Raw genomic sequence first — 72,089 nt, 5'->3', positions numbered from 1 at the left:
GTAGGTGGTATAACTTTCAGTGACACAAACACGTGTAGATTCACTTACATGCCGTTCTAAACATTTGTTATGGGAGCGATGATGTCCCTTTGGTCTCTAGTCACTCAAAGTTAGGGAGGCTGGGGTTATCCATGTGTCTTAGGTGATATAACCATACTACTATCGATAGTCCTGAATTACAATCATTTTTAACGTCTAGCATTTGCAAGATTCTCTCGGCCATGGGTCACCGGCTTTGGGTTTTCAGCCTGCTAGATACTTCAAAAAAAGAATTCATGTATCATAATAAAGACTCATTGTGACCTCATCAGATATCATGATTTACCCGAGTACTCAGAGATGTTAAGAGAGAAGAATAAAATATATATTGACTCAAGAAAAGTTATTTATGCTTTATTGTTGACATGCGTATTTGTTATCTAAATTAATGTTGAGATACATATTGTTATTCATATTAATATTGAATTCCATGCTTGCTCTTTATTTATGTTATATCATGATATGATGAATTACTGAGTTGTGATATTATAACTGTGATGAATGTTTTAGCTTGTGCAGTATTTCAGTTATTAGTTTACACCTACCTGCTCGAAAGAGTGTGACCCCATTTTATGGGAATACAAGTGTTTAATGAATGACAATACGATGGCACGATGTGATGGTGAGGCTAGGGACCTATTTCTATCTTTTCGTCGATCCTAAGATTTTTGTATCTCAATTAGATTAAGATGTTTTGGTGACTTTGTGTATGGACATGGTTTGATAGTTTTAAATTCATTTAATCTTTGATGGAATGATATTATGTCTTCACTTTTATACTTATGGAGTCAGATTTCTGATGTTATTGTTGTTACTTCTGTAACCCAACCAAGGTTGTCTAATTTTGAAAACCAAAAATACTTCTGCTATGTATCGTATTTAAAAAAAAACTTGGTTGCAAAATTTTACTTCAAATTAGAAATTATGGGGCATTACAACTTTGGTATGAGAGCATTGATAGAAATGGTTCATGGCTCATCAGCATTGACCTTGCACTGTAATTAGCCTTAATTTTAAGTTTCTTACTTTTATCTTGTGTTGAAAAAAGAGTAGTATACACATCCATAACTTATAAAAAATTGCTTGTGAATAGATGTCGTGGGAACGTAGATGCAATGAAATGCTAGGGGCACTTTGAGAACCTAGTTTCATAACTCTTATATGAATCCTTCTATGATCGTATAGATGGCTTGGCAAGGACGTTGCAATAACATCATGGATACCCTTAACAACCTTGCAGGGGTTATGGGGCAACAAGCTAAGGCTATGCGTATGATAAGAGATAACCTCCAGTCGGTTTCCTATGACTAAGCAACACCGGTCATTAATGACAGTTTCATACAAGAGATTCATGGATATGAACCCTCCTTCTTTCACTAAGAAATCTTATCTTGGGGCAACAGAGAACTGGGTACAGGAAATCAAGTGAATTTGTCTTCTAAATGAGATAATATGGCTTTCTCAGTATCCTTGAAAAGTTGCAAGAAGATACATGGGTTTTGTCATAAACGGTTTTTGGATTTATATAAAATGACATAAAAAAAGAAGTCCCAAAATAGTGGTGTCGTTGTTAGTGCCCAAACTTTAAGTTATTCAAGTGCAAAAAATCGAAACTCGATAGTTGGTGATGTCATCTATTATGAATACATTACTGACATCATTAAAGTGTACAAATATGTGATTTGTTCTATTCAAGTGTGAATGATATGATATCTTCAGTCCTCGTGCAAATGGGATAAAGAAAGATTAATTTTGGTTTTACACTTGTCAACATGAACTTGCATTGCATGGAGGATGAACCCTATGTGTTTGCATATCAAGTAGAACAAGTCTTTTATGTGAAATATCCTACTTGTTGCAGATTGACAAGTTGTCATTAGAACAAAACCAGAAGATTTATTTGATATACACAACAAAGATAGGTAAATTGCATGATATAAATAATGATGAGTCAGAACCATATTGGGCTAGTGAACCACTTGCTATTGATATTGTCCAAAGTATAAATGATGATGCATATATAAATTGGGTCAGGACAAATATCCCTAAAACAAATATTAAAAACTCAATTAACACACCCATAGAAGAATGTTTACATGACAATAGTAGGTTTTCATTTATTTGGCGTACCATATTATTTATTTTTGTAATATATTATTGAACATATACTTGTTTTGAATGCTTATTTTGTTATAAGTATTGTTAATTTATTGTTAAATTTTTAACAGATGCAATGACAAAAGCATAAGGTTGACATTAATACATATGGCTAACTCATAGGATGAGAGGCACAGTACCTAAGTTGCTTAATAGGAACAATCACACTAAATCCTGACCACGCACCTTTACATTTTTTTTCTAGTATGCATTATCAGCTTCTTACAAGGAAGATGCTTTGACTTTAGTATTGGTATGTATATTCCTTATACATGTATATAGTGTAATTTTTTTGAATTTTAGCATTTATTCATTCAACTATAGGTAATATATATATATATTGTTATTACAAGAAAAGTTTGACATTCTTGGGATGAAGAAAGCATGGGTGTTGTTTAAGAAGATCTTTAAGCATTATAATACTCTCAATAAATATCTGACAGTACGTTCACCTTATATCCCTTTTCATCAGTGATTACAATTGATATATTATTTTGAACTATAAAACTTCAGGTCATGAGATGTCATCCTTTTCTTATTTTATGAACTATAAAACTATGTCTACATATTTGAAACAAAACTTTTTTTTAGCTGACGTTGTGAAACATGTTAATTTATGATTTTTTTTTAATATTTTAAGTTTTTTAGTTCACATGTGAATATTAGAGTTACAGAGGGTTGAATGAAGAAATATATATAGTTGTGTGCATATATGCTTTAAATATTATGTTTCTTGTAGGGATTCAAATGTAAATGTTTGAGTTATAGAGGTTCATATGTGAATGTTGAAGTTATGAAAGGTTAAAGGAAGAAATATATATAGTTGTTTATATATGTATGTTTTAATTCTTGTTTCTTGCAGAATTTTAAATGTGAATGTTAGAGTTATGAAGGTTCATATGTGAATGTTGGAGTTATTGAGGGTTAAAAGAAAAAATATATATAATTGTGTGTGTATGTATGCTTTAAATGTAATGTTTCTTTCAAGACTTCAAATGTGAATGTTGGAGTTATGGAGAGTTGAATGAAAAAATATATATAGTTGTGTGTGTATGTATGCTTTAAATATTATGTTTCTTGCATGGCTTCAAATGTGAATGTTGTAGTTATGGAGGTTCATTATTGAATAAATCAAATAAATGAGAAGTATGATTTAGAATAAATGAATGAGAAGTATGATTTAGAATGAATGAAATGAATAAATGTATGAACTACTTCAAGTTAATTGAATAAATGAATGCATGTATTTATATATTCATTTTTTAATAAATATATGTATAAGCATATTCATTTAGTATTGAATGAATGAATGATTATAAAAATTGACTCATATTGAATGCAAAAAATAAATGTATGTATGAGTAGGTTCATTTATGAATGAATGAGCAAGTTCATTTCTAATGAATGAAATAAATGAATGTATTAACTGATTCATTTTTAAATGAATGAATGCATGAAGGTTCATTTCAAATGAATGAAATAAATGAATGTATGAACTGATTCATTTTTAAATGAATGAAAGCAAAAAATAAATATATTTATGAGCAGGTTCATTTAAGAATGAATGAAATGAATCAACATCTTCATTTCAAATAAATGAAATGAATGAATGTATAAGTTGGTTCATTTTTAAATGAATGAATGTATGAACTGGTTCTATTTAGAATGAATATATATATATATATATATATATATATATATATATATATATATATATATGAGCAAGTTTATTTTTCCATGAATGAATGAAAAAGTTGTATGAGAAAACAATTAAATTAGTGAAAAAACTATTATTGGCGCTAAAATAGATAAAAAAAGTTATTTTTTCTAGTGCTTTTTTAGCACTATTAAAAACGCCTTCACTAGCACTATACATTAGCAACAGTAAAGGCTTTACCAACAACACTTTTTTTTGACAAAACTATTGGTGCTATGTTAGTGTTAGTGAAAGTCTTTACTAGAACTAGGAAGATTTTTACTGGCGCTAATTTAGTGCCAATAGAGGTTTGATTTCTTGTAGTGTACCCATATTCGGGAGTGTTGCACCACGTTATCCCCTACATAAGAACTCTATCTATTAGCTCTAAATACCATGGAAATGATGCAGTTAAGATCGATAATGGTGCAAGTTTGAAAAATCTCACACCGGTTATTCTATAATCTCTTCCTGAAACACTTTTTTTTTTTGAAAACTTTTTTACATGTTATATAAATTTACAAAGAAATTATTATCTGCGCAAATGTTTACTCAGGATAACCAGGTTTTTTGTGCAAGAGTTTAATGTGCTTGATCCCATATTGAAATCATGTGTAATCAACATTGTTTCTTGAGTCTGCATACCCACAAACAAAACAGCTTAGTAGAGAGGAAGCACAAACACATTGTCAAGGTGAGACTATCCATTATGGCTCATGCTCATATTCCTATTGAATATCGACCCTATGCAAGCATATCGAAGTAGACATTCACTTTGTTAGAGACAAAATTGTTGCACAATCTCTGAGTGTATCACCTTCCTAATTAGCAGTATTGGAAAGATGTGTGGACCAAAAGACTCCCCTCTATTAGAGGGATGTGTGAACTAGAAGACTCCAGTGGTGTATAGATCAGGCAGACCAGAAGACTCCAATCTAAAGAAAAGAAAGAAACTCTGGACCAGGAGGAGTCTATCAAGATCAAGACTACAAAGTCCCAAGATAAAAAAGAGACACAAGATCAATAATTCAACTCTGATTAGCAAGTTAATGAAGGACTCTGATTAGATATCTAGCATAGAGGAGTCCCTCTTAGGATAATTGTAATTAGCCTTTCTTAATTAGGAGTTATTAATTGATGTAAGACTCCTAATTGAACCCTTATACAAAAGATATAAATATACTAACAAGGCTCCACACCCATCATTGAGTGGAGTCAATACCGTGGATGTAGGTGATATCACCAAACCATGTAAATCGTATGTGCTTGTGTGTTTGTGCTTAACCTTGAATTATTTTTATGGTATCAGAGCTCCATGACCTAGAAGAGTGTAAAACCTATAATTTTTAAGGATTATTAGTAAATAAATAAATTGAACTTTATCATTGAGTTAGAAATGTATTTCTACTTTTTATTTGTCACATGCTCAATTACTCTTTTCTAATCAATAAGGGTAAAATACTCATTTCAAGAATTATTTCAGACAAAATATTGTTAAATATTTAAATTATCATAAAAACTAGTTATTTTAGTGAGTCACAAACTCATCTAGCTGTTTTCAAGGTGTTTTGAACTTAACTAGGTGTATTTTGGTGGTTTTCGAAAGAAATTCTAATGAAGGGTATTTTGGTTATAAAATATTTTATAAAAAATATTTTAATCAATAAATTAAAATTTTAGAAAGTACCAAAACTATGGACTATTGAGAATTAGTATAACTACTTTGGTGTTAATAAGATAAGAAAAATGGATTTTTTGAAAAGATTATGGGTTTTAGAATGGACCCGGTGTCCAAGTGGGTTCAAACCCAATGGGTCGACCCAATTTCATAATAAGGATTGATTTTCTTAAATTTAAATATTCATTAGAATATAGATATTTTAACCTATTAATTTTAAAAGAAAAAAATAATGATTAATTAAATCTTATTATGTTAGTTGTTTTCGTGGTGTGGTTTGGTGGGAACTGACCCACTTGGGTCAGGACGCAATCCAGACCCACTCTTGTTGGGCTCACAATGGAAAGAAGGGAATGAGTGGGGCCCACTAGGGCACCCGACCCCCCCCCCCCCTCTCTCTTCTTTCATTTCTCAAACACAAAAGTTGGCACTCCCTTTATCTCCTTTTCATTTTACCCTGATTCCCCTCTTCTTCTCGTAAATTCATGAACTCCCTCTCTCTTGTTCGTATTAGTTGGGGGCGGTCAGAATCGCATGAAACCTCTAGCTACCACCTCGGGTTTTTTTCTTCAGGGCCCCCTACGAGGCCATCCCCACCGGCAGATCACCTTACCCTCCTCCCTTTTAACTGAACAAGACCTAACATCATCGACGGGATTTTCAGTGAGCAAATCCACCACCCACTGCTATTGATGTCGCCTTTCCCAACCGTCGAAGATCACCTCCAGCCACTGTCGACAGGTGTTCTACCCAGGGTGGTCGAGGACCACCACTGACGTCTCCTTTTTCCTCTGACCAAGCCGTGGAGCGACAATGGTGTCTCCCCAAACGGTAAGAGAATCCTCAAGAATCCTTCTCTCTTCTGATTTCTCGCGTTCAGAAAGGGCAAACTGTTGTAGTCAATTCGTTTGCATGAATTATACGATGGAATTCTCGGTTTGCTCGATAAAATTGAGCGGGACTCTTGTTATCTCTTTCATGTTTAACAATTTGAATCTTTTTACGAAGTCACTTTTAGGTTGTGGAAACTGAAGCAATGGTGAACATCATGAGCCTTTATGGTGTTTTTTTGTGTATTGAAAAATGACAGTTTTGGTCTTTAATGTTGAATTATGCAATGCTTTCTTTCTTCATTTTTAATTTATGGGGTTATGATGGATGAATGGTTCCATTATTCTATAAATACACCTTGGAAAGTTGCAAAATGATTTTGGTTTTAATATAAGGGTGACACTAATGAGTCTTATTCATTATTACAAATATTGGGCTCCTTTACAAGAAGATGTCAAAGGTCCTTAAGTGCAAATGTTTTAGTCAAAGAGAGAGAAGTTTCTCATGGATCTAATGGTGTATCACAGCTAACTGTAACATCTCTAGTAAAGAACTCAACTAGCTCAACATCTTTCAAACAGAACCATAGGCATTGGCAACCTTTCTGGTAGATCATAACTTGCTCGGAAGGTTGTGATGGGTGACCAAGCTGAGAGTATAATTTCCTTTAACACTAACTATTGTGGTAGTGGCTTATTTGGTGTCTATGCTACAACTATGCTTTTGCATTTTTGGCCATACACTAAGAGTTTGATGCATCGTAGCTTGAGCAGTCTTTGTAGATTTTAAAACCCCTCTATATTTTGGGTTTTGAATCATTGTTCTTCACATTATTAAGGTAAGATGCCTTAACTAAACTTGTAGAGAGCATGTGTAGGCATTAATAGTGTAAGTAAATTATGCACACACACTGCACTTAGTTGTAAAAATCTAGAATTGTTATATATATATATATATATATATATATATATATATATATATATATATATATTAAAATGCCTATGTTGTGTTGCAACACTGCATATGCACACACACCACTTAGTTGTGGATATCTAGGATTGTTGTGATAGAAGTTTGAAGATCATGCTGAGCATGATTTGAATGTATGAGAATAGAAGTGCTTTTCTTGTTAAAGTTTAAGAGATCATACTCGTCGTGATTGTAGTTAGCAGAATATGGAGTGTGTGTTGCAGGTACATGGTTGAGCATGCATTATTAAAATGAATATTGCATTATTGAAATGAATGTTGCATGATTGATGAGATAATATAATTAAATTAAATTAAATGATATTTTTGTAAAACATGCCACATATATTATGAACGAATCATGCATGAAAGCATGTGCGATAGAATCATATTCATGATAGAATTATGCAAATATCATTATGCATGGACTGATATGTCCCGTCCTCTCACAGATGAACCATGATATGTGTGAATGTTATTAATATATATATATATATATATATATATATATATATATATATATATATGAGATACATTATGCATGAAATGCTTATTTTATATATCGATTCATGTGGTGAAACATGCATATATGACTTTTATCCTGCATGCAAATCTCGAACTACGTAGGAGTTATGTATATTGAGGTCTAGTTGTTTCGTATTATAGAATATGCATGTTCATGTACGCATGCATGAAATTCATGTTTTGTTTACACATGCTTCGAGGTTTAATACATAAACACATGTGATAAATTTTTAAGTTCAAAAGTGAATTATCGTTCTTGGAACATGGTTGACAATATTATGCATATGATGTGACATATGATATAATATATGATGTGATGCATATTGATTGATGCAGGAAGTGAGATATACGACAGATCTTGTTGCAATCAATTGAATATTCGAGTCTAGATAGTGGCTCACAACCTTGTGTTTGGTCGATTGAATTGATATGTGTCGGTGCTCCGAAGTGGTAACCTAAAATCTTGTGATTTGCCAATTGATTGTATAAATGTTTGTGCCCGTGTTGTTGGCTATCGACCCTAAAAGTGGTCAATTATATTGATACATGTATAACAACAGTATTCACTGGATAAGGTACCAGTTAAGGAATTGTTCCTTAGAGATTCTTTACGAGGATGTGCATGACTAGATCAGGTAATCCAGCTAGAGCGGTAAGTCTCTGTGAGAAAGTGCATTGTCCAAGAGCAGGTAGCCCACGAAGATAGTATATCCTTTTAAGAAAGTGCATTGTCCAAGACTAGGTAGGGTATCTGTCTAGGGTGGTAACTCCTTTTGAGGTTATATATTTTCCAGACCAAGTGATTCGACATGGACCTTGTGAATATTTATTTGATTAAATAAAATGTTATGATGAATTATAATGATCTTCTGAGTTAGTTGAGATAGCCAATTATGAATCTATGGATTTGGCTTTTTGGTTGTAGCATAATTATATACTGAACTCAGATGTGAAAATCAGACATTTATCGATTTTAGATCTTGATATGAGGTTATGATTGAGATAATTATGTTAGTGTATATGTGAATGCTACATTATGCCTATAAATTATTAGTTTTGACTTATTAGGTGAATGACATATCACGCCTATATAGTTTCATTGCAAATGATTGTATTATGAATGCCTGAGTGAATATATCACACCTATGTATCATGATTGATGTGTATCATGAATATCTAACATATTTACTTAGAAAGTATGTGTGTGTGTTTCATGCTAGAATGGTCAAATATGATTTGACCTATTGTTTATAAGAATTATGAATGCATATGAAAATGATGCAATGACCTGAATGTCTTAGATGTATATATATATATATATGACTTATATATTTTGAATGCATATGGATTATGCTGTATGATGTGAGTTAAGGTTGGATGAAATATTAAGTGATTGAATGCTTTTAAATGTTTTATATTCGAATGCTTGAATGAATGACTTATGGGACATTGTTCCCTTCTATCACTTGATAATTAATGAATAATACATTATGTCTTTACTTTTAAATGCTTGATATGTTTTCTTTAAGTTTAGGTTTGGGTTGCCCTACCTGACTTTAGCGAGTTTGACCCCATTTTATGGGGGGCAGGTAATGCAAGTAAAGTATGATGAATAGCTGAAGCGAAGGACTAGTTGAGTTGCTTCCTCGAGGGTCCACTCTTACCTTACGAACTTGATAGACAAGATCTTTTAGTTTTAAGTATTTTATCATTTAAGACTGAACCATTGTTATTATACTCTAATTTGAAATAGAATTAAAACTCATCATATTTCAGTCTTATATTATACATAGTTTGAAATGTGTATATCACATACATTTTGATTTAATTGTTATCTTTAGTGTGACCCCGCCTAAAATTGTAACCATTTTTTTAAATTGTTTTCACATTATAAGATCTTATTAAAAAAAATGGTTTTGAAATTTTAATGTTAAAGAAATAATTAAAGTTAAAATTTTAGGGGCATTACAGAGAGGGAGCCTCATCACCTTCAATGATTACTTCATCCTCAAGTGAGATCTCTTCTACCCTCTAAAAAATGTCATACCCATTCAACCTTAATATAGCAAATTTTGTTACAATTAAGCTCAACCACTCCAATTTTCTCACTACAAGAAAAACGTTAATTAGGGACGAAAATTTGTGACGGAAATAATCCATCACAAATTTGCGACAAAAATTTATGACAAAAATAATCCATCACAAATTTGCGACGGATTAGCGAGAGAAAACTAGTCATCCCTAAAATCAAAATTAGTTGCCGAATTAATGACGAAAAAATTATGTCTCAAAATTCATTGCTAATTAACGACAGATTAGCGATAGAACAATTCTGTCTCAAACTCCATCACTAATTGACGATGGACAAATTTTGTCTCAAACTCCATCACAACTTCACGACGGATAAGCGACAAAATTTTGCTGTCATAAATTAGCGATGGTTTTTTAGACAAAATTTATCTATCGCTAAGTTGTCACTACTTTTCGATGTAAAACGACCCATCTAGGGAGATAAATTCTCTCCCTGCTCTCTCTCTCTCCCCTCTTCCACCGATCCACCTCCCATTCTCCTCCCTTGCTCGATCCTGCTCTGTCGCCTCCCATCCTTCGAGCAAACGCCGACAACCAAAACTACTGACCACCCCTCTGAACACTAGCATTGTCTCCTTCTTCCCTGCTGCCATCGAGGACCATCGGCCACCCCCTTTTCGATCGCTGCCATCTTTCCTTGTTCCCTCAGCGACCCTGTCGGTGACCCACCCCCTGTTCCTCCCACTCTGGCAACTCGGTTGAAGTCCACCATCAACCACTCCAGTGAGCGCCTCCCCCCGTGTCCCTCTTTCCAATCTGTCGACAGGGGGCCCCGCCCCCCTACCGCTGGTCCTTTTCTGTAGGGGGATCCACCCCTGGCTTTGTGTTTGCTTGGTCGGCAGGGGGCTCCGCCCCCCTACCTTTGTTTTTGTTCGACCGACAGGGGGTTCAGCCCCCTGCCTTTGTTCTTTTTTGGCTGGCAGGGGGGCTCCACCTTCTGCCGCTGGTCCTTTCCGGTAGGGGGCTGCGCCCCCTACCCTTGTTTAAGCAACAACGACATGGGGGATCCGCCCCCCCTACCTTTGTGTTTGCTCGACCGACAGGGGGCTCCGCTCTTGTCTTTGTTTTCGTTCGGCCGACAGGGGATTCAACCCCTTGCCTTTGTTCTCTTTTGGCTGGCAAGAAGACTCTGCCCCGTGCCGATGTTGCTTCTCGATGGGGGGTTGAGCCCCCATCTTTGTTTTCATTCGGTCGGCAGAGGGCAGAGCTCCCTGTCCTTGGTTCTTTCAGTCGATAGGGGGCAGAGCCCCTCCGCCTCCTGTCCACTTTGTTTCTCCGGCTGGCAGGGGCTCTGCCTCCCTGTTGTTGTCTTTTCTCGTCGGGTAGGGAGGGCGAAGCCCCTACCTGAGTGGTTCTTCTGTCGATAGGGGGAGGGGGCTCTACCCCCTGTCGTGTTCCCCTTTCGTTAGGCAGGGCAGGGTGGAGCCCCTGCCTGTGTCTTTGTCTTTGTCAGACAACCTATTTTCTTCTGCTTCTCCTTGTGTCTTTGTCTTTGACCGGCAAGAGTAATGTGCATAGCAGAGCAAAATGAGTGATGCTTAATGCTAAGCATCGCATGCGGCTTAAAATGTCATGCAAAAAGAAACAAGAAAAATGTAAATGCAAAAGCATGCAAATAGGGTAAATACCCATGGTGAGTAAGTGATGCAAGCGCATCATATGTTATTTACTTTCTTGGATGCAACACTTTCCTGCTCACACACTCACTTAGTTGTGGATATCTCAGACTATTTTGTTGGATTTTGGAGATCATGCTAAGCATGATTTGAATGTATGCGAATAGAAGTGTTCTTATTTTTGTAGTTCAGAGACCAGGCTAGTCATGGTTGTAGTTAGCGAGATATTTGAGTGTATTTGTTGCAGGTATATGTTTGACATTATTGTGATATGAATGATTGAATATATTGCAATGTTTGACATGACTATTCATGCTTTTTATGAAGTCATTTTTTTTTTGGATTATGCATTCCATGTAAAATTGTATCATGAAAATATGCTTAAAATGAATGTATCATGTGATATATATATATATATATATATATATATATATATATATCAAATCATTACATCTAACATCAATGCATGATAAATTAGATATTTTCTTCATCATATCATTATTATGATTATCTTTTAACTGGTTAACATAATATCCGTAACATCATATGACAAAATGATTGCAAACCGTGAATGGATGTACCATAGGATAGTTGATAATGAGGTGTCGCTTGAATATATGGATGGTGTTGACAGTTTTATTGAATTTGCAATAGCAAGTGTCAGTACAGTGGATCCCACCAGTCAGATCAGGTGCCCTTGCACGATGTGTAAGAACAATCGATTTGTAGAACCTTATGGCGTTAGACATCACCTATACAGGAAGGGTTTTGCCAATGGTTATCAAAATTGGATGCTTCATGGTAAAAAAATTTGGAACAATTTTGACGCACGGGTGGATATGGTGCACGATAATCCATATGTGAATTTGATAATTGATGTTGCAAGACCAGAACTGGGTTCTGCTATGAGTCGTAGTGATATACCAACTGGGGTAGAGGAAGAAGCAGCAAACAATGCAACTAGTAGATTTTATGACTTACTTAAAGATGTTGATGAACCACTATGAAATGGTTGCGAGAGTCACATTATCTTGTCTGCAGTTCTTCAACTACTGAATTTGAAGTTAGAGTATAATTTGAGTCAATCATGTTTTAATCATCTATGCTCTATTGTGAAGAGTATGTTGCCCAAAAATGAGAAATTGCCATAAAATTTCTACCGTACGAAGATTATGATCAATGCTCTAGGTATGAGGTATCAAAAGATAGATGCTTGTCCAAATCACTGCATGTTGTATTTTAAAGATCAAGAAAATAGCAGATCATGTCCATCATGTGGGCATCCTTGGTTCAAGCCAAAGACAAGAGGCAATGCTAGAACGAGGTCAAAAGAAGTGTCATACAAGTCACTCTACTACTTCCCTCTCACCCCTAGATTGCAACGATTGTATATGTCTTCAAGGACAGCTAAACACATAAGATGACATGCAAATAAAGTTTGACATGATGAAGACAAGATCATGCATCCTGTTGATGCAAAAGCTTGGAAGCACTTTGATCGTACTCATCAGACCTTCGTAATGGAAGTAAAAAATGTTAGGCTCAGTTTATGTACAGATGAATTTAATCCATTTCGGGGTAGATCAACCCCATACTCGTGTTGGCCAGTATTTGTCACCCCATACAACCTTCCTCCAAGCTTGTGTATTAAGCGTCAAAATCTTTTCTTGTCTCTATTGATCATTGGTCTGATGTCTCCAGGCCAAAATCTTAATGTATATTTAAGACCATTGATTGATGAACTGAAAATACTGTGGGATGACAATGTTCTCACCTACGATGTCCACAAAAAACAAAACTTCAATATGAAGGTTGTTGTTCTATGGACAATTAATGACTTCCTTGCATATGATATGTTATCTGGTTGGAGCACACATGGGAGGTTGGCATGTCCGTACTGCATGAAGGATACAAAATTTTTTAGATTGACGCATGGAAGGAAGCCGTGTTGGTTTGATTGTCACCGTCGATTTTTACCTAGCGATCATCCGTTCTGATGACAAAGGAATGTGTTTCAAGCATGCATAACTAAAATAGAAGGTCCACCTATATGGTTGCTTGGCATAGAGATTTTAAGACGATTGTGATACTTTCCATATGGACTGACAGATGCCCGTAGTGTGATGCTCTTGGATTTGGGAAGGATCACAATTGGACAAAGAAATCTATATTTTGGGAACTACCATATTGGCTGACCTTATTGATACAACATAATTTGGATGTGATGCATGTGGAAAAAAATGTGTTTAATAATGTGTTCAATACAATAATGAATGTTAAAGGGAAAATGAAGGATAATTCGAAGGCCCGTATGGATTTAAAAGTAATATGTAAAAAACCAGAATTAGAACTCCAAGAGTATAATGGCAAAGTACTGAAACTAAAGGCAAGGTACGTGCTTGAACTAGATCAAGTAAAGCAGGTATGTCAGTGGTTGAGACAATTGAGATTTCCAGATGGATACGTCTCTAACATTGCTCGGGCTGTAAAGATAGATGATAGACAATTATATGGGTTGAAGAGCCATGATTGTCATGTCATCATGCAACGATTGATTCTCCTAGCATTTCATGATATGTCAGACAAACCTATATGAGGGGTATTATCCGAGTTGAGTCAATTTTTTAGAACATTGTGTGAATCGAAAATTGTAGTAACTAAGTTAAAGAATTTCGAGGATTTTGTCGTCACTACTATTTGTCAGCTAGAGAAAATATTTTCGTCGACATTTTTCGACGTTATGGAACATGTGATCATACACTTGCCATATGAACTTAGTGTTGGTAGTCCTGTGCAATATCGGTGGATATATCTATTTGAAAGGTATATTTTTATTTATATTTTTTCTCTAATGCTATTGAAAATTTATTGTATTACGAGATGTATATTATTGACAGATGCATATTTGACCTCAAAAAAAGGTTCAAAATAAAGCAAGAGTAGAAGGTTCAATTTGTGAGACGTACACTTTAGAAGAGATTTCAAATTTTCTATCTATGTACTTTGAGCCTCACATTCAAACACGTTACACTTGCTCACCTCGTAATGATGATGAAAAACAAGTTATTGTGGCTGACAAACTATAGATATTTAAATAACTTGGGAATGCCTTTGGCAGTTGCTGGTTAAGACTCGTGGAAGATCGAGAGCAAGATGCAATATAAATCTATATCTTTTTTAATTACTCAGAGATCAACCCCTACGTCGAGTAAGTATACATAATATGTTACACTAAGTTCTCTACGTATATGGTTCAGTAATATAATTATTTGTTAAGTGCAAACAATTTGATCTAGAGTTGCGAAGAGAACTTCTATATCTCACTGATTCAGAAGTACAAAAAGAACATGAAAATAAGTTTGGGGCATGGTTGAAAAAGTTGATAAGGACGATGATATGCATTCTTTCCTTATAAACAACAATATGTTACTTAATTGGTCGTGTTTACAGTTATTGTTTATGCTTGTACGTCCGCCATGATGATGTTAATGACCAAGAAATATGTGATTTACAAAATGGTCCGACCAAAGTTATGCAATATTACAACAGGTACATCGTAAATGGTTATTGATTCTATACAAAAGACTGGTGTAAACAAGTTAACGATGAATAGTGGTGTGTGTATCAAGGGTACCAGTTACGGTGAAAATGAACTTGACTACTACAGTGTTATTGAAGAAATAATGGAGTTAACTTACTTAGGCATAAATAACATGATAACTGTATTCAAGTGTCATTAGTTTGATCCCACAACAACATAAGTCGACAAAGCAACATGCATTGTGGAGGTGAATCATAAATCAAGGTTTAGAACATATAAACCATTCATATTAGCATCACAAGCTCAATAAGTTTACTATACTTTATATCCAAATACAAGGAAGTCAGATAGAAATGAATGGTGGGCGGTTTGCAAGGTGAAGTCTAAACTATACCCCGAGTATGATCAGTTACAAGAAGACAAGATTGTTGAAAATGGTGATTACTATCAATCAGATGATATGTATGACTTCTCTTATGGTCATGATGTCACACATAGTCTATATATCACATCTTCATTGTTTGATGACACACGTATGTAAGAATGTGATCCAAATGATATACCAAGTGGATGACCGCTTAATGAAGAAGAAGACGAAGAGGACAAAGAGGAGGGGGAGGAAGAAGAAAAATATGAAAGTCAAACAAGTGATGAGGAAGCATACTCGAGCTAGTAAAATACATCTTGTAATACATACCTCATCACTTTCTCATGTGCACCATCTACATGCACAATATATCTTGCATATCATGTTACATTTCATGCATACTTAGCATATACATGCACAATTCATGCATAGTTATAAAATTGATTCATGTAGGACCTTGAAATCTTTATATTTTATGCATATGTCATGTCCATGCTAAGATCAAGAGTTATGTAATTGATCCAAATAACATTTTTATTTGTTAGAATATGGTTCGTGGAGGTCACAGTGGTCGAGCACCCAGTGGTCGGGGACCAAGTGGAGGTCGTGTGACAGCATTAGTAGATGTCTTTGTGTTATATTTAAATATAGGCATTCATTATGTTTTTGCTTATATGTTGATATAAAAATTGTTACTTGTTAATCGTCTTTATAGGATCCCAGCCCAGTGATAGTCAGTCTCACCCTTCGTCTTCATGTAATGCTTCGATAGGTATATCATTTAAATAATTATATACTTGATTAGTTTAAATGTGCATTGTGTGAATTTCTAACTCATTGTTCTATAGATGATGTTTCGCCTGCACATGACCCATCTACACCAGCTACTCATACACATCACGAGACAACGCTAAATGTTGGGTCTTCTCAGTTTGACACACGATGACTCATTCAAATAGTGTATATCGATAGTCGATCGTAAGTATTTCATTGTCACTTGTCCAATACTTATCTTATAAATAGTGTATATCGATAGTCGATTATTAATGTGTACCAATTCATATGCAATGCGAGGTTCGAGTCACAAGAAGTTATTCAAAAAATTAGGAAGTCACTAGTTCAACATCTTTCAAGACTAGTCGCTCAATGAAAAGAGTACCCGAAGGAGGTGTTGGATAGATTATGGTCCTCATTTATGGTATACAATCATTTATCATAGCTAATGTATGTCATATTTAATCTTTTGTTATAGTCATGTGTACTAACTTTTTGAAATTATTTGTAGGCTTTGAATCGCTTCGCGACTGCGAAGGAGGAGCAGAACGCGAGGCTAGTGTGACAGAAGGTGACTGCCAGTCGATTTGCCGACATGCTTCACAATATGAAGACTGCAACAATAAAATCAGCTGGTGGGATAGATGACCCACTGCAGTGGAAGGGCAACAACCCTGCTACTATCAGGTCAGATTATTGAGATGCAATGTGCGATGAGTGGGCGAACCATGAATTTCGAAATCGCCCAACAAAAGCTGCACAAAACCGAGCGAAGATGCCCGATGCCCATCTATACACAGGTGGTTCTAGAACTTTTGGGAGCCACCAGAAGAAAATGGTAACTCATTAATATATATATATATATATATATATATATATATATATATATATATATATATATATATATATATATATATTATCAAATTTAAAAGTATTTCTGCATACTTTTTAATTATTTTTTTTTATCATTTAACCTTGTAGGAAGCCGAAAAAGGAGGCCATGTGACTTATAAGGATGTATTTGTTGAAATACATAAACATAAAAGCATGGGAGGGTTCGTATCAGAGAAGGCGAGAACGACAACGGTATGCATTTATTGTATTAATAAACATTGTAATATACAAGTTACTATGAATTACATTATCATAAACATTGTAATTCTTAATTATTAATTCATACTATAATCATTACTTTGTAGGAGTCATACGAGCAGCAGATGGTAGAGCGATATGACGATGACTCCACTCAGCATCCGCCTTTTGATCCTGCAGTATGAGTGACTACAACCAGTGAACCCAAAAAAGGTTGTGTGTTCGGGTTTGGGAGTAATATGAACACCACACTAGTCGTTGCCTCCTGCAGCCAGGGCTCTCAGAATTCTCTCGCCAGCATCAACTCCCAACGTCCGATTGACCCTACTATTTCTTGGGATGGTGTTTGTCAGCTTCTTCAGGACACAATGTGTGACTTTTTATATAAAGTCTTTCTCAACCTTGTCCATAATGAGTTGTGCAACTTTTTTCGGGATAGGATAACTTCGTCTGCCTTCAACGTGAGCTTCGATGCTCGTCAGGTATGTATAACGTTTATTTCAATACATATCTAAAGTTTCATGTCATTAGTTTTATGTCGTTAGATTTTAATACGTATATGCATGATTGAATACATATATGCATGGTTGAATCACTATAAAATTTTATTAATAGCATTAGAACACATGTATGCATGATTGAATCACTATAAAAAATTTTTGATAGCCTTAGAACACATATATGCATGATTGAATCACTATGAATTTTTTGTACAGCCTTAGAACACATATATAAATGATTGAATCAGTATGAAATTTTGTTGACAACCTTAGAACACATATATGCATGATTGAATCACTATGATTTTTTTTTATTGCCTTATAACACATATATGCATGATTGAATCACTATGAAAGTTTTTTTATAACCTTAAAACACATATAAGCATGATTTCATCACTATGAAATTTTTTTGACTACCTTAGAACACATATATGCATGATTGAATCACTACAAAAAAATGTTGACTGCATTAGAATATATATATGCATGATTGAATCACTATAAAAAAAATTGATAACCTTAGAACACATATATGCATGATTGAATCATTATAAAAAAAATTTAACAACCTTAGACCACATATATGTATGATTGAATCACTATAAATCTTATTTGACAACCTTAGAACACATATATGATTGAATCACTATAATTTTTTTGTACACTTTGAACAATATCAATAGCATATGATTCATTAGCTCAATATAGTTATGGTTCATCATCATACATGTCATGCAATTCATCTACTTGCTTATTGTGCATATCAAATAAATCATGTGGTTTTGTTCTAATGGCAACTTGTCAATCTAAAGCAGTAGGATCTTGTACATAAACTACTTGTTCTACTTGAGATGCAAACACAAGTTCATATTGACAAGTGTGAAACCAAATTCATCTTTTTATCTTATTTGCATGATTATTGAGGACATCATACCATTCACGCTTGAATAAAATAAATTACATTTCTTCATGATATTCAACTTTAATGATCTCAGTAATGTATCCATAATAAATAACATCACCAACAATCGGGTTTCTATCTCTTGCACTTAACTAGCCTCAAGTTTGAGCACTGACAATGACACCACTATTTTGGGACTTCTTTCTTTCTTCGTGTCATTTCGTATGAAACCAAAAAACCATTTATGACAAAATTTGTGTATCATAAGTTCAGTTGGTAGAACACTTGCATGTGGTCTCATAGGTTCATCATGAAAATGTCAGTTGACATAACTTTCTAGAAATCCATTGCACATTAAGTGATCAAACACGTCATGCACTCGCTGCCACAAGATGTCACATTTTTGACATAGGTACCTGAGATTTTCCTGGCATACTACATTATTGTTCTAGGCAACTTCTAAAAATTTCTTAACTCCTTTCAAATAACAATCAAGGTCTCCTTCTAAACTAAAAAAAATAAAAATCAACTAAATGTGTTTCTAAAGAAAACGATAACCTACTTCTAAACTAATGAATAGCATAAATCAAATAATAGAAACTGACGTGAATTAAATAAAGATACAACTAACTAAACAAATTAAAAGCTGAAATTAACCTACAACTTATGCATTAATATTAACTATACTAATTAAAGGCAATGCAATAATTGAAAGAAAACATAACTGGGCTAACAAAATTATTTTAATCTAATCTAAGCAATGAATTAAAAGCTACTATAACTAAATAAAATAATTGTCTAACTAATAAAAGATGACAAAAATCAAAGCTATGTTATGTGGCTGATTACAATAAAAAAATGCTAAACTATGTTTTACCAATTTTCCCTAATGTAATAAATAATCTAACCAACAAAAAAAAACTAATTTAATATTTAATGAAAGCTTAATGGCATGCATTGAACAGTAAATGACTATCTTAGAATTAAATTTAAACAAAGAAAATAAGATCTACTTGATGTTATCTAAAAAGATTCAGAAAAACTATAAAAGAAACTAAATCAGCTAATAGTAAAAAAAACTATTTAATTAATCTAGAAAATATTAAATATTAAAAACATGATATGGGCTAACTCTAACCTAAATCTAAACTGAACTGCATTAAAAATCACTAAAAATATCAGAAAATTCTATGCTAAATCTATCAATTTGAATAAAAATATTATTATTCTATGCACAAATCAAGAAAATTGGCTAAACTATTTTTTTTATATTTATATTTTCAGGTAATGAAAAATATGATGAATCTAAACCAGATATGATGAATATGCCATGAATAAACAAAAACTACATGCAATGATATGATGTATGCTATGCAAAAAACTAAAACTATAAAACTACGGTGAAACGGGGGAGAAGAAGCAAACCGTGTGATTTACCTCCGATGAAGGGGTTGAGAAGAAGAAGATGGCTTTTCCTTGAGTTGCACGTGACTCCGTCGACTAAGGAAAGAGGAACCTGCGATAGAAAAATGTTAGAAGTAAGATAAATCAAAGGAAGAAAGGAAGAGATCAGGGGAGAACCGGTTGGGAACGAAGAGGAGGAGGAAGAGAAGAGGGAGAAGAGGCCTGCATTTTCTCATAAGGGAAAACGTGGGCTGCAACTCTAAAGATATTATTTATACTAATTCTTAGGTTAAAATACAATTTTCTATGAAAGTTCAAAAAAAAAATTAGAAATTCCAAAACAGGTATTCCTCAAAAACGTATTTTCAAAAAAAAAAAATTAAGCTAAATCAAATTAATAAATACACTTCTAATCTAATCAGACTACGAATTAGAAAATTTCTAAACTAACTAAAACACAAAAAAATGCAAGGCAGGTTCTGAAATGTGTGATTTTCTCATATTTTTTATTTTAAAATGATTTCTCAAAAATAAAGATAAGACTGAGTTTATAATGCGATTTTTTAATAGATCATGCATAAAATAGTGTGAATAAAATACAAAAATATATGCATGATCACATATAATATATTGAATTAATTAGAAAACCCTGAATATATACATATATATATATATATATATATATATATAAAGTTAATTACAAACATATAGATTAAAAATGCAAAGCCCCTAAATTCTAACTCATATATATATATATATATATATATATATATATATATATATGAGATGCAAAACCCCTAAAATCTAGATCATACTTGAAAATAAAATTGGATTAAGCATACATTTATTAAATAAATATCTACATTAGCAATTAAAATACAAAACCCGTACTAAGTTCCGGTGACTTGAGTTCAAATAAATTCAGGTAGCCAGCTTGAGGAAAACATGGATCCTGGTTGAATCAATAATTAAGTTGGACCGTTTGGTTATTGGCTCTGATTTTCATTTGCGACAGCACTAAGTCTGGAATCAGATTCACATGTAGCACAAACTGAGCAGCTTGGCCAGGCTGTTCCCTTTGATCTGAATTTATGTGGCTCTAAACTAATGCCAAGTTCTAGAGTGTGCCATGTGCACGACCTTAATCTGCACCTGGAGAGAGACGTTCTTAAAAACTTTGAGTCCTAATGATATCTGATTTTATTTTATTTTCTTTTTGCCACCCTTAGTTGATAAGGAGGAGATATTTTCCAGATGAGCTCAGCCGTCCTGGTCTGTCACGCCCGTTCAGAAACCAGTCCACCGGTCTGGTGACAGCATAAGTGACAATGAGCCAATGTGCTCACGTGCAAGGTTCAGTTCCATGCCCATCTAATAGATATATTCTTGGATGCTATCATACAGATACAATTGTTTTTCAACTTAAAATTAGATTTTTTTTCGTGCTCAAGATTACATAACTAATGCTATTTGAAAATGACGAACATATGATTTATTTTACTTAATCATCTTAGACAGCATGAACACCAACTGGCTTGAGAAACCCGAGTCGTGATTTGCACCAGCATTCTTGTTTTGCAGTATTGGTTGCATTATTATTTCTATTCTTGTTTGATGCAGCTTGAGCTACGGGTTCAGTTCTGCTCTGCCTCCACTTCCGGTTCAATGGAATTTTACTCCACCAACATTGTATCCACAGCAGACAATCTCCCTACGGGAAAACTTCAGTATCCCAAGATTTTCAGTGCCTGCACTGCCGGATATCACCAATATAAAATCAAAACGTGCAGATATTAACGTGTGATAATTTGAGAAGCTCCATGGAAGCTCAACCATAAACAGGAGCACTAAAAATTCCATGGAAGCTGGTGACCAGTTCCAATCATGATCGCTTATGAAGGGATCTCATGAACTCCAGTTTATATGTATGTTTGCATGAAGGTCTACATTTAGGTGTTCAATATATCAATTGATTGAATCAGAAATTAAGTTCCCATTTGTCTTTACGTCCATTCTTTGAAAATTGTGGAAAAGAAACTTCAGTTATGTGGGACTGATTCTTTCTTCGATTTGCCTAATGACATGGTAAAATCCTCTTTCTTCAAGGTTTAGCACCTCCTTTCAACAGTATGTATGAGCAGATTATCAAAACCGAACATAACCATTATGAGTCTTTTCGATTCTTGAAACATTATTCAATATGGACCCTTCGAAAGCAAAAAACACAAGGCCAACTGCAAGAATCGGAGGGGCCATTTTCTCCACCTTTAGATGGCTTGGGCCTTTTTTCTCGGGGGGGTTTGATAAAGTGGAGAAACCACTGCTTTGGTTAGGATGAGCCATTATTTCGGTGTCTGCAGTGCAAAACTCCAAGAGAATCCCTATCACCGAGGATAGTTTTCTATTGGCTTCAGCCTTGCGGCAAGGGACACACACCTAGTGTATTGAACTCGCTTGAATGCCTTAAGCTGACCTACCTGGCCAGGCATGAATTGATCATGTTCAGACCAGTTTCAATTGGCTATGTTTGATTTACGTGATCCAATAAATGAGAGCATGACACTTTTCGAATTCGACAATGATTCTCATGAGAGAGAGAGAGAATAAAAATTGCTTATTTTGTTCAATTATCTTGATATTCTTCGAAATTAGTAGCATCCATTTCTTTCACTGTGAAACAGTGAAGAATTGAAACAAAAGATATGTATATGATCCAGTCTCAACGTCTCAACTGTGAAACATAGCAGACCAACCACACAATGGCCTGAATCTAAAAGAGAGGAATGGGGAAAAGGAAAAGGAAAACATTAAACAGCAGATACAAATTGGAGAATACATAATGCATTCACCAACCATAATTTTTCAGAAACTGACGAGTTCTCTTGCGCAGGCGAGTGAAGACCACAATCATGCATGCAATAACCCATGGAGGAAACATCCTACCCATGAAGTCTGAACTTTTGATCCATGCTGGTGTTTCCTTGAGGAACACTGACACCAGAAGAGTGAGAATGGTGACCCCGAAAAGGATTTTTGATATCGGCTTGATCAGCGAGTCCTGCAAGATGTTGATATTATAGTAAATAGATGTGGATGAGATCTGTCTCCCATTGCAAAATCACAGGTTAGATCAATCTCAAGACAACTGTAGCCAGATATTTGGTTTATGACGTCGGCTATCTTTTTAGTGTAGGTCTTTTACCTACTTTATCCAAGTTGTAATTCTATTTGGAAATTGGAACATATTCAACAAAATTTTCAGACCCGAGCGGTCAGCGTAGTTGGAATGGGCCTCGGCTGTCAGACAGACAGTCGGGGTTTGATTCCTGCGGGCATTATCTCCCTTGCGTAAACCGAAGCTGGTGCCTCCCTGGGGTCAAGGGGTGCGCCAGGGTTTACACTCTTTCTGGGGTGGTTCCCCCGTCCTTATGAAAAAACAAATATTTCAACAAAAATTTCAAGGTGCAAACAGTAAGACATGCTTTTTTATAAAGAATGAGGAACACTAAAAAATGAAAGCAAACAAACATGATCGAGCCAGTCTCAATACAGGAGCTAACACTCATGAATAGTTCAATCCTACAACCACACCACCGTCGATAGTTAAACAAAAAGGGGAAATTCCCAAAAACACACCTAACTGAGCAATAATCAAAAGTGCACCTAAGTTTTCGTTATCATTAAAGACACCTAAATTTTTTCATGGTTAATTAAAAAAAATCAGAGTTATGACCTATGTCACATGGGTGCGGCGCAATTTCAAAAATTTTGGACAGGGGACACGGCTATATATATATATATATATATATATATATATATATATATATATATATATATATAAATAATATGTGGATATTGTCCTCTAAAGTTTGGCACCAGCATGAGTGTTTTTACAAACTTTGCAAATTGTACTTTTGCCCTTGCAGAAAGGGGGGTCCAGGGGGGGCGTAGGGGGGCAGCGCCCCCCGGATTTTTTTTTCTGGGGCTTATGTTTGAGACTCATGCTATATATATATATATATATTAAAATATATAAAAAGATCATTTTTTTTTGTTTTTTGCCCTAAAAATGAACATTTTTGGACTCGGTCAATGTTGACCGAATCCAAAACAAGGATGGACTCGGCCTCGATTCATTGACCGAGTCTGGGCCGTGTCCTAAGCCGCACCCGTGTCGGGGCGTGTCGACTCGGGTGCGGCGCCTCCCTAGCCGAGTCCGTGTGACTTAGGTTATGACAAAGTTGCCATTAAATGTATGTTGTAATTGCCTGTGAAGGATCTAGAGACGCAACACTGTAGGGACTCAACCACGATATACCATGCACTCACACAACATACACACAGACAAATTTGCGTGGTTTGGCTATAACCAGCCTACGTCTCCGGTACAAAGGTTCCTCTCTCTCTCTCTCTACATTGCCTTGAGAGAGGGATTGATATTTATTCTCATAGGGGTCGTGGCACCTTGAGGAGACTCCCACCAACTCCAACTTTCTACATTGGTTGGGACTCCATTGTTTACAAGAGTTCAAGTTACAAAGGAAATCCTTGTTACACAAGACTTTCATAAAAGTGGGCTTTTTACAGTTGGATTTCTTGTGTCCTTCATGAAGGGCTCCTTTGATCTTCTCATTTGGGGACTCTTTATGATTCTTAGACTCTTTGGTAGACATGTTGGGCGTGGGTGTTAAGATATGTTAAGCTATATATATATAAACCAAAATACCCATCAGGGGTATTTGGTCTTTTCATTGAATAGGAGTCAACCCATTAGAAGCTAACATTTTATTTCTTTTTGTATTTTTGTTTTAGTGTATTTTTATTTATTTTTGACCTTTTGACTTTTGTCATAAAAGGGACAGCTCCATGCAGCTATTGGAGTTGCCGCCAACGGCTACATGGGGTTGCCCCCTTTGGCCTTCTCATTGTATTATAAATAGCTCTTTTGGCCTTGTATTCTAACAACTCATTTTTTTAGTGTTTCTATGCAATAACAAATTTGTTAGACCATGGTGTGGGTGGTTTGATGATTGGGGCTCTCACATATTTGACTATCACTAGACTTGATATCTCACATGTTGCCCATACAGCCAGTCAATTCCAATAATTCCCTACCACTGTTCACATGAGTGTCGTTATGTGTATCATTAGATATTTACAAATTCTGTTTCTAAAAAAATTGTTGTCTTCATCATCTCCACTCGAATTAATTGTGTATACTGGCTCTGACTGGTGAGGAAATCCTAATGATAGATGCTCAACTATAGGTTTTTGTGTCTTTGTATATGACTCGTTGGTGTCCTGGAAATGCAAGAAGCAACAAAAGGTGCCATTATTGTCAACCGACGCTAAGTACCGAGCCAGGGCCACCACAACATATGAAATTATGTGGTTGAGAAGATTATTGGAAGACATGGGGTGCATCTGCAATCGCCCTCAAGGTTATGTTGTGATAATAAAAGCGTAATCGATATAGCTGGCAATCACACGTTTCATAAACGCACCAAAAATATTGAGATGGATTCATAAAGAGTACCTGAAGAAGACCATCATCATGTCATATGTAGCATCAGAATTTCAGTTTGCCGACTTCTTTACAAAAGCTCTTTCCTTTCCCCGGTTTCACTATTTGCTTGACAAACTTTCAGTAATTACACTGTAAGTTTGAGGAGTGTTAAAGTATATATATATATATATATATTATGTAATAAGTAAAACCCATTAGGGTATTTAGTCATTTCACTTTATGTAATTAGTTGTGTTCATTAGGGACACTTTAGGGTTTTCTTCTTTTATATATTTTATTCCTTTTATCAAGGGCATTATAGACCTTATAATGCCCTTGAAATAGAGTTGTAGGGAGTGCTCCCAACAGCTATATTTCTAGCTGTTGGGAGGACTCCCAATGGCTCTTGATGTTCCTTTTGTGTATAAATAGGGGATGAATCCCCTCTTGTTTGTTATGCTTGTTCTCAAGCTCTCTCTCAATAAAGCCTATATATTTATTATATTTTCTCTCTTGCCCTTAAGTGGCATTGTGTATGTGATTATATCTTGACTCATAAGCGGTCAACATTTGTGTGTGTTGTACTTGCCCATAAGAGGCACTTGGTTGTGTTGTTCATATTTCATTACACTAGTCACCCACAAATTTTCTAGCTGATAATGCACTCCAGGTTCCCAGATCATTATGCTCCCAGCATTCATTCACAGCTAGTCATCACTAATGGCATTTGAAATGTCATCTGTTCAATAGAATCCTAGTGAAGCTGGCTGCCAAGGGGCAATTTTTGTTTGCTTGGCACTGTTTCTGCTTGGTCAGGATTCATATCTTTCTTTAAGATTATGAGTTTCAGTGATTATTTACCAGCTATTTAGGCCTTGCAACTTATGTTCGTTCACCAGATCAATGTATTCTTCATGATTCTTCTTCGATTAAATATTATTTTCTTTCAAAAGAAAAAACAGTAGAATCCTCCTCTTGCAGAAAACACTCCTACTGCAAGGAACCCCGGGTACTCTATGCATCTTCTGATATTCGAGCTCTACAAATTATTTTGTAATAATAAGAGAACGTGAAAAAACAACTATCACCAGATTCAAACCTGGAAAACATAAAAGCAGAAACAGAGAAGAAAGGGGGAATCGATAATATTGAACATTTGTCACCTCATATGCAAACTATTCAAGCTTTATGTTCAATTCTAAGATCTAACTTGGACTAAATATAGGATTATACTAACCGGAAATAAACTATGCACTGAAAAACTAAAATAGAATTACATATATAATATTATAATGACGATGACATGAACACCGATGGTAATGCTGTTGTGTTGCTTGCTTGGTTATTTCTATTAAACTCATGATCTAGTATTATTACATTCAATCTTTCCCTTGGATTTAACCTAGAAGTTTCTGCAATGGCCAACAGTGAAAGCTCACATAGACATTGGCATGAAATACAACATAAAGTTTGAGTTGGTGTGTTGCTCATTCAATTATTCTATTTCAACAAAAATTAAATAAATATGCATAATTCAAAACAAGTTAAGATTTCCACAGTGAACCAATAAAAATGAAACAAATATTGTTATAACACGAAGCAAATTAAGAATCCCATAGTAAACGCAGAACAATGGAGAAAGCGCATATATCTCTGAAAAACGGAAACATGTAACATAAAAATTAACAATTTGGCCAACCAAATTTCACCATAGAAATAAATTACATGATTCTAGCAAAGAGAAAAGAATACCAATAAGACAAGATCAACAAAAAAAGTTACTTCAAATCATTTAACTTATTCTCTGCACTAAAAAGTTAAAACTAAAATCTAGAAACAACAATAAAGGAAAATCAAATCAAATCAAACACCAAAATTCTCAACTAAAAGCTGAAGAATAATGGAAAAAACGGAACACCCACATAAGAAATCAATGAGAAGATTACCCGAGGCTCGCCGTCGACGCAGATCACGGCACCGGGCCTGTAAGCAAGGATCGATCGGCCGTTTTTAGCGTTGAAACGGATGGGAACGCCGCGGCCGGAGCTGGAATTGAAGGCGTAGATGGATTTGAAGCCGAACTTGTCGAGAATATCCTGGACTTCGAGCCTGTCCTGATCCCACCCGACAAGCTTGGACTTGAAGACGTCGATGGGGCCTTTGCCTCTGCGGAAGAGGTGGATTTCGATCTCTGGGGAGGTGGGTTTCTTCGGTTCGACGTCGACGCCGTCAGTGGTGGTCCTGGGGTTTGTGTCCCCTTCTTCTCCATGGCTCTCGCTCGGTTGGATTTCCTCTCCTATCTCCTTCAATTCCATACTCTCTCTCTCTCTCTCTCTCTCTCTCTCTCTCTCTCTCTCTCGGGGAAGATAAAATCTCCAGTTGAATTTTTCAAAGGTCGCGTTTGGATGCCTCTTCTATCTCCAATCCCACTGTGAGAAATACTGACGTTATTTTCAAAAAAAAATCTAAAAATACGATATTTTGATCACCATTTTTAAATGGCCAAAATATCGCGAGGTTTCCATGAAACATCACGGTTTTATTGCAATAGTTACTTTTTATAACGGCTATTTAGCATTAAAAAGTGTCTTTTTTATTTGCATATTTTTGTTTCTAATTTTTTTGTTATTTTTTCTGACATTTTGCTGATAAAAAAGTGAGAAAAATAAACATTTCAGTTTCTTACGATATTTTACCTGTATTTTCCCGTTTTAAACTTTTATCACTACGAAGTCCTCTCTCTCTCTCTCTCTCTCTCTCTCTCTCTCTCTCTCTCTCTCGGTGGGGTTTTGAAATCCCTAAGTTGGTGGATTTTTCAAAGTCCCGTTTCGGTGTAGGGTGTCGGATGGAATTGGGGAGTGAGTCTGGGAAGGAATATAAAGAATTGGGAATTCCTTCACGTTGGTTTGGATCGCCCCTTTGTACGTATGGGTGGAAATCGATGGAGTTTCAACCAGGCCCTAAACGGATTTACATTCCTCAGATCAGGATAGTATATATCAGAATCTAGGTTGAATACCCTGCTGGATTTTGAATACAAATTACCCGTCTATTGGTGCTTTTTGGTTCCTAACAACCCAACTACTTTACGGGTTTGCTTTTGGAACCACATTGTCCCAACTTTCCTCAATTTTCATTCATGTGCTTGTCATTCCAATTGTTCAGTTTTGTTGACAAAACTCCCCTCACGAGTCTGAAATCAGCAGAAAATTGCTCTTTTTTCAAGGACTAAGATGCAGTCCAATTTATACTCGTTCAAGGACTTTGGGTGCCTACCATGCCAATTGTGGTTCAGGGTTTTAATTGGCAGAGATTAGGGAGACTTGCACAGGCCGACTTGAGTAGTCTTTCTTCTTGGTTAAGAAACAAAAAAGCTAGTAGCTTTTAATCTGGAATATTGTTAACAGATAAGACCCATTTGACTATGGCCCAAGTTGCCTGGATTTGGCATGTAATTTGCACTATCTTGTTTCTGTAACCTGGTGTTACTAATCAAACCTTTTAACTACATCATTTTGCCTATCGAAAAGAAACTATATCACTTTGAACCTACTCTTTGCCAGTCTAGGTAGAATGTTGTAACTAACCTCACCTTGGAGGCAACTTGGCCAGAATGAATTCATGGTCTGTTTAGAAAACATTAGACAGTTTCACAGATAAGGGATACCATGGTGTGTATTCTGTAATGGCAAGACTAAAAATGAATAAGAATAGAAGTCCATGTCCGAGAAGTGTTCACATTCTTTTTTTTTCCTTTCATCTTTTTCACATTGAGAGTACAGATGATTCAGTATGTCCATTACCCTATAAACACTGTTTCTTGTATGGCTGCAACTACAGCAGGGTGCAGACTGAAAACTGATCTTTACATGGCTGTGGAGACGCTCTCCACCAGCTAATATCTCATATTGGATTTCTGTCATTGTTGCAACTTGCAAGTGAATAACATATACAGTCTCTAGGAGGTCCACACTCCACACCCTCATAGACGTATATGCAATAAGTTTACATGTTTTATCCACATGAAAAAGATTGCCCATAGTTCATACATTAACAAAATTACAAAGGATCACTTCAGTTTCTCATGAATCTTTGGCACTGTTAGGGTTTCTCTCCCACTGATTATTTATGAGATGAAGCTTTATTGTTGTTGATCAAGAAATGTTCAAGGATACTTCCTAAGCTTTTCCCTGAAAGAATCACTATACAAACCTGCCGGGGGGGGGGGGGGGGGTAAGAAAGACGATATACAGAAATGAGGAACCATGAGAAAGGCTTTACATATGATCAGGTGCTAGGAGATGCAAATTTTTTAGGATGGTGTACCATGCTCAATCAAGAGTGCTTAATGCTCCATTTACAACTTCGAAGAAGACATCCTCAAGAGATGAATCAGCCAACCCAAAAGCATGGACTTGGATATTCTCCTTTGCAGCTTGCATTGCTCGAAACACATCACAAATTTTTACTTCATGCTTTGGAAGTCTGAATTTCTGAGTTCCAGAAAGTCTATAAACATTTATTGAATTTGGAGAAAGTGCACTGACAACATCCTCAATATCATTCTCTTGCATTGGATCCGTCGACACAGTAAGCAGGAATGATCCTCCATACCTTGACCTGAGCTGCATTTTGGTAAAAATGGATGCATAATGAAAACATGAATATTTGCTACAAATTTCCTCAGACAACAAAAGTTATTGAATAATGATAAAGAAAACATCCAACATGACATCAATAATCTATAGACGAAATGAATTCTCAAATTTATTAGTAAAAATCAATTCTAATTAAGACTTTGAGTTTGAGACATCAAAATAGTTGCCATTAACATGAGTTTTCTGAGATGAATGAGGCATAGTAATGAGGGACAGTGCCTCACACCAAGCCATGTGCTGAGAACCACCCAGCTAGAGATAGATGATGTTGATTATAACAAAGTATTTGCATTCATAAAGCACAAAACTTACCTCCTTTGAGCTTCCAAGGCATTGCATATTGCCTTTAACAATTATACCCAGGCGATCACACAAATATTCAGCCTCTTCCATGGAATGAGCTGCATTGGTTCAAATAAAGAATTTAACCATGTTTAACAATTCAAAACTTTTTTCTTCTTTAATTAAGTTTTGATGAGTGACCAGAAAAATAGCTGGAAAGAAATACAATTATTTTAATGATTGTATTATGTTACAGGAAAAAAATGTGATTCAGATAACAAAAAATTAAAAACATACTTGTAAGGATGATCGCACGCCCACGTTTTGCTTGCTTAATGACATTCCATAGGTAATTTCGTGAATCTGGGTCCAGTCCAGTAGTTGGCTCATCCAAGTATACAACCTATCGAAAAGAATTTACAAAAAGGAAATTACTTTTACAGTTTGCCAAACTTGCAAAATATAAAAAAATCATACTTCAATTCATACTTGTGGATCTCCAATAAGAGAAATTGCAACACTTAGCCTTCGTTTCATACCACCACTGTATTTACCAGCAAGTTTGTCACCCACACCAAAAAGATTCACAGTTTTGAGGGACTGATCAACGACCTGTCATGTAAAAGAACATGGAAAAACGTAAATAAAAATTTCTTGACATTATGAAACTGGGACCTTTTGGAAATATATGGGAAGTGCATATGCATATATCACTATAAGTTAGTGCACATGTTTATGTTGGTTTAAATTGGTCGGCTAGGTTAGTGGTATATGCATGTGCTTTAAAACATGAATAATACCTCAAACAGACATATTAGATATAGAAAGATGGATGAAAGACGATAGAAATGTGACTAATACTTAAGAAAATGAATAAAAACTTCAGTAGGAAATACAAACATTATATTAAAAACCTCAAGGTTATTTTAAGAGAACTAAAGAGAATCATCTCAATCTTTTCATATTCTTCATTTTGAAAGTGAATCTCACCCTTTTTTATAGACCCTTTTTATAGAGAAGCAGGGATATCCACTGGTGGGATTTCCATGTTTATATTCTATCAAGTAAATTGTTGAATGACAAATTAGGAGCATTTAAATTAGCTTCTTGCATTCTTAAGTAATATTGTTTATAGAATATAGAATGAAAAGACATGAGTTTTCACATTAGCTCCATGCATTCCTAAAAAAATTTGTTTTATCGAATCACCACTTTATACGATTCAGCTTCTAATGTGAACAACTGTCTCAAAGTTTGTCTAGGTAATCTCTAGGCTCCTTCAAAAGCTCATGATTCTCAAGTAGTTGGTGGATTTAGATTCACATGCATAAAACTTGATCATAATTTTACTTAAAAATGCCTCAATTCTATTTTAGTAACTATAATATGTAATAAAAATAGCAAGAGCTAATCAAAATAAGATAACCATTCAATCTTACCTGTTGCAACTGGGTTCCTCTGAAGTTTTTCAGTCTGGCATAGAATAGAAGGTGCTCTCTCCCAGTTAATGTCTCCCAAATTAAGCTGCATGTAAACATCCAAATTAGGAAAGATGCACAAAGAAATGTAAATTTAAATACAATAGTTGTATTGCAATGGGACTTGACAGTCAAAGTAGCCATGCATTCTGAAATTGCCAATGATGGGGTGAGGACAAATAATTCATAGAAGTCACATTAGGGGAAAAAGATAACTACAAAAATCCAGTCTATAAATAGAAAGAAAACTTGTTCATTTCAGTGAAACAACATTTTCACCAAGGTAAAAAAAATTAAAAAGGTAAGCACAGAGATCAAGGCTATAAATACAAAAAAACTTTTTCATTTCAATAGAGCGACATTTTCACTAAAGACACAGAAATGCATAAACATGATACTCTAATTTGCATCCTTACTCATATTGAGGACAAATTCCCATTCGCATGTAAATTTTATCCATGTCAGTCTGAATATTCATGCCATCAATAAATGCAGTTCCAGATGTTGGGGCTAGATTTCCTGTCACCTAGAACATGAAAAAAGTCATGGTTCTATTTAGCATATTTTCAATTTTGAGCTTAGCAAACTAAATTCATGAATATAAAAACAGATTTATTATAAACACAAAGAGCAAACAAAAAAAATACTCATTGCAAGTTTGCAACAATAAATAGAAATAAATAGTGAAGCACAAATAGAGAAAAGCTCATAGATATTCTATGAAACATGTGCCAAATAAAATGAGTAGACATAATCGAAATCAGGCTGAGGTAGATATTTCATTGTAAATTACCTAAATTATCTAGAAAGATTACTTGAGACAATTCAAATTTTGTATGCTAATGTCGGTATCATCTTGAAGTAGCAATCAAAATGGCACTTGAAATCAATATATTTCATAATCCTAGTGACAATATAGAGCACAAAATATGCAACCTAATGGGTATGAGAATGATGAAGAAATTGAAAAGTGAACAAGATTTTAAATGAGGTTTGTAGTCAAATAATTTAATTGCTATAAAATCCAAAAATCTACATTACCTAATAAGATTATGCTTTATATATCTTGACATGGATGCATAAACTTAAGAGGACTATGTTATTTTGTTTGTTCAAGTACCTTAACATTTCTTGATGGACATGAACAACTTATAAAGACTTAGAAAACATAACATCTAATAAGTACCATAAATTTCTAAAAGTGCAGTTATTTCTTTCAAAATAAAGCTTTTAGTCCTTGGAAGATCTTGGCGTTACGACTCAAAACATACACCATTTTAGTATAAACAGGGGGTTTTCTTTTATCTAATTCCTAGAAACTTGTGCTGGTTATGTATTTTCTTAGGCATTTTAGACATTTTGTTTGTCAATACTTTTAATAGCATGAATATTTTCCTTAATGACAAAAAGTTGATATGCTGCATGCTTCTTCTAAAAACTCATAAATGGGATCTATGCAAGTCTTGACTCTTGATGAACCAACCATTTTCTGCAGATTTTTCTAGCCAGCATCATGCATCAAGTATCTTACTAAAAATTTACAAAGTAATAGCATGTTAATGGCTTTATCTTCATTTTAAAAACACTTTGATCGTTTCATTTGATTGATTTTTGGAAGCAAAGGCCATGTCTTTCAAGTTATAATTCTTGGCACTACGATTAAGAAAATTTGCCATTTTTTTGTAAAGAGTGTGTTTCTCTTATCTAGCTCCTAGAAACCTGTGTTAGTTATATATTCTCTGAGGCATTTTAATAACAAGAATATTTTTCATGATCACAATAAATTAAGATACTCGAATGGTTCTTCTAAAAGCTTCATAAATAGGATCAGATCAAGTCATAAGGAATTAACCATTGCAAGAACGCCTTGAGGAAACAGTTGCGAATTCTTCTAGCCTGTGTCATGCATTATCTCACTATATAATTTTAAAATCTAATAATAGCTTATGGATTTATCCTTAATTTAGAAAAATTATGATAGTCACACATCAATTCACCTTTCAAGGCAAGCTGCCAACATAAAACAATGTTATATGATCATGTATAATATTTGCAATTTAATAATCATTATTTATGCATGATCCATGATTAAAATTACTATAAAAACCCATTTTTATCGTTAGTTTTGAGAAACCGCATTGAATTGAATTTTATCAGAAAATCGTATTCTTCAAAGCTTTTCCTGCGTTTTTAGTGTTTTAGTGGTTTAGGAAGTTTCTTTTAGTTATACTTTGATTATATTAGGTTCTAAATAGCTAAGTTAGTAAATTTAGGAATAGGCATATTTAGGAAAATTATTTTTTCAAGCAAAGCCTCTTTTGAAAATTGCTAAACTTTTGGGACTTGTTTTGAAAATTTTATTTAACCTAATATTGTATTATAAATATCATAACTCAGCAAAGATGAGTGGTCTCTCTCTCACGTTGGAATTGACGCAGCCCACTTGGAAGCTCTCTCTCTCTCTTCCCCTCCTCTTCCTCTTCTTCTTCTTCTTCTTCTTTTCCTTCTCTCTTCTTTCTCGTCTTCTTCTTCTTCTTCGTCCTCTTTCAGCACAAGGGAGCAGCATGATGATCTGATACAGGAGAGACCCCTCTTTTCTCAACCACTCCAGCCGACCTTGGTAAGTCCTCCATCTTTTTCCTTCTTTTTCATCGTAGATTAGGATCATTCATTGCATGCATCGTAGTTTTGATTTTTACATCTCATAAAGCACATCATATTCTGCATATTAAGATTAGATTGGTTTGTATTTAGTGATTGAAAAATAAGAAAAACATAGATTTCGTTTTGATAGAATAGTCATGTAGTCGTTTCCTGTTTTGTTTTAGTTAATGGTAGCGTCTTTTGTTAATTTTATGCAGCCATGTTTTAGTGTTGTTTTATGTTTTTTTTTTTACAGTAAGTCTTTCTTTTGCAAACTGCATGTTAATGTTCTTACTTAGTGATTTTTTTAGCACCGTTTCTATACCTGCATACCACGTTTTTCTTAGTCTTTAGATTCATCGTCGTTTTTGTTAAATAAGTTCAACACTTCTTTTTTATTATTTAGGTCAACGTTTTTCCTTTTTGTTATAGTTTCTATTCTGTAACATGTTGCTTAGTTTAGTTATCATTGTGTTGTTTTATTTATTAAGTTAGCTACATTAGTTATTGTTTGCCATGATGTTAATTTCTGATGTTAAGCTATTTCATCAAGCAGAGCAGCGTGAATCTTAGAGCACGTTGATCTGTGAAATTTTTATAATTGGGTGAACCAGTTTACTGTGGACCGATTAGTGGGAGACTCAGGTTACGTGTGCTGGTTAGTGTGCACCGATCTTGTGTTTTGATCTGGGCTCTTAAGCAATCTGCTGAATTTGTATCTTCAAGCATGATGCAATTAATGATAATAAATTAAGTAGAGTTGGATTTCAGCAGATTGTGATTCTCTGAGTGTATTCAAATTTTTTTAGAGCCATGGGTCTTGTCATCATCGTTAATCACATCTACCAACATAATCAACGATGATGACGCTTCAGCTAGGCAGCACTTTGTGTTGGATTGAATAGAGTCTATCAATTATTACTGCAGAGAGTTGGGTTAACATCAATTAGTTTTAATTTCCTGTTTCGTAATTAGGTTGCTGCAAGGTTTTAGTGGTTAATGTGAGGTCAATTAATTAGTAGTTAGTATATTAGATCTATCTTCTTTAATAGTAATAGTTAGTTTAGATTTAATGTTTTACTTGTGACTTGAAGTTAAGTAGTTTATCACAATTAGGGTGCAGCTTCATACAGTTCCTTTGTTTTTAGTCACTACGTGATTAGTTTAGCATTAGCTCATTAGTGATAGTTAATTGCATTTCAGGTTTAATTAGTTAGACCATATTTACGTGTCTTCATATGTCCTTTAGTTAATTTGTCATTAGTTGATTATAAATTAGTTAAGTTGTTTTCCTATTTTGTCTTTTAGTGTTAGGTTAGATTAGTTTGTTTATGTTTAGTTTAGTTACATAATTCAAATCATGTATTTGCTGAATATTTTTAGTCATTAGCTATTAAATTCTTGTTAGTTTTTTTTCGTACTGCTTTGTTTTGTGTTTTTCTGTTTTGCAGGGAAGCGTTGGATGTGCAAAGAGATCAAATTTTTTTGTGCCCTCGAGTGAGCCCTCAGAGGACCCTGAATCAAACCATACCAAAGTGTTTAACCTGGAAGGGACAAAAAGAGACCACCAAAGCCTTAAGCACTGAAGACTCTTGTTTTTCTCTTTAGACTAGGCTTTTATTTTATTTTATTCAATTCATTGGGTTGTAATAAAACCATTTAATTATTTTGTTTAAGCCCTCTACGTAGGGTCGTACTCTCGTAGTTAATTATTTGATTAATTCTTTTTTTTTGGCAATAAAGAGTAGTTAGATTGTGTGTTTGAATACGAAGTATTTTCCGTTCCCTGAGATCGACCCGGACTCCACCACTTGTGCGAGCCGGTTTTTATTATTTGGTGTCTGGCTTTCACTGAATTTTTATTAAAAATATTGTTTTAAAAAGGGTTTTCATAAAACTCACACCAAATTTTGGCGTCGTTGCCGGGGAACGGCGAAATACTAGTATTCACTTTATTGTCTTTGTTTGTTCTCGTATTTTTAGGTTGCTAGTTGTTTTTCATATTTAGGTTAGAACCACGTGTTTGCACAACGTAGAGACCATCTTATTTTTCCTGCACAGCCCACCAATAGGATTCCCTTAGAGGTGACTGCACACGATTGGTACCGTGCTCATAGTTTGCTTTTTGCAAAATCCCTGCTGAGTGCAAGTGTGTGGTGTTTGTACATGTTTTTTTAGTTCTTCTTTTTACTCGCTTTGTGGTTTGCGTGGTTTGGCCGCTAAGTGCGTTAGTTAGGTAGAAAACCCAAAGTTAGGACGTGTGCTATACCGGTCTACTCCAAGGTATACGCAATGGCTGACGATCATCATTTGATCCGTCCTTTGAGGGAGTACTTCATGCCAAATACATATATTCCCACCTCCTGCATCACGAGACCTGATGTAGGAGCGAGCCATTTTGAGATTAAGGCCAGTGTGATTCAAATGTTACCTTCGTTTTATGGCCTTAGCAATGAGGACCCATATTGTCACCTCGATGAATTTCTCGAGATTTGCTCGACAGTGCGAATCAATAACTTTGGAGACGACGCTATGAGGTTGACCCTGTTTCCCTTCTCTTTGAAGGATAAAGCCAAGCATTGGTTGAAAGCATTAGATACAGTTAAAATTACCACGTGGGAACAGATGCAAAGAGAGTTTTTAAAAAAATATTTCCCAATTGGTAAGACGAACCAGTATCGAAAGGCCATTACCAACTTTTCGCAAATAGAGGGGGAAACGTTTCACGAGACTTGGGAGAGGATGAAGGATCTTCTTCTCAAGTGTCCCCACCACCAGGTGCCTCGTTGGCAACTGGTGCAATATTTCTATGATGGTCTTACTGAGAAGAACCGTCAAATGGTTGATTCATCGTGTGGGGGCACTTTTATGCTCAAGAGTGAGGTCGAGGCATGGTCTCTATTTGAGACCTTGAGTGAAAACGCGATGCATCATGCTTTGTCTTCACAGCTCGATAGGACTACATCTATGTCTAGTGGTCCTAGGAAAGTTAGAATTTTCGAAGTTGGGTCTGAGTTAGATTTGCGTACCAAGGTTGACCAGTTGAATAGGAAGTTAGATCAATTCCTAGCAAACTCTTCGAGAATTCCAGTAGGAAAAGTGTGCGAGCTTTGTGCTAGCCCTGCACACTGTGCTTTTGATTGTCCGACAGTGCCGCTATATCCTGAATTCGTTCAGGAGCAGGTGAATGCTGCCCAAGGTTTCGCTAGACCCATGCCTGATTCATTTACACCATCATATAACCCAGGTTGGCGAAACCATTCCATTTCTCCATCCCATCAGCCATCCCAGACACAGTATGGACACAGTAACCCTTCACAAGGTTACTCGCTTCCCATTTTCGCACAGGTTCATCCCCAGTCTAGTCTACCTCCTCCTCAAGAGCCCACTTCGAGTCCATTATTCCAGGAGAAGATGTTAGAGGCTTTTTCTGATATCAAGGTCACTCTTTGCTCCCATGCACAGTCAATAGCTAAGCTAGAGACCCAAATGGGACAGTTAGCTCTAACACTGAGTAGACAAAGCCAGGGGAGCCTATCTAGTCACTCTGTTGTCAACCCAAAGGAAAAGGATCCCATGTCATTTGACCTGCACCCCACAGATTCACATCCTGCGCAGGTCAAATCTGTTACATCCCTTAAGAATGGGAAGGCGTGTCACCCCATTCAGGAATCGATTCATGAACCCAATGTCATACTCACTGATGAGTCGATCTCCTCCATTAGGCCCCAGGAGAAGAGGCAAGGCCCACAGCTTCTACAGTCATCATATATTCATCGAGCCTCAGTCTCCCAGGCATTCAGATCGCCGATTGCTTTTAGCAAGCAAGAGGTGCAGATGCAAAAGATGCTTGACCTAGTCAAGCAGGATCAGGACCACCACTTGTTTGAGGTTGCATATATCGATAGTCGATTGGTCCTAGACTCACCTTTTGAGAGTAGTCTCCCAGAGGAGACTAACCTTTGTTCTTCCTGTAGCGAGAGTCATGATATTACTTTTAGGGGTCGAGTGGGCGGAAACACAGTGCGTAGTGTCACAGATGACACTCTTTTCTTCATTGAGCCCGATTGAGCGAGACTTCATGTCCATTGATCTCATGGACGATGAAGGTTTTTTTCCAGAGATCCGCCTGGCTGGGGACGTAAAACTTAGCGCTTTATGGGAGGCAACCCATATTTTTGATGTACCATTAGTAGCTTTAATATTTTTTGTTTTTAGGTAGTTTTTCTTCATGAGCGTCAAGCCTAGATCATGTATGCATTGCATTCTTTTGCATATCTCTATGAGTTGTAACTGTGAGACAGGTGAAACCTATGCAGAGCTATTCACATGTCGTATCAGGTAAGGTTTCACAGTGTGGATCAGGTGACTTCTACTCCTTTTGCTCTCATTTATTTTTGTTTTCATATGCATTCCCTTAGTTTCATGCAAGCATGGGGGAGTGCCACTGAGGACAGTGTCATTCAAGCATGGGGGAGGGTGTAGTTTGCACACCATTTTTTTTTTCATGTCTTTGTACTTGCATTTTTATGTCAACTCATAAAAATTAGGCTTTTAGGGAACGAGTTTGAACTTATATGACTGCTTTGCAACATCTAACATTTTTAGAGAATTTTTAAGCCCCACGAAAAACGTTTTTCTGACACAAATCTAGAAAATCATGGTTATTTATGAGAATTTCAAAGAAATGATTATGGATGCATGTTAGAGTTTATTTTGAATCACAAGTATGAATATGCACAGTTTTATTTTTGAAAAACTAAGCAAATGAACAATATTGCATTTAAGAGCTCAAAAGGTGAAACGAGCATACGTTTAGTTGTTTGATATCTTCGTACTCCCTAGTAGCTGGGCTTAGACACAAGTTGAAGTGTTTGAGTCCATGTTGAAAAGGATAACGAAGGAAGTCAATTCTTTGTCTACGTTGATATCTGTGGCCTATTTTGTTCGAGCAAGTAGAGCCTGAGGGGTGTTTACACCTGGTGCCCTAAAGCCATCTGGTTTGGGAGCCACCGGCCCGACAGCCCGTTACATGGACTTTATAGAGAGCCTAATAGATATTGACATTGCACATGACAGAGAAGTAGACTATACGTAAACTATAAAAAATTGAAAGTCTAGTGACTCGAGCAATTAAGTCTGAGGGATACTTTGTATCTGGTGCCCTAAGGTCGTCTGACTGGGAGTCACTGACCCAAAGCTCGTTACACGGGTCACGAAAACTGAAAATTTGATATAGTGCTCAATAAAAAAAATATATATGAAAAAAAAATGATGAAAATTAAGAAAAAGAAAAGAGCGTAAAAGAGAAAAGTTCATTGCTTAGAAGCAAATATTGAGAAAACCTGTGCAGAACACATATGAGTGAGGATAAGTAAATAATAACATGTATGTGTGTGAATTTCTGAGACTGAACCATAAATGATTATGCTATTTAGAAAAGTGAAAGAAAAGGTTTTATTCTGTGGTGGCAGGTAGAAGACTCTAATCATGTTTTGATAATGCAATGACATGAAATATTTGTGAAAACGAACTCCTTAACTGTCTAATGCTTTGTGCTTTAAAATTTTTATGCATACTTGATAAAGATGTTTGTGGGTAGCATCACTGCAAACCCTCACGAGACCTTACTTGTCCACTGGGGTAACCCAGGGGTTTAAAGGGCTTGTTGCATGTGCTAAATGCAACCGTGATTCCTACGAAAGTGAGTTAGGTTTTTGTTTTGATTAGTTTATCATTTTTGTTTTTGCTTCAGTTTGCTCGAGGACTAGCAAACGATAAGCATGGGGGTATTTGATCATGTATAATATTTGCAATTTAATAATCATTATTTATGCATGATCCATGATTAAAATTACTATAAAAACCCATTTTTATCGTTAGTTTTGAGAAACCGCATTGAATTGAATTTTATCAGAAAATCGTATTCTTCAAAGCTTTTCCTGCGTTTTTAGTGTTTTAGTGGTTTAGGAAGTTTCTTTTAGTTATACTTTGATTATATTAGGTTCTAAATAGCTAAGTTAGTAAATTTAGGAATAGGCATATTTAGGAAAATTATTTTTTCAAGCAAAGCCTCTTTTGAAAATTGCTAAACTTTTGGGACTTGTTTTGAAAATTTTATTTAACCTAATATTGTATTATAAATATCATAACTCAGCAAAGATGAGTGGTCTCTCTCTCACGTTGGAATTGACGCAGCCCACTTGGAAGCTCTCTCTCTCTCTTCCCCTCCTCTTCCTCTTCTTCTTCTTCTTCTTCTTTTCCTTCTCTCTTCTTTCTCGTCTTCTTCTTCTTCTTCGTCCTCTTTCAGCACAAGGGAGCAGCATGATGATCTGATACAGGAGAGACCCCTCTTTTCTCAACCACTCCAGCCGACCTTGGTAAGTCCTCCATCTTTTTCCTTCTTTTTCATCGTAGATTAGGATCATTCATTGCATGCATCGTAGTTTTGATTTTTACATCTCATAAAGCACATCATATTCTGCATATTAAGATTAGATTGGTTTGTATTTAGTGATTGAAAAATAAGAAAAACATAGATTTCGTTTTGATAGAATAGTCATGTAGTCGTTTCCTGTTTTGTTTTAGTTAATGGTAGCGTCTTTTGTTAATTTTATGCAGCCATGTTTTAGTGTTGTTTTATGTTTTTTTTTTTACAGTAAGTCTTTCTTTTGCAAACTGCATGTTAATGTTCTTACTTAGTGATTTTTTTAGCACCGTTTCTATACCTGCATACCACGTTTTTCTTAGTCTTTAGATTCATCGTCGTTTTTGTTAAATAAGTTCAACACTTCTTCTTTTTTATTATTTAGGTCAACGTTTTTCCTTTTTGTTATAGTTTCTATTCTGTAACATGTTGCTTAGTTTAGTTATCATTGTGTTGTTTTATTTATTAAGTTAGCTACATTAGTTATTGTTTGCCATGATGTTAATTTCTGATGTTAAGCTATTTCATCAAGCAGAGCAGCGTGAATCTTAGAGCACGTTGATCTGTGAAATTTTTATAATTGGGTGAACCAGTTTACTGTGGACCGATTAGTGGGAGACTCAGGTTACGTGTGCTGGTTAGTGTGCACCGATCTTGTGTTTTGATCTGGGCTCTTAAGCAATCTGCTGAATTTGTATCTTCAAGCATGATGCAATTAATGATAATAAATTAAGTAGAGTTGGATTTCAGCAAATTGTGATTCTCTGAGTGTATTCAAATTTTTTTAGAGCCATGGGTCTTGTCATCATCGTTAATCACATCTACCAACATAATCAACGATGATGACGCTTCAGCTAGGCAGCACTTTGTGTTGGATTGAATAGAGTCTATCAATTATTACTGCAGAGAGTTGGGTTAACATCAATTAGTTTTAATTTCCTGTTTCGTAATTAGGTTGCTGCAAGGTTTTAGTGGTTAATGTGAGGTCAATTAATTAGTAGTTAGTATATTAGATCTATCTTCTTTAATAGTAATAGTTAGTTTAGATTTAATGTTTTACTTGTGACTTGAAGTTAAGTAGTTTATCACAATTAGGGTGCAGCTTCATACAGTTCCTTTGTTTTTAGTCACTACGTGATTAGTTTAGCATTAGCTCATTAGTGATAGTTAATTGCATTTCAGGTTTAATTAGTTAGACCATATTTACGTGTCTTCATATGTCCTTTAGTTAATTTGTCATTAGTTGATTATAAATTAGTTAAGTTGTTTTCCTATTTTGTCTTTTAGTGTTAGGTTAGATTAGTTTGTTTATGTTTAGTTTAGTTACATAATTCAAATCATGTATTTGCTGAATATTTTTAGTCATTAGCTATTAAATTCTTGTTAGTTTTTTTTCGTACTGCTTTGTTTTGTGTTTTTCTGTTTTGCAGGGAAGCGTTGGATGTGCAAAGAGATCAAATTTTTTTGTGCCCTCGAGTGAGCCCTCAGAGGACCCTGAATCAAACCATACCAAAGTGTTTAACCTGGAAGGGACAAAAAGAGACCACCAAAGCCTTAAGCACTGAAGACTCTTGTTTTTCTCTTTAGACTAGGCTTTTATTTTATTTTATTCAATTCATTGGGTTGTAATAAAACCATTTAATTATTTTGTTTAAGCCCTCTACGTAGGGTCGTACTCTCGTAGTTAATTATTTGATTAATTCTTTTTTTTTGGCAATAAAGAGTAGTTAGATTGTGTGTTTGAATACGAAGTATTTTCCGTTCCCTGAGATCGACCCGGACTCCACCACTTGTGCGAGCCGGTTTTTATATTTTTGGTGTCTGGCTTTCACTGAATTTTTATTAAAAATATTGTTTTAAAAAGGGTTTTCATAAAACTCACACCATTATACTAAGCGATATTTCCTAAGTTTTAACTGTTAAAATGTATTGTATAACATTATATATATATATTGGGTTATGTAATTTGGGTATATGAACAGGGGTATTTTGGTCATTTTACACACATATAGGGACTGTCCACTAGGGACATTTTTGTTTTTTATTGTTTTATTTTTTTGTATATTTTATTTAATGTAAGGTCACTATGGTCATCATGATCATAGAGTCATTGGGCTAGCTCCCACAACAACAACTACGCCTTCATCCCAAAACAATTGGGGTCGGCGATATGAACCAAAAAAGAAAATCATTCTGGGTCTTCCACATGAATCCTTCTTCTCCAATCATTTCTATCCAATGCCATGTCCTCGGTGAGGTTCAAAGCATTCATATCCTTTCCTATCATCTCCATCCATGTCTTCCTAGGCCTACCCCAACCTCTTTTAGTTTTAACTAATATATTTTCCCATTTCTCCATCATTCTAACTGGAGCATCATTAGGCCTTCGCCGAATATGTCCAAACCACCATAAATGATTCTCTCTCATCTTATTTTCAATGGGCTAGCTCCCACCGGCTATAAATATAGCCGTTGGGAGCTCCGTAAGGCCATGGCTACTTGTATATATAGAGGGCTTTCACTCTCATTTAGTTCAATGCTTGTTCTAAGCATTTTGGAATAATATTTTTTTTTTTATATTTGTGTTGTTACTCTCTTTTGAGAGGTTGTGTTAGCCCTTAGTGGCTCTTTTGTACTTGGCCCATAAGTGACTTTTGTATTTGTGAATCTAAACATTTGTAGCCCCTTTGTGGCATTGTGTTTGTGCACTTGTTGTTTCATTACATGGTATCAGAACTATAAGCTCTTGAAGGCATGTGGATTAAAAAAGAGGAGGTGTTGAAAGCATATAATGTGTAAAAAAGCTTACGGTGGATCTACATCAACTTGGGACATCTCCTCATCTTCTTGTCTCAGTATCTCTCTTTTTTTATTTCCTTATTTCTCCTTTTTTATCCGCTATAGCTGATAAAGAAATTGTAATGATTATTCCTATCAAATTTGATATAAAAAACTACAATATATGGGTTGTGGCGGTGAAAAAAATCCTTATGGACAAAGATGTGGCAATTTGTTGATGGTTTCGCATTATAACCATAACCAATTCTCAAAAAAATGGTTGTTGGAGCTGATGGTGAATCTAAGGAGGAAAGCCTTAAGGGAGTTGAAATAGAAAAGGCTATGCTTGAATACAAAAAAAAACTATAAGGAGTGAGAAGTGAGTCATGGCAAGGTTATTTCCCTCTTTATGGGTAGTATGCATGATGAACCATAATCCAATATTCTTGAATTTGAAAGAGCCGATAAAGTTTGAGAATATGTTAGACAAACCTATGCCCAAAAATATGTTACTCACAAGTGGGATTTTAAAGACAAAATACATAGTTGCAAACAAGGTGATAAAATGGTGAGGGAATACTATAGTACCCTCAAAAGACTTTGGGATCAATTGACTAAACTTTAGCCTATATGGAAGACACCTAATAATGCTCAAGAATGAAAAAAATATAAGCATGAGGAACAATTGTTCTAATGTTTTAGAGGTCTTAGACCAGAATTTCGATAAGTTTAAGTTAATATCATTCATAGGAAAAAACCTCTTCTCTTGCATGAAGTTTTGGCTCAAGTGTGTATGAAGGAGACAAGGTTGAAATCTATGTCCGATTCTAAGGAGATCAAGGATAATGTTTTGACTGTTTTAAGACCGGATCTCAATACAAATGTTTACAAACCACCATATTTTTCAAAACCTTACTATGGAAAACCTAAATATGATGAAAGCAAGAAAATAAATATAATAATATATCATAATTGTGGAGAATCGGGATACATAAAGCCCTATTGTCCCAAGTTTGAGGGTAGAGAAGGCAAAAATGTGGCATCCGTGGGAACGTCTTATGAAGAAAGAAGTAGAACCAATGAAAATTCAAAATCCATTACAACCATGTTCTATCAAATCATGGAGGCCCTTCATCCACTAATCAAGAACTCCTCTTCCTCTCTTTAGGGAATCGCAGTCTCTAGATCTTCACCTTCAGGTAAGGTTTCTTGGTTTTTAGATTTCGGAGCCTCATTTTAAATGACCACATATTTCTTTGTTTTTTAAATGTTACACTAATTCAACTAAAAATAATGTTTTATCATTGATGGATCCTCTCTTAATATAAAAGACATTGAAATTTCAAAAGTACTTCAACATTTTCTATTTCAAAAGTTAGATTTGTCCCAAAATTAAAATTAAACCTTCTCCCTTGTCTTTGTTTATCAAATTATCGACCATGGGTATAGTGTCTGTTTCTCATCTAGGCAATATTGAGTGCATGATCTCCAGTCCGGGAAGCATATTGGGGAAGAACATCGAGAAGGAGACCTCTACTATATGGATCATCTTCTTTCGAAAGATAATTTTTGTTATAACGTTCAAAATATAGACATAGTTTTATGGAATCAAAGACTAGGACATCCTAGTTTATCAAAGTTATCTAATGTACAACATTTAAAAAAAAATTGTAATAAAAATTTTCATTGTGAGAATTTTGTTATTGGAAAAATGAAAGCTCTTTCCTTTCCCAAAAAGACCTTTTTTTCTTCTAAAGCATTTGAATTAGTGCACTCAGATATATGGGGACCTTTCTCTATCTTATCTAAAGGTGGTTACTCTTATTATGTGATATTTGTTGATGAACATACTAAATTTTCTTGGATATACTTTCTAAGGCACATGTATGAAGTTCTTGAAAATTTTATAAAATACCATAGCCTTGTCAAAAATCAAATTAAAACTAAAATTTCAATCTTTCACTCTGACTCTGACTCTGGGGGAGAGTTTATTTCAAATGATTTCAAAACTTATTTTGAAAACAATGGGATTTTACACCAAAGATAATGTGCTTATACACCTCAACAAAATGAATTAACTGAAAGAAAATATAGGCACATAATTGAGACCACTAGAACTCTTAATTTCAAAACATTTTTGGGATAAAGCTTGTTTGACTGTTGTATATCTTATTAACAAACTTACATCATCTAAACTTTAAAATATTTCTCCTTATGAAAAAACTCTTTAAAATCTCTTCTGATTATGATTAAGACATTTTGGATGTAAGTGTTTTGTTTTCACTAATAAAAATGATAAACTCTCTCCTAAAGCTATATTGTATGCATTCTTTGGATATGGGAAAACTTAAAAAGGATTCAGATATTTTGAATTAGAAAATGACAGACTTTATATCTTAAGGAATGTTTACTTTTTGGAAAATGAAAGTTTATTTCAAAATATGCCTAAGAAAAGCTCTGAGTATTCTTTCTTACTTGAGTTATTTCCTTGAAGTAATGATGTCTCTTTATTTGAGAATATTGGTAATGAAGAGCCTCAACTCAATCTTCAGGATGATGAGAATATTGAATAAGAAAGATCTAGTATAATTCAATATAGGAGGAGACATGAAAATGATAGACAACCAAGTGCTCTAGAAAGTTATTTTACCTTAGAAACCCAATAGCTAAAAGAAGTTAGAAGATTGTATCAGACCTCTAGACCCCTTGATAGATTTGTTTCATATGAATCATTTTCTCCATAATATAGAATTTGTCTTATTTTGAACCTACTACATATAAACAGACAAAGGAATATCCTGAATGGATAAAAGCAATGAATGAAGAATTATGAGCACTTGAAAAATCTATGACAAAATATTTTATTTGCCTAGGGACAAGAAAACCATAGGTTGCGAATTGGTTTATAAAGTTAAAACTAAGAGTGATGGGACCCTAGAAAGGTACAAGGCTAGGTTAGTGGTCAAGGGTTACGCACAAGAATACGTGATAGACTATAATAAAACATTTGCACCTGTAGCTAGGATGACTACAGTTAGAACCCTCATACTTGTTGTTGCTATTAAAGGTTAGGTTATCTACCAAATAGATATAAAAAAATATCTTTTTAAATAGGGATTTAAAAGAAGAAGTTTATATGGATACACCTCTTTGATATAAATATCCTCTTGGTAAGGTGCATTGATTAAGAAAGGCTTTTTATGGTTTCAAATAGACACCTAAAACCTAATATGATGACTTTAGCTCTGTTATGCTCAAACTTGGTTTTAAATGTTGCTATACCGATACTGCCATATTTACTAAGAAATCTAATGCAGGGATTATAACTCTTATTCTTTATGTTGATGACATGATCATCACATATGAAGACAAGCATGCAGTAAAGTATATTAAATGTATTCTTAAAAAATATTTTGAAATGACTGATCTTTGATTTCTTTGATTTCTTTTTAGGAATTGATGTTGCTTATTCTCATAGGGGATACTTACTTTCTCAAACCAAGTTTGCTAGTAATATCATTAACAAGTCAGAAATTATTGACGAAAAAAGTGTAGATGATCCTAAAGTTATTAATGCCAAAATAAAGATTGATGATGGGACACCTTTGAATGATCCTACTCTGTATCGCCAAATGTTTGGTGCCTTAACTTATTTAATTATTACTAGGTCTGATATTGTGTATGTGATTCATACTGCTAACCAATTCTAACGTTCTCCCACCACATTTCAGATGAGTATTGTAATGAAAATTGTTAGATATTTACAAACCTCTACCTCGAGAGGTCTTTTGTTATCCTCATCATCTTTTCTTGAGTTGATTGCTTATTCTGACTCAGATTGAGAAAAAGATCCAAATGATCGACACTCAAATGCTGACATTTATGTATTTTTAGGTGATTCTCTAGTGTCGTGGAAGTGCAAAAAATAATAGAAAGTATCATTATCATCCACTAAAGCTGAGTACCATGCAATGGCTACTACAACATCAAATATTGTTTGGTTTCAAACATTACTTGAAGATATGAGCATTCACCTATAAACAGCCTCCAAACTATGTTGAGTGCAATATGTATAGCTAGCAACCATATATTTCATGAGAGGACCAAGCATATAGAAATAGATTGTAACTATGTGTATGAAGAATTCCTGAAAAAGACCATCATTTTACCATATGTCACTTTTGAATATCAACTGCAAACTTCTTTACCAAGGCGCTTTCATCACGTCGATTTCATTTTCTTCTTGATAAACTTTCGATGATCACACAGTAAGTTTGAGGGAGTGTTAAAATGTATTGTATAAGATTATATATATATATATATTTTGGGTTATGTAATTTGAGTATATGACCAAGGGTATTTTGGTCATTTCACCCATGTAATAGAGACTGTCCACTAAGGACAGTTTAGTCTTTTTATGTTTTTATATTTTCTTTGGTGGACAATGATGAAGAAAGGTGTTTCTCTCAAGTACATTAGTATAATTAAAGATATGTATGAAGGAGTATTAACCAATGTCCGCACTTGTGGAGGGGTGACAACCAATTTTCCTATAACGGTTGGGTTACATCAAGGATCTGCTTTAAGCCCTTTCCTATTTGCTATAGTGATGGATGAGCTTACGAGATCAATTCAAGAAAATGTGTCGTGGTGTATGTTGTTTGCTGATGATATTGTTTTGATTGATGAGTCTAGAGTTGGGGTTAATGCTAAGTTAGAATTATGGAGACAGACATTGGAAGCAAGAGGTTTTAAGTTGAGTAAGAGTAAGACAGAATATATGAAATGTCGGTTTAGTAAGCAACGAAATAGTGATGGGAGTGTAGTGAAGCTTGGTGAGCAAGAAATACCGGTGGATGATTCTTTCAAATATTTGGGATCTATCATTCAATAGTATGGAGAAATTGATGGAGATGTAAATCATAGGATAAAGGTTGGGTGGATAAAATGGAAGAGTGCAACTGGAGTGTTGTGCGATCGTAGAATGCCATTGCGGTTGAAGGGAAAGTTTTATAGGACGACTATTAGGCCCGCTTTACTATATGGTACGGAATGTTGGGCTGCCAAGAGACATCATATTCAAAAAATGAGTGTAGCTGAGATGCGTATGCTGAGATGGATGTGTGGAAATACAATAAAAGATAAGATTTAGAACGAGGAGATACGTAAGAAGGTAGGCGTTGCACCCATTGAAAATAAGATGAGAGAGAATCGTTTACGGTGGTTTGGACATATTCGACGAAGGCCTAATGATGCTCCAGTTAGAAGGATGGAGAAATGGGAAAATATATTAGTTAAAAGAGGTCGGGGTAGGCCTAAGAAGACATGGATGGAGGTGATAGGAAAAGATATGAATGCTTTGAACCTCACCGAGGACATGGCATTGGATAGAAATGAATGGAGGAGAAGGATTCATGTGGAAGACCCAGAATGATTTTCTTTGTTGGTTCATATCGCCGACCCCAATTGTTTTGGGATGAAGGCGTAATTGTTGTTGTTGTTGTTGTTGTTATTTTTATTTTTTTATGTCTTTTTATTTAATATAAGGGCACTATGGTCATCATGACTATAGAGTCATTGGGCTAGCTCCCAATAGCTATAAATATAGTCGTTGGGAGTTCCCAACAACTCTTGGGAGCCTCCCAAGGCCATGGCTACTTGTATATATAGAGGGTTTTCACCCTCATTTGGTTCAATGCTTGTTCTAAGCATTTTGGAATAACAATTTTTTTTTTTATATTTGTGTTCTTGCTCTGTTTTGAGAGGTTATCCGTTAGGCCTTAGTGGCTCTTTTGTATTTGTCTCATAAGTAGCTTTTGTATTTGTGAATATGAACATTTGTAGCCCCTTTGTGGCATTGTGTTTGTGCACCTGTTGTTTTGTTATATTAACCCTTTTCAATACACATTCATTTTATATGATCTTAAAGAATTTTAGTCTATTTATAGCTCGCAACATACTCTTTGTATTCAGAGTAATTTATAATAGCATACTAGTAGATATATGATTTTTTTTTAACTCAAATAAACCGCACCCAGCACAAAGACCTGGTCGTGTTGGCGCAACCTGCGATACCTACGGTTGTTGTACCGACGATGTAAAACCCTGAGGCTAGGACCCCCACCGCCGGGGCCTATGCTGGGCACCAGCTTGCGCAGAGAGGAAAAACCCATGGGAATCAAACTTTGACCACCGGTCTAGTGGCCAAGGCCCCACCCCATTACGCCAACCCCTTTTGGAGCTAGTTGATAAATGATTTGTGCAAACAATGCTTTGTAGATTGCATCAATTAATGTTGAACAAAAGTGTAAACCTAATAATGTGAATAAAAAATCCATGTATAGATAAATAATGCTTTAACTTCTAATGTATAAATGCATCAAAAGTCAAATTTTAATAAGAGTGATGGGTGAAATAATAACTCATACATGACTCTATTCAATTTACTCTAGGATTTTTGTACTACATGTCTACTCTCATCGGCCCGGGTGTGGTGTCAAATAGGAAAGGGTTCCCTCACTTTGTTGGATGGGTGGGGGTAAAGAAGTTAGTCCAAGACCATAAAATTAGGTTAGCCACTTAGAACATAGGGTCTTTAACTGGTAAGTTGGTAGAGTTAGTAGATGTTATGTGTAGGAGAAAGATTGATATTTTATGTCTACAAGAGACCAAATGGGTAGGTGAGAAAGCAAAAGTGATAGAACCTTGGGGATATAAGATTTGGTATATAGGAATAAATAGGAATAGAAATGGAGTAGGGATTGTTATGAGTCGTGAGTTTATAGATAATGTAGTCGAGGTCCGTAGGAAGGGTGATAGGATTTTACTTATTAAATTAGTATTAGGTACGGATATTATTAATATTATTAGTGTTTATGCACCTCAAGTAGGTTTAGATAATTCTATTAAGCATCAATTTTGAGAAGATTTAGATGGAGTAGTACAAGGGATATCTTATGAAGAAAAGCTTTTCATCGGCGGTGACCTTAATGGACACGTAGGCATTAGTAGGGATGGATTTGAGAGTATCCATGGAGGCTATGGTATAGGAAAAAGAAACGAAAGTGGAGAGAAGATTTTAGATTTTGGTTTGTCCTATGATATGATCTTAGAAAATACTTGGTTTAGGAAGAGGGAGTCTCACCTAGTAACATTTAAAAGTGGGGTTAATACGAGTCAGATAGATTTTTTCCTACTTAGAAAGAGAGATAGGGGTTGTTGCATCGATTGTAAGGTTATATCGGGATAAAGTGTAGCTACACAACATAGAGTCTTAATTTTAGATCTTAGAATTAGACAATGCCGCAAAAGGGATAGACATAGGATAGATCCTAGAATTAAGTGGTGGGCACTGAAAGGAGCTAAACAAGGAATGTTTGTAGAGCAGGTAGTTAAGGAAGCTGATTGGTGTCTCGAGGAGGATTCAGAATCAATGTGGAATAAGATAGTGGGTGGCATGATAAAGGTGGCTAAGGAGGTATTGGGTGAGTCTAAAGGCGGTGCACCGCTAGGTAAGGATACATCATGGTGGAACGAGGATGTCAAATTAGCTATTAAGGTTAAAAGAGAGTGTTATAGAAATCTAAGTAAGAGTCGTGATAATGAGAATTTAGAGAAGTATATGATAGCAAAGAAGGAAGCTAAAAAAGTAGTTCGAAATGCGAGGGATAAGGTATATAAGGAGGTTTATGACAAGTTGGATACCAAAGAGGGCGAGAAAGATATTTCTAGGCTTGCAAAGATGAGAGATAGGAAATCGAGGGATTTGGGTATGGTTAGATGTATCAAAGATGAAACACAAAGGGTTTTAGTCAAAGATGAGGAGATTAAGGAGAGATGGAAAGATTATTTTGATAAGCTATTTAATGAAAGTCAAGCTCAGGATCTTGGAAACTTCTCCATTCCTTTTCATGAGATGAATCGTGACTTCATGTGCAAGATTCAAAAGAAAGAAATTGCAGAGGCTTTGAAGAAAATGAAATCAAGAAGGGCAGTTGGCCCAGATGGTATACCTATCGAGGCTTGAAAATGTTTGAGAGAGAAAGGTTTAGAATGGTTGACAAGTCTTTTTAACAAGATTTGGCGGACAAATAAGATGCCTAATGAGTGGAGGAAGAGTACTTTGGTGCCTCTATATAAGAATAAGGGTGATATACAAGATTGCACAAACTATCATGGTATAAAACTCATGAGTCATACTATGAAACTTTGGGAGAGGGTGATTGAGTCTAGTTTGAGGAAGGTTGTCATGATATCGGAGAATCAATTTGGTTTTATGCATGGAAGATCAACTATGAAAACTATACATCTTCTTAGACAACTTATTGAGAGATATAGAGAGAGGAACAAAGATTTGCATATGGTTTTTATTGATTTGGAGAAGGCATACGATAGAGTACCTAGGGACGTTCTCTGGTGGACAATGATGAAGAAAGGTGTTTCTCTCAAGTACATTAGTATAATTAAATATATGTATGAAGTAGTAACCAATGTCCACACTTGTGGAGGGGTGACAACCAATTTTCCTATAACGGTTGGGTTACATCAAGGATCTGCTTTAAGCCCTTTTCTATTTGCTATAGTGATGGATGAGCTTACGAGATCAATTTAAGAAAATATGCCGTGGTGTATGTTGTTTGCTGATGATATTGTTTTGATTGATGAGTCTAGAGCTAGGGTTAATGCTAAGTTAGAATTATGGAGACAAACATTGGAAGCAAGAGGTTTTAAGTTGAGTAAGAGTAAGACAAAATATATGAAATGTCGGTTTAGTAAGCAACGAAATAGTGATGGGAGTGTAGTGAAGCTCGGTGAGCAATAAATACCGGTGGATGATTGTTTCAAATATTTGGGATGTATCATTCAAAAGTATGGAGAAATTGATGGAGATGCAAATCATAGGATAAAGGTTGGGTGGATGAAATGAAAAAGTGCAACTGTAGTGTTGTGCGATCGTAGAATGCCATTGCGGTTGAAGGGAAAGTTTTATAGGATGACTATTAGGCCCACTTTACTATATGGTACGGAATGTTGGGCTGCCAAGAGACATCATATTAAAAAAATGAGTGTAGCTGAGATGCGTATGCTTAGATGGATGTGTGGAAATACAATAAAAGATAAGATTCAGAACGAGGAGATACGTAAGAAGGTAGGCGTTGCACCCATTGAAAATAAGATGAGAGAGAATCGTTTACGGTGGTTTGGACATATTCGGTGAAGACCTAATGATGCTCCAGTTAGAAGGATGGAGAAATGGGAAAATATATTAGTTAAAAGAGGTCGGGGTAGGCCTAGGAAGACATGGATGGAGATGATACGAAAGGATATGAATGCTTTGAACCTCACCGAAAACATGGCATTGGATAGAAATGATTGGAGGAGAAGGATTCATGTGGAAGACCCAGAATGATTTTCTTTTTTGGTTCATATCGCCGACCCCAATTGTTTTGGGATGAAGGTGTAGTTGTTGTATGTCTACTCTCATCAAGATATAGACTAATGACTCTTACTAAATTTTATTCACATGATATTTAGTAAACTATTGAAATCTTTTTTTTTATATCAATCAATAATTAAAGGACTTTTTAGAGGTAGATTCATTTCATCTGCTAGCCTTGTTTGAGGTTGACACTATAAAAAAAGTCCATCATCAACATGCATAATTCAGTGATTTTCCTCATTTCCATTCAACAAAAATTGTATGATAGAACTATCCACCCTAGTCATTATACAAAAGCAACAAGAACAATATACCTACCATATTAATTAAGGTAGTTTTCCCAGCACCATTAGGACCCAACAAACCAAAACATTCTCCCCTTGGCACAGCAAGAGATATATTTTGAACTGCATGCTTCTTAGGGTTTCCATCTCTCCCTTTGTAGACCTTCCTTAGGTTGTGGCAGACAATAGGAAAATTTCTGCTTGGTTCATTTACTAATTTCCAAACTACATCCCTCTGCACGCAGATAAAAGAAATAGGTAACAATTCAAGAAATAAAGTCATAGGTATTGTATATTCCAATCTAGGAGCATATAGAACTTTATAAAAAGGTTCACAAGTTGCAAATTAAACATATATATCATGTCATCACTATAAAAAGAATGCACCAAAATTTCTCATAGAGATCAATTCATTGAAGTTTAATGGTCATCACCTCTCCACAAATTCCAGGCTTCTCTAGGTCGACAAATACTCTTGATATATCTCGCATACTTGAAATTCTTAATGGATTCATAGATCTGTTTATCAAACTTCCTATTAAACCGAATAGTTTTTTTCTTCCTTTCCCAAAAAAGGTAATTTGATCCAAGTAATAAGAGAGGGGGAGCATGATCAACCATTCTGCAGCCATGATGATTAATACAATTTTCATTCCATTTTCTTTATCACTTAGATCTTTCCAGCTCATGCCAGAAGTTCCTCTATAATGCCCTTGTAGAGCATACACAAAAAGCTCGTAAAGCCCTCTATATAATGAAAATCCAGGTATAGTCTCCATTGCCATTACCCTCCATCCTGCAACAAAAGCAACATCGATCAAGCATATCAATTGTTATAATGACACGGGTTTATGTTGTGCATCTGATATTTTGTTAACCTACTTGGGAATGATGTGTTCTCCACATGCAGCTGGAATAGGAATGCACCCAGCAATCCTGACCCAAATACATACACATAACCTACAACTACAACCATAAATTTTTAATTAGCGACCAGTTAATCAATTATGACATTTAACACACAATAGACATGACATAACCACTTGTTGGATGAAAAAAAATCATTTAAATATAATAGATAACTCATAGGAATAACAAACCTGTAGCAGTTCTAACACTAGAAAATCTTGTTGCTACCAAGAAAGCAAACATGGTCTGTAAATTTAGATAAACAAAATAGAAAACAAACTGTATGCCAAAGTTGTTCAATTGGAAAATCTTCAACCCTGTAAGAAAAGAAAAATGTATGCAATTAGGCAACATATTTTCTTGTATCGTTATTTCATAACAACAACAAAAGCATTTATGTCTTACCTATAAGATATCCAAAAATAGCAAACCAGATCATATATAGAGATGATAAACCTAAAAAGTAGCAATATGAGATGAGCCAGTAAGGTCCGTCACTAAGACCATGCATTTTCATCATGATTCGTAGCTTATGTTGTTTCTCATAAATCAAGGATATCAAGATGACCTACACAAAAATGATGAAACAAGCATGTACATCGTGAGAAATATGACAGGGTAGTTTTAGTAAACCAATAAAACTATATTTTGAAAAAGCAAAAATGCATAGTAGATATGCTTATAATTACAACAATTTAAAAATTAACTGAGCAACTCAGGTTACTTGAGAAAGCTTGACATTAGGTTGAATCTAGAGTTGTGTAAGACTTTCAACTAACATTGTAGCAACTAGGTCACATAGGCGCCTAAGAAACAAAATTTCAAGCTCATGACTGAATTGGTTAACTAAGTTCTTTTGAGAAAATAATACTTGAAGCACTTTGGGTCCTAGTCAAGTCAGGTTTTAACTGAAGTTGTAAAATAATGCTATCTAAAGATTGAATTGTACATAAGAAAACAAAAACAAGTATTTGGATGCCAATTTGTAATAGTTTGTGTCCTTAACATTTCAATCATCAAAGATTCAAACTTACAGGGAACAATAATTGAATGACCCATGCAAAAAGAAGTGGGCCAAGAAGAGAAGAGATGTCCAATACAATTCGTGTTGCTGGCTTAGGCATTTCTTTTACAAAATCAATCTGCATAGAAGAACCACTACTTCCAAAAAGTTGGAGGAAGGCATCTGATATCTGCATATGAAGAAATAGTATTGAGGATAAAAAAATTGAATACTTATTTTACATAATAAAAAAATAAATAATTTTAACAGTAGATTGCAGTTGATCTAATCGAGATACGAAAATGCCACTAAAAAGGAAGATATAAGTTACTAACTTAAAACTCATTGAAGGCATTTTTTTGTCCCATGCTACACTAACAATTTATATATAAATTTTTTGAAGGGCATATAGGCTTAATTATACAAAAAATAAAACTTATATAGTTATACCTAAAATAGAAATTATAAACAAATCTTGACCATTAAACAAATAATGCATCCAATAATGTAGACGCCAAGCTTTCTAATAGGAAAAGATAGAAAATGAAAGTTTGACTCATCGATTACACAAGAAGTGAAAGACTGAAATATGAACAACCAAAATACTTGCATGGTAACAAATTTGATAATTTGTCAATCCATTTTTTACCTCACACCATATGAAATAACTTTTTATTATATCAGCTTTTTATCATTATTTGACACGATGAAACTGAATAGAGACAACATTACATATGTGAACAAAGAATAATGCAAAACAATATGTATCACCATGTTTTCCAATATGTCACACATACCATGTTTATTGATTTTGGGATCCGCAATAAATGCGGGATCTTGTTGCGGTAGGTGGAATCATACCAAACCGTCACATTGAAATTAGTCCCATTGGAATTTAATAAGTCATATGCTGCAAGAACCAAACATCAAGGAATGAACATGCAAAAGCAATTACAAGGCAGTAAAATGTATGCATTCAACTAAACTAAAAGTACCTTTCAAACTTACCAACTAAAATTCTAGGGAGTGGGTTGTTATTCTCATGAACTTGATATATTTCTTTGTTTATTACTGATGAATTATCACGCCATATGTACAATCCTGTGATGCATACCAGCTCTAGATCCACAAAAAAAGAAAGACAAACAACAGATTGAAGCTTCACAAGATGGAAAATAGTGAAGAATTCTCTTAAAAGTAAATGAAACAACATACCCTGTTGAAATGTAATAGACCTTATTGTGACAGTAACATTGAAACTGGAATTTGGTAAACAACGAGGAAGAACAACATATATGGGTGAGGTAGAAAACAGAGCAGGTTCCAGGAAATTAGTTTGTCCAGGTTTGGTGTCTGTTGCCTGAAATAATATTTACTCATGTAACAACAACATACAAATTATCCAGGTATAAAAGTTTTATAAACATAATGCTATAATATATGTAGGCAAATGGATCAAGATCAACACAATTTCTTGTAAAATTAAATGAGAACTAACATACTAGGTAAAATCGAGAGACTGGTCTGATAAGATCAAGCCATTTCCTTGGAAAATTATTTATGTTCATCTTTCTTTGAAATCCTGCATACAAAGCATAGAAATGGTTATCATGCTGATAAATGGAGAAAGTAAACTTTGTGCACCTATTTTGTTGATCAACAACTAGTCTTATTAGGGAACAACAATTATGAAGATCATGCGATTGACTTAATTCTTTGATATTTTCCTTCTTTCTTTCTCCTTTTATTTTCTTTTTCCATCTTCTTGACATACAAATACTGTGCTGCCTAAATGACATTATTTGGATGCACTCAATTCATCTAGACAAATGATAAAAGTTGATTACATTGTGCTCTAGGGTGCAACCTCCCAACTTATTGGATGTGTCCCAAAATTGGGTGCAGGGTAAATTTTGCCATGGTCAATTTATGTACAATTTACTAGAAAACAACATGGTTTTTATTTTTCTTTTTAAGAATTTGGATTTTTTTTTAAATCTAAATTATTAGCAATAATGAAAACACACTTAAGTTTTGAAAATTGTTAAAAATGCACCTATACTTTTTCATGGTTTTTTCTTAAGGAGAAGAAACCACCACTATACTTTGGACATCCCATTATGGGCCAAGAGGAGCCACGTTGGTCATGGCCCTATTTTGGTGACCACAGTGTAAGACTCCACAAGTACTCTCCCCTGCCTATCAGGAATAGTTTCCATCATATTCGACCTTGCGGCAAGGGACACACACTCTGGGTATGAAACTCATGATGTCCTTCAACTTGAATGCCTTAAGCCAACATACCTAGCCAAGTGTGCAGAGCCCTTGTGAGGCTAAACTTTTTCATGATTAATTAAAAAGAATTAGAGGTTTTTGTCATAGTTGATGTTAAATTTGTGCCACAATTAGCACTCTGCTCTTGAAATGGTGTTTTCAAAATAACCTACCAGAGGAAATTGGAGGGTAAAATAGTAATTTATCCCCAAAAGTCATCTTTGGTTTGTGATAACCCAAGTGAAAACAACGAAAACATAGGTTCCAATAATTGACCATAAGTTTAGGTGTCTTTGTAACAATTTCAAAAGCATAGGAGTCTTATGGATTATCGCTAATAGTTGTAGGTCCCATTTTGAAAATTTTGATTAAATTTTTTTCATGAATCTAACCTTGCAAATATGATGTACATAGTTTGTTTAGTGAAAACAAGGCTTTGATCATGTGATTGTATTGTTTTAGTAGGGTTTTCAAGGTCTTAAAATAATAACTCAACCAATGCAGCAAAATTTCATGACTAAGAAAAGTGTGTCTTCTCATCATAATCATACAACCTAAGATGCAATCTCTAACAAAGTAACCATGCTGAATGCATCTATGGGGTCAAATTAACTAGATAAAGCTTGCATCTGCGATTTCTAACTATACAGTATAGTACAGCAGACTGTAAAAACTATATACCACCCAAATGAATCCTAAATGCTACACATAACACTGGCAGGATAATCCAAATAAAACTACAACACGAGTGGGAACATGATTCCTGTTAGCAAAAAACTATTGTTCAATATCACATACTTGTAGATATAGATTTTTTCTGCCCTGTGAAGAGTATGATGACAGGACAAGACCTTCCCTTTAAGCATGGACCATCAGGAGGAGATCCAACTGCTGAGTGGGTATTTGATCCCAACACTTGATTCTGAATGCGAGGCAACTGCAAGAAAGCTGGCCATTCCTGTGGCCTTGGCACAGGGCAAGCAATTGCCTGCCTGGTAGTATTTGAATACTCCATTCCACACGCATGTCTGCAGGAACCGCTTCCATTTGTGGCAACACACTTGCATCCACATTTGTACTTGGGATCATTAAGTTGGGAGTTAACCACTAGCTGAATGCCAATAATCAGTAAGCATAGGAAGGCAGGGAACGTCACTATGCTGGCAATCTGCTTAACATTTCGTCTCTGCAAAACAAGTACATCAAGCAGACCAATTTTAACACATGTCATCATAGTTTAACAGACAATTCAGACACAGATGGATGCAAAAAATCAGTAAAGTTCATCAGTGAAACAGCCAAACTTAGGTAGGAAAGAAATGTAAGGAATGGCATGCTAATGTAGCTTACATGAAATGAATGAACATCCAAAATAGTATGCTTTGAGGAATATCAACATAAAGTTGAAGCCAGAAATCTTTTTGTGATGATGAAACGGGACAAAATTAAATCCAGCTTATATCATTCATGTGTCGTGCTTCCTTCAAAATAATCAACTGGTTTTTTATGTATAAAATTAGAGCTTTTCTACGCACATCAACACTGCAATAATGAGATCTCATTGACTACATATAGAAGAAAAACTAAACCAATTTGCTTGAGCTCAAAAAATACTTTTTGAGTAGAATCTCATGGTAGGGGTGATGACTAAAGAGATGGGTAATGAAGGTCTGAACCAAACTAAACCAGATTTCTACACATTGGTAGACCATGCAGCTTGGAGGAGCCCATTGATGAGTCATTGTGAGCTAAACCCATTTCTTTTCGGGAAAGGTCCACAGAAAAAATCAATTGAATAAATGAAAAATGAGTTCTTGACACACAATTGAGCATGAAAATCAAGTCCTAGAGTTTTTTTGCTGCCCTTATAAATTAGAAAGTGTCTTCATCCGAAATTCTCCTTCAGCTTTTGCATGATTGGTAACGTCTCATGAGATTCACACTCTCATGCAAACTAGTGAATGATTCTCATTGGTGCAGCTAAACCAAACATGAGAAAATGAAACATGAGAAACTGACTCATTTATGTGAGAATCAGAATAATCACACGGGACCTCTTTGGATTCTGATTCATATGACCCCAAATTAAATTTGATTTGTAAAAAAAAAAAATAACTTATTTATCTAATTATTTATAAAAACTGAAAACATAATTAGTTGAGTACATGAGAAGCTAATTATTACTATTTATCTAATTAGTTGCATTAATTTTATGAGATATAGGAAGATAATCAGTTGGGTGCATGAGACTCTTGATTTATTTAAGAATTAGGGTTTCTAGCATTTGAAAATAACCTACAAATGGGTTTGGGTTGGACTTGACCAACCTGCTGAACATTGGCCCATTGAGTTAATATGCTGGGTCATGGGCTGCTCTTCAAACCCGAGCCCATGACGAAGTAGGCCATCTCTGGGCTGGACAGCACTTAAAATTCGATGGGCCGAGCTCTAAACTGGCTTGGGGCCGGCCCGATGCCCACCCTTACTCCAAATGTGATGGCAACTGGTCTTTGTTTTGTTGCTTGGAGAAATGTTCTTAGAATCGATTTTCAAATGATTCAAGGAATCGGCCCATCCCGATTTTGAAACTAATCAAGCTGAATCAGCTACGTTTCTTATCGGCCAATGTGATAAAAATCGACCGACTCAGGCCAATTCGCAATGATATTAAAAAATATTGGCTCGGAAAAACCAGGTCGGGTCAGCTGACCTAGCCGCACCTGGATAGACCTACCATACTGTTGCTGGAGGGGTGCACACACCGCGGTTCGAAACGGGGATGCGAAGTTTGCTTGGCTACCCTTGAGGGTCATGGTGTGGTGTGACGAGGGCTTGGCTTGTGGGTTCGACTGTGATTATGATGGGCACCATTATTGTAGGTTTGGATCAGGCATCTAAGTGTTCAAGATCCAAACCCTTTATGGGAAACCTTTAATTGAGTTTACCGATTCAGTAAGGAGTTATGAAACCGCTATGTAACAAAATATCAAGAATCAAAATATTGTTGCACTATTTGAGATGCATATATGAACCCAATTAGGGTGGAGAGATGATGCAGATCAAGGAGCATTAAGCTGTGATCTACAATACCCTAAATCTAAAATTAAACAAACTTAAATAAAACTCAAAGCAACATAACATGAAAGTTAAAAAAAAAACAAAATGGAGTGATCGATCAATCAATCAACTTCTGAATCTCCCTTTTTAAAGCTCTTTTGATCATTATATTTAAAAAACAATTAAAGCCTCAATTATAAATATGGATTAGACTAGTATCCAAATGGCCTAAATAAAACTCTCAAAAAAATCTAAATAACTAAAAAGAACCCAATCTGATCTTATGAGTCAGATTTGGATCCCCAATCTGGGTTGCATCTAGCTCCTTCTCTGCATCAAGAGCTAATTAATCATATTTAGATATGTCATGGGGTCTTCCAACTCAAGTCTTAATGCCACGCTCAAGTTAGGATATGATAAAAACTAAGTGTCATTAGATTGGTATCGAATTCATCTCTTTCACATCATCCCTGCTTGTGGCTGTATCAAGTCTCTAGGGTTTTCTCCTGTTTTTCAAAAAGAAACGCACACTTCGTGTAGCAGCTTGACTCATTTGTACTCATTTATTTTGGTGTGGGAGAGTGTATGTCACAAGGATACGGGTACGACCTGGCACGTTCAAATTTTCTTTTAAGAAAAAGGACACAATGATTTGAATTTTTAATTGTTTAATCAATAAAATATATTTTTGAAATTTTAATACATAAAAAAATAAAATTTATTTAAAATATTAAAATAATGTATGTATGTGTCCATGTCCTTGTCATTGTGTCCTGTCAAAATAGCGTGTCCGTGTGACATGGGTGAGAGAGAGGTTTATTTGGTGGCCAGAACCTCAAAATGTAAGAGGATCTTGAGATTAAGTCACCTGATGCCCCCTCAAAATGTAAGAGGACAGTCCAAGAATATATTGTTTTCCTTATGTCTCAAGTAAACCCCATTTGAAACAAAGAGGTGCAAATGGATTGGATTTGGTCAGATATCCGATATTATTTTCAGATATGGATCAGAAATTTATATTATAAAAATTAACGCTGCCTGGCCCATCCCATGTCTACTGTTGACTGGTCTGGCCTCAACTCCACTCAGGACAGGCTGGGTCTATAGATGGAGGCCCTGCCCCGAACCAAACGGGTCAACCCACAAGAACCAATGCCTACCCATGATCTGAATTCATTTTCAGATTGCTGGGATTTATTTGGTCAGACTCTTTTATTCAGACTAGATACATGTCATTATTTTCTGTCGAATTTGTATTCAGGTCCATTAGGATGTTTTACATGTAAAACGCATGTTTTTCACCTATTTTTACAAGATCTGCAGTGCGATATAAAATTAGGATTCAGATTCAAACCTATTTCAAAGGATCCATTTCGGGTTCGGATCTGATCATACTGCCTAAATCTGTTTATGTAATAGACGTCCTTTAACAAGGAGTACACACGCCTGCACATTCCAAACTCTCTCATTCAACAAAAAATCTACAAATCATCACAAGAATCAGACACAACATAAACACATCCTCATACTTTCACCAATGATATGATAAAATTAAAGAATCGGGTCGAGTATCGAAGAGTACCCGGATACCTGACATGAGATGGGCCAGGTTTGGGCGGACTATGCAAAAACCCGATAAATCAGGAGCCTAATTAGGCTCAATTAACTGTTAAATGGGCCGGGCGTCGGGTACAACTGAAACATCATTTTAGAGCCCAATTACCTAACCTGGCCTATTTATTAATCAGTCTTAAAGGTCTCAACCAGACCTGACCAAGACCCAGCCCCGACAAGTCTCAGGATGTGCCTGAACCCAGAAAGGGGTGGTTTGTGCTTTCTGTTGGTCAAGATCTGGGTCGGGCCTGTTGACCACTATCAGGCCTCGAGCCTACCTGATGTCCACCCTACTTAAAAGATAAAAAAGCAAATTAGTCTCTGCCTTTCTTGCTGCCAAACACACATATTATATATATATATGTATATATATATATATATATATATATATATATATATATATATATATATATATATATATATATATATATATATATAGAGAGAGAGAGAGAGAGAGAGAGAGAGAGAGAGAGAGAGAGAGAGAGAGAGAGAGAGAGAGAGAGAGAGAGAGATGTGTGTGTCCTCTTAATCTGAGCATGGACTTGGTATGGTTCTACAAATGTGATTGTTATAGTCTATTTACTAGTGTAGAAAATCTATTACATGATGAATTTCATATGTTAAAATATGTTTTTGAAAAGATCTGAAAACCAGAGGTTCTATGCAATTTTGCATAAATAATGATAAACACGATCTAGAGAATAGGATTAAAAAAAAACTCATGCAGCTATGAATTTTTGAAGTGTTAATCTTCAGTCCATACTCAAATTAGGGAGGATAGACCAGTACTCATCTATATACATATGTGTGCGTGTTCCATTAACTTTGACCAAGATCAAGTCACAATGGGAAAAGCATGCTACTAGCTAGATGGTTTTCAATCTCTATACAAAAAGTTCGATAAAAAAAAACCAAGTGAAGTTGATCCAAACCTAGGGACGACAGATAGGTTATAACCTTCAAAGCTGAGAACTAAATTATTTTTGTAGTTTGTGACTTTCTGGTTAACTAGAGGGTTGTGCTTGCATTTCCCTGCCCATGGTGTTGTTCAAAGTCTACTTCACCTACCAACGGGGCTCCGCTTGGTTGGTAGGAGCTGTCAATGCACCTCACCTTGTGGTGGGATGTTGCCGGTTCAAAACCCTATGGTATGTTGAATAACTGGTGGGGGGTTGGGTCTGCTTAAACCCAGTTTGTCTATCTAAAAAAAATAAAAAAAAGTCTACTTTTCACCCTCTTTTTTTTTCTCTTTCTTTCCGCTAGACCAAGAGAAAACCCTTGGTCATTAATAGGGGTGGCAAAACCTGACACAACCCGCCAACCCACCTCTTAGGCGGGTTCGGGTTGGGCTTAAACTAACCCGTTTAATAAACGGGTTGACCTGCCTAACTTGTTTATTAAACGGGTCGGGTTCGTGTTAGGGGTATGCCAACCCGCCAACCCGGCTGACCCGTTTAATAAACAGGTTAGGCGGGCGGGTCAACCCGCCAACCTGTTTACCCGACCCAACCCGTTTATAAACGGGTTGGCGGGTCATGTCGGGTTACCCGTTTAATAAACGGGTCGGGTTCGTGTTTGCCACAGCCGACCTGTTTAATAAACAGTTCGGGTTGAGGTATGCTAACCCGCGTGCCAACCCGCCGGCTCGACCCACCAACCCGACCCGATTGCCACCCTTAATCATTAATCTTACATTAGTAGGGTTCCATTCGGTAAGCCCTTGAGATCGAAAGCAGATCAAGTGATCTGCCAACTCACTTTTAGAAGAGTGATTTCTAAGATCTAGTTCAACTCCATTAACTTATAGTTAAATTGACCGACTGACTGACAGATGAACCTCAGCAGTTTGACAAAATCAAAAGTGGCTTCCGATCGGCGCAATGTCATATTATAAACAATTACATTTGGTAAAGATTAAGAAAGTTAATATTAATGATAGAAAATATTTGGTAATAATGAAGGTGAGGAACTATTTAGATAGAAAACATAGGTGCAAGCTGTATGGACTCGATCCAACCGTAGAGATGTTTTCAGAATGATTTGTTTGCTAAGATCGGAACTAAAGTCATGTTTTCCAATGTAGGAATATGGGTTCTTTGAGTCACAAAGTTTTGGTATATTCGGACTTTTTTTTAAGCCCTTAAAAAACCTGTTTACATTAAGGGTGTCAACGGGTCGGATTTACCCAGACCAAACCCTATAGGGTAAAGGTATGGTGACAAATAAGAAGACCCGATCAAGACCCGAGTCCCAACCCAGGTCTGATTAATACATGGACCCGGATATAGTTTGTGAAATTTTATATCAAACCTAGGCCTGACCCAAGTTCCGATTAAGACCCACAATTTTTCAATGTAAAAATGATAAAAAATATTATTTGACTAGGTATAGTCTGGGTCTGATTCATGTAGTTCTTATTAGGTTTGGGTATGGTTTCTCTTATAGTAAACCCGATTAGACCCGGGTCTGTACCCTATACCATACCCAAAAATCTGGTCCAAGTCTGGTTCCACATGGGTCTAAACCAAAACCAACCCGTTGACACCCCTAGTTTACATGTCACAACCTTTCAAAACCTATTACCTACTAAACAACAATATAGATCATGTTTATAATGCACAAAAAATATAAAAAAAAATATGATTTTCACTCAATATTCCGTACCCTTCATTAGTACCAAATATTTAACCAATTGAAAACTAATAATAAACAAAGCTTTGAAATCAAATCAAGAAGAATCATAAACTAACTTCAAGACCTTGAAAAGCTCGAGCAAACCCCAAGACCGAGCAAGGCCCATGTGACCATGCGAGCGCAGAATCAAGCCATGTTGACTTAGTGCAATGATTATATATATATATATATATATATATATATATATATATATATATATATGTATGTATATATATATATATATGTATATATATTCCATCTACGGAAAACGATACTTGGGAGGAATTTAGTTACAGTTGCTCCTGTTATTGTTATACATTATGGAGTACTTTATTCGTTAGAATAAATAATAGGAAATGTTGACCGAGCAAAAAAAATGAGGGCATGATCTCTCTCTCTCTGGAAAAGCGTATACGAAATAAAAAAACAAGCAGTCTTCATTCCATTTAGATCTGTGACAATTGTTTAATATATTTTTTTCCTCTTTAAGATAACGATAAAATTCAACTGTCATGAGTTGCGTGCCACCAATCCCATGTCATAATAGTATCATCATCCCTGCACCATCGTCATCATGATCGTGTTCTACCATGACTAAGGGCGGCTCAAGATAAGTTGAGGCCTTAGGCATATTTCATTGAGGCACCATGTTTCATTGGAGGCCCTGTGAAATATAAGCGTTATATTTTCTTTTTTCATTTGAGGCCCTAGGCGCGGTGGCCATGACCATTGCCACGATCAGTTTATATCTCACAACTATTCTAATCGTCAACATGGACTCACTATCATTAGCATCATCATGCTCCATCATCAATGTGCCGCTATGCCATGGTGGTCATTATGAAATGACATAATTTTCATTTAATAGATAATCACCAAATAATCTATCTCGTTATATTACTATCCATCTCGAGCATATTTCCCTTCAACAGAATTTTTTGAAAGAGAAGAAAAAGTGTAACAAAATTGTTTGAGAGAGGGAGAGAGAGAAGGTAGACAATACTAATTAAAGCGATTTCTTTCCTCTACACCCTTATCTATTAGGGCAACTAACGGATGATACATGAGGCGTTGCAATTTCTCAACACGTTTACTCTTGATTACGTCGGTGGGACAAATATATCTCTATGTCACATTTACTGGTCTGTTAGACCCCTTCTAAAATTGTGAGATGTGGAAAGTCACTACCGATAGAACCGGCAGAGGGTGCTCACTCTCTCTCTCCCTCTCTCTCTCTCTCTAAGAGCTTGTCCAAAATCCGGATCATTTTTATGTCACATTCTAAGGATTACAATTCGGATCCAATGAGCCCAACTTGATCGGAATCTTATCTGAGAGTAGCCTGACCTTATCAGAAATTAGGTAGAGCCCTGGGCTTGGCTTAACATGTGGGTCAGTGGGTTAGTGGACCTATTTGGGTTGTGGGGTTGTGGATGAGTTGGCTTTATCTCAAGTACCTGAGCCAACCTAGTATGAAAAAAAAAGGTGAGCAAAATGTTATTTGGGTCAACCCCAACATGACCCAAGTAACACATGGGTCCAGTTTGTGCTATGATTTATGTTGGATATCAGATCCATCCCAGCTGATCCAAGTGTTTGCTTAATTATATAATTTTTATATTAAAAAAAAATACCATCTAAATTATGTGGGCCAAGTTTGAGATTCTATTCTCGACCTATAAGCGGGAGCTGGGTGCTTGTTATTTGATTGAGTAGGTTTGGGTGCAACATGGGCCAAATACCAGATCCATTGAAAACCCTGCATGTCCATCTTGGGTCTGAGCAAACAATGGGTCGAGCTAGGCCAGTTTGTGTTGGGGCAGGTCTACCCGGCCCGATTTCATCCCTATGCGACTTCTTAAGTCCCACACAGCTTTCAACTTTGGACCAATTAAGAGACCTCAGCACCAATTGAGCACACAATATTTGGGCAATAAAAGCCAAAACTGATCAGTCTTATCATTAATTTGTCAGCTAGGTAAATGAACCAAATACACGATTCAAGATTGATATATTATTTTTATCTTCATATATGAAAGCAATATGATAACGAAATTCCTTCTAAGCGCTTTTTGTTTTTTCTCTTTTGCTCTTGCAATTGAATGATATTACTTTGGAGCTAATTTTGTTGTAAAGGATATGAATTATGTCAGTTTCTATCCGATTGTTATTTTCTTGAAAACAATAAACAATATCCAAATAATAATAATGATGATGATAATAATAATAATAATAATAATATAATTGAATGATGATGACGATAATATGATATGATTCTATAATCCTAGTCTCAAAGTCAACACATATCGTCCATAGGACACGAAGCTTCTTTCCTTATTGTCTACAAAATTTGTCAGTAATTTTGTTCAGCAGTAATAATTGCACTCAGCATCGGATGATGATAAGTTACATGGTAATGGCCATCACCGTCATCTTAAAAAGCATCATTAACAGCATCAAATCTTCTCTTAATTAAGTATCTCAACCATGCATTCATGAACATCATCACATCAATATCATATTCATTGAGCCATTGGCTCAATCTCCAACAGCAACATCAACAACAGCAAAAATATCTGAAGATAACAATCAACGTGAACATGATGATCATCGTCTTGTGGATGCCCAACATCATTAGCACTAGATCAACAAACATCCAAAAATAATCACATGAAAATGATAATGAGCATGATTTTTTTTTAATTTTGAGAGAATCCATCATCGTGATATATAAGCTTCATTAATTAAGAGCAGCCCATCTTTCTTTCAAAAAAATAATAATTTAAGAGCACCCCATCTTGTGCTAATAAACCAGATCATCTGCATCATAGTCATCATTGTCATCATATAATGTTATTGTCTTAATCTCTCACATTGAATAAACCTCCATCAACAACAAGATGAAGGAAGCTCAATCGACCGGATTCTCCAAACACTAGAATTTGAATCCTTGACACAGTCATCTCAATATATATACATGAACAAATGAACATCAAAAAAAAAAAAAATCACAGGCACCAAGAAGCATCCAATTGATCTACAGAAAAAAACACTTGGTTTTCAAATGTCCAAATGAAACATAAAAAAGAAAAAAATTCACATGCACCAAGAAGCATCCAATTTATTCTGCCAAAAAAATGTACTGAAAACTTCAAGAAATAAACTCTCATGCATGACTAGTGTCTTCCACGTTAATCACCGTGCACCAAATCCATTGGTGCAACACCAATGAAAAGTTTCCAGCTTCCTGCTGGATTTCGCTCATAAACAAAGGAAAACAGAGTGGAAAATGAAATCAGTTACCTGGAAAGTGAGGTTCTTCCTCAACAAGGCGTCTGCTTGAGCCCAGAATGAAGCAGGGGTTCGACCATCTGTGCTGTTTTCTGCCATTACTGTCTTGTGCTTCTTGCAAATGAAGCTGCCTATAGGTTGGCTATAATTTATAGAGGAAAAAGTATCCAAAATGCCCCTGATCCGTCTTTTGCCATCCCCTCACTTTCCTAACAATTTCTCTTTTGACGAAACTGTCCACTTTTGACTTTCTCATAACCAAGTTTGTCCTCTTCCTGGCGTCTGTGGGCTTGTGAATGTGTGTGCACACGCGTATATAATCTTAGAGAGTCATCAGCTTTTACAGACTTGAAGAACAAGACAACTTTCCGCAATTTAAAAGCATAAGGGCATTTTCGGTAATTAAGAGCCGGGCATAGCCCTATGGGGATGAAAGAGGGTCCTGTCCAGTAAGATTTTTTGTCAATCTTAGCCGTCCAACCGATGCATCTTGTTGGCCACGATCAGTTCACAGTTCACACGCGGATGATAATGCAGACTCATTCTAACCGTTGATTTGACGGCGGAGATCGGCATAGGATGACATATGAGATACATGTTCAAGGACACATGAGGCATTTCTGTATTAATAAAGTTGGTCAGGTCTCACACTTAGAATGTGCAAAACCATATTTCATCGTATCCATGAAGACAACCATTAATTAAAGTGATCAGTGCCATCACCCCCAATCACCCTTATAACCTACGTCACAGGGACGCACTATTTTGGCCGTCTGTCCCTGGTGATGCGCTGAAAAGATGATTCGGACACGGATTCGATGGGACGTGGAGCTTTTTATATTAATAACGCCCTCAAAAGTTGGTCAGATTATCACACTTAGAATCTGCAAAGCCACATTTCACCGCGGTGTCATTAACCTGACCACCCTTCTACCCTGTCACCTATGTACCTCGTGACACGCGGACACGATGATTCAGACACGGATGCATATAGTTATTATTTTAATATTGTTTATTTGTAATATATAATATTTCAATAGAAAAGCATTTTTAAATATTAAAATTTAAAATAATTTTTATTCATAAAAAAAAAAATCTGTCTTCTTACAAATCCGACCTGCAATTTGTGTGCTCGAGTCCATGAATCTTTTGTGGCGTAGCTTATGACAAATCCCATGAAAGTGTTGGCCGTGGACCCCCCAACAGAAAATGGACCCACACCCAAGTACACTCCGCCGAGCTTAGATAGTCAAAATGATTGCCCGATCCTATGACATGAGCATATAAGTATGAACCGACACACGTGAGTTCGATTTTTTTTTCGTGAGAAATACGATTTGACAGACTTTTGCTATTTTTTAATCAATAAAAACTATTAATTCTTTGATATTTAATCAAATAGCAATGTATTTGTTATCAATGGATTATCAAAAGACATCTCAAATATTAAAATAACATTAGTATGCGAGGTAGAGGCAGAGCCAGGATTCTAAACCAGGGTGGATGCTATGTTTCAAATATTCTGATACAAATTAAAAAAGAAAAACTAATTACTAACAATATGTTTCAAAAAACCAAATCAAAACCCAATTTTCTACCAACATCATAAAGCTTCAATTATGCTAATTGATAAAAAACCATATAATATTATAACTGAAATCAAATCACATAATATTCAAACCAGCCAAATCCTTTTAACACATGTACCAATGCAGGAAGGCATCATTGGTTGGGAAAATGATGTCACAAACCAACCAGAATTTTCCCGTACAAAAAAGGTAATGTCATGGCAGAAAAAGTGACATCATAACACCTCAATTTTTATAACCCCAAAAATGTTAATTTTTTTTAATTACTTTTAAACATCTTTAACAAATAGCAGCAGAAAAACTCAGAGGGTCTAAAAGTTGGTGTGCTACTTCTCTTATTCATGCATAACCATACGATTGTGAAAACTTAAAATAAATAAATTTCATCTTGCATAAAATAAATCAATATCCATAATCATGCAAAATATTAATTAAATTGTTTATTACCATAAAAAATCAAATAATAAATTAGAGTTTGAAAATCTTGTAAATACGAAGAAAATGTAAAGTCACTTTCTGTCACAACCTCCCACCTTCGCATGTAAGCCATTTCTCGTTACCTTAAAAATATTAAACCATATAGGGTCAGACAAAACATGTCTCAGTAAAGTAAAATATGCTAAGCTTGTAAGATAGAAATTCAAAGCAGAATTTTCAATTAAAATTTTATAGTTTAGCATTTAGAATTAACTGAAACAATTACACAACTAATCCTTCATATTCAAAATTTATAAATTTAATAAAGAGCATCAATTTATACATTCAAGAAATAAAATGCATGAGCAGTTAATATGTATGACTTACCATATGCAGAAGCCCTTCAATGTGTGCATATATTCTTATCTTTAATTATATTTTATTTCTTAAATGAAGCATGCAATGCCTAACTGATGCACATACATCTTAAGTTACCACTTCTTAGCCTTGCTGATACGACACATGCTTATATTCTCAGATTAGAACCATGTCTCAAGATGTGTTTTACATACAGGAGTGACTTTAGCCTAGCCAGGTCTATTCACCAGAACAGGGTAAAGAACGTTAATACGAGAGAGATTCTCAATACCTCTCAACCCGATGCACTAGTTTTTCTCATGAGTACCTTATATCTTCTACGCTGCAGTCCAATGTACAAGTTTCTCCATAAAATCGTGAGAAGGGAGGAGCAACCCTTCGTATTAGAAACAGATTTACCCCACAAAGTTTTGTACTACCTGCCACTCTCCCAGTAAGTATCTTGAGTTTGAATATCACATGATTACTTGATTATATACTTATTGTTTCCATGCAACATCAAAACTTGAGCCACTTTATGGGCAATGGATGCATTCTTATAAAGCATTAAAAAATTCACTTAATCATACTTGTAACATAAACTTGGGCATATGCGTAAATAAAAATCTTATTCATTTTCATACTTCAGCTAACATACATGCATGCACATGGCCAATGCAATAAAAAATATAAATATTAACATCCATCTCAGTGAAATATTCATAGCATCATAATAACATGAGTATACTAGTAGCCAACACATATTCAGAATTTAAAACATAAACTTGCATTCATTGGACCCTTTTATCCTTGATCTTAATGTGTATGATTTCTTAACTATTTAGGTCATAGGCATATTCACATATTGCATGCTATTCAAAATGAAGAAATTTATGCAAAAATATGCGAACTATGCATAGGTCGACCCTTGGTCCAAAGACCGGTCTTGATTTACGAAACCAATAACTCTGCCAGATTGTTACAAAGCTCACAACAAATTTATGTTTGGTAAATAGAGTTGATTTTTTCATAGCATAAATAAAATTTTGTTAGCTTTCAACAGCCATAAACCGTTCATGAAAATTCTTCCGTATGAGGGAGTTATGAATATTTTACTGCGAACATGCTATATTCTGTTTTGACTGTCACAGGACCGTGCTCAGTTTATGAACAAAGCTCAAAATTTTACAATAGATACAAAATTTTGTTAACTTTCCAACGCAATAA

General features: G+C 35.3%; 2 protein-coding genes across 2 annotated transcripts; both read right to left on the bottom strand.

Moving 5' to 3' along the window:
• Positions 1-22,800: 22,800 nt before the first annotated feature.
• On the bottom strand, positions 22,801-28,095 carry LOC149829439 (WD repeat protein). Its single transcript, XM_090015534.1, has 2 exons — positions 27,636-28,095; positions 22,801-23,241 (listed from the first exon to the last, which is right to left on the bottom strand). The coding sequence occupies exons 1-2, from the start codon at positions 28,002-28,004 to the stop codon at positions 23,029-23,031; spliced, it is 582 nt and encodes a 193-aa protein (XP_089871660.1). The 5' UTR covers positions 28,005-28,095; the 3' UTR covers positions 22,801-23,028.
• Positions 28,096-30,020: 1,925 nt separating this feature from the next.
• LOC149829438 (ABC transporter A family member 7-like) lies at positions 30,021-68,598 on the bottom strand. Its single transcript, XM_090016187.1, has 18 exons — positions 68,512-68,598; positions 58,663-59,050; positions 57,093-57,172; positions 56,806-56,950; positions 56,599-56,709; positions 56,388-56,500; positions 55,622-55,780; positions 54,993-55,155; positions 54,779-54,904; positions 54,561-54,644; positions 54,113-54,474; positions 53,713-53,913; positions 32,524-32,633; positions 32,069-32,153; positions 31,119-31,241; positions 30,927-31,032; positions 30,660-30,748; positions 30,021-30,314 (listed from the first exon to the last, which is right to left on the bottom strand). The coding sequence occupies exons 1-18, from the start codon at positions 68,596-68,598 to the stop codon at positions 30,021-30,023; spliced, it is 2,826 nt and encodes a 941-aa protein (XP_089872313.1).
• Positions 68,599-72,089: the final 3,491 nt, after the last annotated feature.

The sequence above is a fragment of the Nuphar pumila genome, chromosome 8 (genome assembly GCF_984573655.1).
Source record: "Nuphar pumila chromosome 8, dmNupPumi1.hap1.1, whole genome shotgun sequence".
Lineage (NCBI taxonomy): Eukaryota > Viridiplantae > Streptophyta > Magnoliopsida > Nymphaeales > Nymphaeaceae > Nuphar > Nuphar pumila.
Note: the sequence above shows the minus strand (reverse complement) of the source record. Positions and strands in the feature narration are given on the sequence as shown.

What these genes read in the sequence shown, in the direction of transcription:
- LOC149829439 (XM_090015534.1), bottom strand. Translation starts at nt 28,004, where the DNA reads ATGGAATTGAAGGAGATAGGAGAGGAAATCCAACCGAGCGAGAGCCAT. An exon ending in GCGTCGACGGCGAGCCTCGG is followed by an intron (nt 23,242 to 27,635) that starts GTAATCTTCTCA and finishes AACATCTTGCAG; the next exon opens with GACTCGCTGATCAAGCCGAT.
- LOC149829438 (XM_090016187.1), bottom strand. Translation starts at nt 68,598, where the DNA reads ATGGCAGAAAACAGCACAGATGGTCGAACCCCTGCTTCATTCTGGGCT. An exon ending in CAGTCTCTCGATTTTACCTA is followed by an intron (nt 56,951 to 57,092) that starts GTATGTTAGTTC and finishes ATATTATTTCAG; the next exon opens with GCAACAGACACCAAACCTGG. An exon ending in TATTTTTGGATATCTTATAG is followed by an intron (nt 54,905 to 54,992) that starts GTAAGACATAAA and finishes CTTTTCTTACAG; the next exon opens with GGTTGAAGATTTTCCAATTG.